We start from the raw sequence: 72089 nt of genomic DNA, 5'->3' as shown, positions 1-72089 counted from the left end.
TGGGCAGTCACGCGAGGTGGAAAGCAGACTCGCGTTCTTACGGAAGAACAGAGCTTAACAGCGAGCGGGATCTTCTTACGCGGGGCCTAATCCTTTATCCACCGGGCCCAATCCCGCGGCTGCCGCCAGATCAGGCGGCATCTGCTCACCGACTGCCGGCGTTTGCCTCCTGTATCAAAGACAGATTATGTTGTTTACAAGTAAGCAGTCATTGTTCTACAAGTTAATAAAGGTGGGCGAAATTGGTAGCAACCCGTTCACAGTGCACAAAGACGGCGGTGTGGTGCAAGGGAAAGACTGGCCTTTTTTCCCTCTCCCCCCCCCCCAACCCCATGCAGTTATGGGTCATGGTGCTTCATTAATGGCTTCAGATTACAGTGGTGTAGGTGCATCGAGGAGGGATGGGGAGATTTAATATTTTATACTCTCTCTCTGTCTATCTCTCTCTCTCTGTATGTCTTTCTCTCTCTATTTCTATCTCTCTCTCATTTCATACAAACACACACACACACACACACACATATATATATACTATTTTTATTTTTTATACTTACTATATAAAATTATAGTGGGGTAATTGGGTTTTAAAAACTATACAGTATATTAAAAAGTGCATAAAATGTTATTTATATATATATATAATATTTTATTTTATATCCTTTTTATATACTGTATACTTTTGTAAATCCTCCAGTCACCCCACTGTGCCTGGCAGACACTCCTGTATGAGCCGTCTGAATGAGATGGGAGGGGGGGGTTGGGGATGGAGTGGACTCTGCAATTTAAAGGTCAGGGATACAATGAGCCTTAATGCAGTTTCAATGAGAGCAGACCTGGCCCAGCATCACATTAAGCCTTTTCATCCAGCCAAGGCGGCGTGCGGGACAGCTGCGGCTAAATCGCCGCTGCGCTGAGTAAACAGAGTCTCTGCTGCCTGCCTCCACTGCCCCACTGAGGGGGGAGAGAGGGTGCCTGCCTCCCCCTCCCAGGGCTGAGGGGAGAGAGGGTGCCTGTCTCCCCCTCCCAGGGCTGAGGGTGGAGAGGGTGCCTGTCTCCACCCCCCCCCCCCTCCCAGAGCTGAGGGGAGAGAGGGTGCCTGTCTCCCCTCCAGGGCTGAGGGTGGAGAGGGTGCCTGTCTCCACCCCCCCCTCCCAGAGCTGAGGGGAGAGAGGGTGCCTGTCTCCCCCTCCCAGGGCTGAGGGTGGAGAGGGTGCCTGTCTCCACCCCCCCCCAGAGCTGAGGGGAGAGAGGGTGCCTGTCTCCCCCTCCCAGAGCTGAGGGGGGAGAGGGTGCCTGTCTCCCCCTCCCAGGGCTGAGGGTGGAGAGGGTGCCTGTCTCCCCCTCCCAGGGCTGAGGGTGGAGAGGGTGCCTGTCTCCCCCTCCCAGGGCTGAGGGTGGAGAGGGTGCCTGTCTCCACTGCCCCACTGAGGGGGGAGAGAGGGTGCCTGTCTCTCTCTCCCAGAGCTGAGGGGAGAGAGGGTGCCTGTCTCCCCCTCCCAGGGCTGAGGGGGGAGAGGGTGCCTGTCTCTCTCTCCCAGAGCTGAGGGTGGAGAGGGTGCCTGTCTCCACCCCCCCCCAGAGCTGAGGGGAGAGAGGGTGCCTGTCTCTCTCTCCCAGGGCTGAGGGGAGAGAGGGTGCCTGTCTCTCTCTCCCAGGGCTGAGGGGAGAGAGGGTGCCTGTCTCTCTCTCCCAGAGCTGAGGGGGGAGAGGTTGCCTGTCTCCCCCTCCCAGAGCAGGGCTTGGGCCCGTCACTGCAGGAGCTGAGAGCTATATTTCTCTCAATCACAACAGCTTTGCGCTCAAGTCCTCCATGACTGAGGTGGCTGTACTCAGTCTGTTTGACCAGTTGCCCCTCAGTTTATGGCCCAGCTGGTCCGGCGCTCGGGTGGTGCTGCAGTCCGATGTGGATCAGCCATGCGGTTGCGCACCGGGCTGCGGCTGCATGTTGACTCTGAGAGAACAGGCTCTGCGCAGGGCTTCGCTCGGACCAAGGCCGGCTGTTCCTGTTTTCAGACCAAAACCGACGTCTCAAACGCAGCCGAACTCTCAGTGCTCCACCATTCGGGTACTGAAGAGAAGGACTGGCCTTGGGTGAAGCGGTGATTTGTTCTTTAGCAACAACGACTTTGATTCTGAATTCTGAACGACTAAGTGTGCTTGCAATGATAAAATAACACCAGTTGTATTGTGGAAAAAAAAATAAAAATAAAACATGTTACTTTGTTAAAACTTAACGCGGATATAGATGGACACAATTTTCTGGGCGATGTTCCACATATTCCATCAATAAATTCACGAACGTAATCTGCGAGACCTGTAGAATTAATCTCAGGAAGCCGGTGCTCTGCACCTCACAGCCTTAAATCAGAGAAGTTATTGCTTCTGTTCCGTCCCGCTCTGGCAGACACGTGGTAGAGAACATAACGCGACAGCGTACTTTAATTTCCACCATTAACTAATGGTAAGTGATTAAGCCATTATTAGTGGAAGGCAGTAAAACAGTTAGTAAATTAAATGTACAAGAGTTATTTTATTAATATTATAACATATGGATGACATCATTATATAGGGATTATGGGAGATATTGAACTAGAGACAAAATACTTTTTTTTTTAAACAAAGGGGGGGAATTATGATCAGTTTTAAAGTAGGGTGTGAATTTATCTGTCAACAACCAGTTTGGCAAATATGTATGGCCTGATCTGCTGTTAATCCCCAAAACAAATGTTGTTTCTTGGACGTCCTGGCCAGCGATAAGGGACGATAAGATTTTTTTACACCCTAATCCCGGAGAATGTGTTATCTGTCCAAGCCGGCCGTTAAGTCGACACCATCATTAAACGCACAGTTGGGCCCGCCATCTGGAGCAGGCCTCCGGAGGAGCTGCACTGTGGGCTGACCCATTACCTGCATACCGACACAAATTCTGCTCCAGGAGAAATTAATGAGAAAAATTTATCATTAATATATATATATTATCATTATTATGTATATGGCTGCTGTGAAACAAAAACAATGTGTTAATGAAAGGAATAATGGGACATTCGGAAAAATAGATACGTGATGTAGAAATGGAGTGAACAAACTTCTCATGACAAAGATTGAATTAAAATGTCGTTGCTTGCTATTGAATACCTGGTATATGATGTCCGTTCCTCAGGAGATCATTGCACGGTGAGTCAGGTGTGACCGACCGGCCATGCTGGGTCGGTGATGTCTCGATCACTTTCCCTGGTGAGTAAGGTCAAAGGTCACGTCAAAGATGGTAAATATTTCTACCAATATTTCTGGAAAATGTCCTCCGAGCTGCTTTACTGCGCTTTGGCCCGCGTGGCTAAACTCAGACACTGTTTGTGCTGTAGGAAAGCATCAGCGAAGCTTCCGCCCTGTTTTCAAGTTGCATGTCATATTTACTGGGCCAAAATGGTTGTTTAATTCCTGAAAAGTATGCTCCCGGATATACTCAGCGAAATCATTCTGGGATTTTAACAGTACATTCAGAGAAAAGCTTGCCAACCGAACAACTTTCTTATCCAGTGTACTCAACAAGCCTACTCAATAGTAGGTAAGTGTGCTGACTCAGACATAGTCCAGATCTCAGGGTATGTTTTGTGTGGGCAGGCCTGTAATTATTATACAGCTCAATTCACTATTTTATAAACTTGTGTCATCTAGCAACCTCAGAAGTAGAAAGGAAATGGATGCATGGTTGAGGACAATACTGAGGACTTCTGAAGCTGTGTGCATTTCCAGTGCATATTACTCAAGCTCAATGCCGATTTGTCACTTCAGTGTGAAATCAAGACTGACAGGCAGCAAAATGCGACTCCGCCGTACAATCGATGTTTAGTGCATTTGTTAACATGTGACACGTACGCCTTCTAGAACACGATCTAATGACCAAGTCAAATGACAGGAAATGCCTTTTCTTTCAGGAAAGATGTCACCTGTTCTCCAGCGAGCACTAATCTAAAACCCACATTATGACAAACAAAGAAAAAAATATAAATAAATAAATGTTGTATTGCAGGTAATGAAAAAAGGACAAATCAAAGGAAGAGTAGAATAATGGCCCCTGATTATCCTGGGCAGTTGAAAGGCCGTGGAAATGCGTCAGGCGATGGACCTACCACAGCGAGGTCTTTGTTGTCTCAGCAATGGCGCGTGGCGGGGTCTCATTTCTTATGATTATTTTGCTTTGTAAAGTTGTCGTTACAAACGGTAACAATGCCGCCCTTTAATCCTTGGCGCTCGTTTCATGTTCTTTGTCTGCGTTTACCTGGCAAATAGGGTTGGCTTCTCTCATTCTCCTCTTCCTCCTTTCAACTGCGGTGCCTTCAAACGGCCCCCCGTCCCGCCGTAGGGGGCCCCGCTCCGCAGCCCGCCTTGGCCTCGCTCTCAAAGCCCCGCACCGTATGCTAAGTGCGTCTCAAGGAAGAGGATGGAATTAAACAGGGGGAGAAAAAAAATCAAAATGAAAAGCCACCTGTGAATTAATTCGCTTTCCATGACAATACACTGACCTGACTAAAGCCCTCGAGCCTCATTTCTGTCTGTTCTGCTGTCTTCTGCCACAGCAAGAAAATACAGCCGAGCGAAAATGACATCTCAAAAGTAAAAAAAAAAAAAAAAACCATCAAAAGGCACTGCCTTTTTTTGACAATGGCAGGGTGCGCTGTCCTAAAAAGTAGATACATATTCCCCTGGATAGTGCAGTATCTCTCAGAATGGTTTGTGCATGTTTATTTCAGTTCGTTCGCTGACCTTCGCGAGGCCATATGGTTCACTCAGACGGCTTAAACATCTCCTTTCTTAAAAGAGTACAAGTCAGGTCAGGCTGGGGAAACTGGGATTACCAGCTCTGCTGTCCTCGAATAGCAAGATTACTGTCTTTATCTCCAGGACATGCTATTCCCTGGGACAATCTGTTCAGCCCTGTGGAGGCTGAATGGTTAAATGAACTGGAGGCTATATGCTTTATCTGTTAAAAAATAGATAAATAAATGAAACAATTAGCGTCAAATTGTTAATTGTTGATTAAAATGATCGTTGCACTAATAGCTAATGAAGCAAAGTTTGGAAGTAATGTGCCTCATCCTGCACTTATGAAAAGTGGTTTGTTTCACAGGTTTGTGTGAAATATTCTAGGTTCATTTCAGCTCTTTTTCAACATGCCAAACTGCACCATGAAGTCACTCACAGGACACTGTGAAAATCAAACTTTTCGGCCACTGGTGTTTTTTCTTCCTCCTTTTCCTGTTTCAGAACTGACTGTGTCTGGATTTCAGAAGAAGGGTTTCTGAAGTGATCCCTTTTTTGGGTACCTCAGGCACAGAAAAAAAAATCTATTTTGACATGGGTTTAGCACTTATAATCCTATTATTCTCATCTGATTTGTATAAGCCAAACAGTGCTTAGCAGACGTAAGGCTTTAAACTGTCTTCATTCCTCCCACAGTCTCATACCGCCAGCCAGCTCTGTAAAAAAAAAAAAACCCCAACTTCTGCAAATGCATAAAGCAGCATTACTGCCTTCCCTGTGTAACAGTGTCAAGGAAGGCATTTTAGAATCACGGAAGCCTGTAAATTTAACACAAGCAGTCTGCTTTCTGTTCTCGGGTTATCTCCTAATGAATAGCCAGCACTTTACTGCAGCACACACTGTCTCCCCTGTGATTCAGTATTACAAAGTATATCACCGCAGGAATAATAAAGCTCAAAGAACGGCTTTTTGGAGGACAGGTCACTTTGACTGTTGGGTTTGCCTTTGGATAGTCGCTGCACAGAATAATTTAGGTTCATGTCTGAGAATACGGCAGAACTGAGCTAGGGAAAGAGTAATATTTCAGGATACCTTGTTTGTATTTCAAGAGCGTGAAAAAAGACCAAAAATATGAGGCGGGAAAACTGAGCACATGACTGCAGCAGAGAAACGTTTTGACATAGTGCTGATCATTTACCTTGGATTTACCTGTGTGGAGACATCAATCAAACACACCTTCATCTATTTATATGACATGGTTTAGGAATCATTAGTGCCTGAGAGCAGTAAGCTACATATGACATAATCTCCACTTATTATCATCATTATTATTATTATTATTATTATTATTATTTTTGAATAAAATTCCCAAAAATAAGTAAAACAATATTGGTTCAGAAATTCAGTTGTCGGCACAGTTTCATTTCATGCAATAATTAAAAATGAAAACTAAACTACAAATAATTCCTAAGGCAATGCCTCAGTCAGTGTAAAATATCCATTTATTAATCAAGCTGAATAATCAACCAGATGTCACAAGAAGTATTACAGGCAAACAGTATGCACAACCTCAATTATGATGTCACTGGATATTTCAGACTTACTTAGAAATATATGTTTTTATTGGCCGCTTATTGTCATAGCGACCTTGTTAGCAGTTGGCTATCTTTCCTCCATGACAGTTAGCGGTTTTTTGCTGGAAAGGTCGTACTAGCATGAGGCGGTTATTACACTGAGGATTAGTGAGGCACAACCGGAAAATCATTACAGTTGGTTTCCTCAAATGCAGTCAGCTACAGTATATGTCAAAAAAAAAGATTTAGATTTATAGGATCTGATTTTTAATTTTTTTTTTCCTGTGGTGGACATTACATCATGCCTTCAAAACTTTTAGAATTTCGGAAAATTGTATTATAAACAGGAAACAAAGGATATGAATCACAGAAATGATCTTGTAGGTGGTTGAACTTGAGGATATGAGGATAGTTGAATATGACTGGATTCCCTATTACAGGAGAACTTGAGGTTAGAGTGGATCTATGAACATAAAATATAAAATAAGATATGTTTCTTAGCCAGGCACAGCCAGGATAATTGACAAAAGGGCTATTGTTTGATACCAAGAGGTTTCTCATATTACTTGGAAAAGCAACCAGTAGGGTACAGGACAATTAGTCTAACCCATCACCAGACTGCCTAGCAACCAGCAGAGTCATTCCAATGCAACTGTCACTTTTCATTAAGATGTAACAGTGTGAGTTCAATAAAGCCGCTGAAAATAATGGAATCTTGTTGTGGAAGAAATTAAAATAATTTATTTTCCTGATGATCTGAGCCACAACATTAAAGAACAATATTAGTCAATAATAGTCAGACAAGGAATTATGGCTCATCTAACTTTGTTTGTCCATTACGCACAAACGACAGTTATGACTGAGGCCCTTCTAATTGTGTGTACTAACGTTGCCTGTGCTGTCGTTCATTAATGAAGAACTGGATGAACTCTCTCTGTATGTTTATTTTTCTTTTTTTATTAATAGGTGTGAAAATCCCTGTTTGCTTATTGGCAAATGATCAGACTAGTTTTAGATTCACACTGTACCGCACATCCTGTTTAAAGGCAGTTTGCATATCAGCTTAATTTGCATTGGCTTTGTTTGAACAGTGAGGATGGATGCTATGGTGGTTCACTTCTTAAATAAATTAACAGCTCATATGTTGAGTTGAATCACTTTCTCATCTACACATGCATTTGGTGTAAAGGATGATTGAACCAGCTGTGGTATGTGATGCAGACACAATGTCCTACATGGTAACATGAACAGAGCCTTTGAAGTAGGCTGGACAAGCTAGTCGCCTGTGCAAAACGTCCTCTTGAATCCATGCATGGCAGTCCTTGGCGTCCCCTGTAAACATGCAGCGCGGTGCGACCCCGTATGCTAAAGGCTATGAACTGTACCGCTCCATATGACCACAGCCTGCATTGGCCTTCTGGGAGCCCGTCATTTTGGGGTGTAATGCGTGAGCAGATTAGCCCGTGTCTGCGCTGCAGAGGGTCAGCCAACAGTGAACACTGTCAGAACTCCACGGGTTCTGAGGCGCGTCCGGCTAGCTTTTAACTCGACTGAATCATTGCTGTTCAATGACATGAAAGCAATGGATGAGTAAATTCAGACAGACTTTTGACTTAACAATTACAACAGAAAATAAAAACTAGGTTAAGCAGTCACAGAAACTAACCCACCAAACTGAGTTTGGGAAGGAAAGGCACAAAGCTGCATTCACCCATAAGTCAAGAAGGGCAGGTGATGTTTTGAACACCACACTGCACGTTCTGATGTCTGGACTTGAGCCTGCTGAGGTTTCCACTGTAGCTCAGCTAAGGTAATTGTCCGCACAATCGTTCACCCACACACTCACCCCACCCACATACCCACACAACCAGACACACACCCATACAACCATACACAACACACACACACAACACACCCACACCCCAAGCAACAAACCCAGGAAGATCATCAGACTCTATCATGCTTACTTTCTTATTCTCATCGATAGACCGTTGCCATAAGCACGGATCTTACGTTTCACTGTCTCCTGCTGCTCTCTAGTTGTCTCCTTATCGATCCTCACTCTAGCTCTTCATCATGCTATTCCATGCCAATACCCTCCCGAGCCTGAGCTCCTATCTGTCTGATTCCCTCAGTATCCATCATCTGCTATTTCCATCTCTGGTCATCCACTGAGTCGATTCCTCTTCATTATCTCAGCATTAGCGCTATCAAGCGTCAATTTATAGACTTACTGTACCATAACAGCGATATCGAGATGCTAGTACCTCTCAGGTACACGATGTCTCCGACGACTATCGATGATCTCCCTCCTATTGACACAGATCTCCTTACTGTCTTGAGGAATCTCCTAGGACATGTCAGTATGTGTTCAGGAGTGTGTCAGTACCGTTACGGCTAATGTGCACAGTCTTTCAACCCACATGTCACCGCAACAGCACACACCAGAACCACGAAACTCCTGCTACAGCCGAGCACAACAGGAGACCCAAACTCCTGCTACAGCCAATAAGGAACGTATCATTGCTCAGAAACTTATGCAAGATCTGCGACCACATCAGCCCTGCGACTTCATTTTAGCGGCTCATCCTATGACACTCACTGTGCCTTTACACTACCGTGAGATCCAATTGAGCTGATTCTCCATCATCTAGATGATCTCCTCACATCTGAGCTGAGTCTCCTCTTCATCTGAGCCTGACTCTCCCCATCATCTGAGCCTGACTCTCCCCATCATCTGAGCCTGACTCTCCCCATCATCTGAGTCTGAGTCTCCCCATCATCTGAGCCTGACTCTCCCCATCATCTGAGTCTGATTCTCCTCATCATCTGAGTCTGAGTCTCCTCTTCATCTGAGTCTGATTCTCCTCTTCATCTGAGTCTGATTCTCCTCTTCATCTGAGTCTGATTCTCCTCATCATCTGAATTTGACACAGACTCTCCATCTACTTGTCTTTGAGGGAAACTCATTCAGGCTCAGGAACATGTTCAGTAATGTGTTCAGGGATGTGTTCAGTGTTCAGTTACCTGGTTAGCGGCTGAGGTGTGAGTCTTTAGACTCGCCATGTCACCGGCGTGAACGCCACATCGCAGAGACCCCTGAAACTCCTGCTACAGCCGAGCACTAAAGGAGACCCCTGAAACTCCTGCTACAGCCGAGCACTAAAGGAGACCCCTGAAACTCCTGCTACAGCCGAGCACTAAAGGAGACCCCTGAAACTCCTGCTACAGCCGAGCACTAAAGGAGACCCCTGAAACTCCTGCTACAGCCGAGCACTAAAGGAGACGTACTCCATTCTGCCTCAGAAAAAAAAACAGACTCGCTGCGGATCCTGCGAAACCGCACAGCCCTGGCGTTCTGCTGTCCTTAGTTTCCCCGAGCCTCATATAACACACGCCTGAGCTGTGAATTATCCATCCACTGCCCTGCCACATCTTCAATTTTCCAGTGAGGAAAAAAAAAAAAATAGTCAGAAATACCATGGACTGGTAGGATTCACCTCCCCCCGCAGCATGGCATTCTGGGTAAGCGACTCTGCAGAGTAAAACAAAATGATACTTCTGTGACTGACAACCCAAGCCAATGATATTTATATTTCTTTAAATGTATAAGGGGTGCTGTGAATCTGCTGTCACAGGCTAATGGAATGCATTTCTACTCCTTTCCCTGGGGGCTCAGTGCTTTTTCTTTCCTCTTTTTTACAGACGGGAGGAAAGCAGAGATGTTAGATATAGAGATGGGATCACAGTACAGGAGGTGCCATGGTGGGGAATTGGAATCGAACCCCTAGCGACACCAGGGGATTCAGTATGAGCAGAGAGGCAACAATCCTAGTGACTACATCACCACACACACACACACACGCACACACACACACCTGCACTCTCATACATACACCTACACATTCACACACATACAAAAAAACACACACACACAAACACACACACACCTAGACATACACACACATACACCTGCACTCTCACACATACACCTACACATACACACACACACATGGGTACGCATGCACCTACACTCTCTCACACACACACATACACATTTTGTTTTTTTCTTGATTTGGCTCCGGACTCCAAAAATGTATATTTGTAATCAAACAATTCATGTGTTCTGTCAATACCCTATACAAGCAAGTTATATGTTAAAATAAAAAAGATCCATCCAAAATTACATTTTTAGGGTTAGGGTTAGTGTTGTGGTCCCATTAAACCTTCAAGACATACAGGCTAAGCAATGCATGCAGGAGGGTACACAGGGTGAAGCCAGTTTGGGTTAATTGATTAACTCGCTACGATACTTTGCTAGCCCGTCATGTGAAACGTAACCACAACCACACAAACAATCACGAGCCCCTGGGAGCGAAATAAATAAAGTTTGAATTGACTTGACTTGACTTGACATAACCGCATCGGACAGTTTCTTTTAGTACCCTATGAGACTACAAAACAAAAAAGGGACCAGCAGTGAACTCATGCCCATCATATACAAAACTAAAAGTGCGATGTATCAGTGTGTATGACACTTTCTCCTCTTGAAGGAAAATGGATTGCTCGAAAGTGTTCCTCCACATCTCACGTGCTATTCGCCAAATGGTACACAACTTCGATCATAACAGGGAGAGAGGCTTCCGTGCACAGTGCGCAGATCGAGTCTCAGTCGTCATCGGAGCGCGGTAACTGCCTCCTCCCTAACCCACCATTCGGGTCTGGTCAATTTTTGCGCCAAATGCAGTCGGCAGTTTTCTGCCGTTGCGCTCGCGACACTTAGGGCAGCACGCGGTGAAACCCCCGTTGCCAACGTAGGCTGAGAAGACGAGCGCGCTGGGGGATCGGCGTGCGTACGCCTGGATATGGGCTGGCGACCGTACTCGATACATCCAACAGCCCCGTGGTATGCGATGCAATTAAAAGTCGCCAACTGACGCTCTACTGCAGTTACAAAAAAAAATATAAATAAAAAACCCGCACCAGCGCCCTTAGAACGAAAATATCAAAGAAAATAAAACAATCGACCTTAGATGCCATGCCATGTCCCATCATTATATCATATTAATGAAGCTCTCTCCGAACGGGGTGTTTTGCGGTCGGGGTGGGTGTGTTCGATTTCCCTCCCTTGTTTTTCTTTTCTTGTTTTTTTTAATTAGACACTGCCACCCTTCTCTGACACGTACTATTACAGCAGAAATAAATGAATAGGAAATAAATGGCGACTGTGTTTTCCCCGTATAAACAGAGGAGGGGGGAGGCTTCAGGCAGCGCAAAGCCAAGCCAATCGCAGCAGCATGCCCTCAGTATCGGCCTTCAGTTCGGTTATTAACCTCCCTGCCCCCCTCCCAAACCCCCCCACCCCACCCCCCCTCCAGGTCACATTTTTATTGCCTAAAAATAGCATAACTGTGCAGCTTTTTCTGCTGTGGTTGTGGACTTAACTCTTCATAATTACAGAAGCGTTACTACACTGCACTATAAACAATGGCAATGTAAATCCTCCTGATTCAGACTAATTGTCACTGCTGCTTGTGGACCAATGCGACAGACGTTGGCGGGGGCTTATCAATGCACCTGCATGCTTTTTTTCGCAGGCTCCCGAGGCGGAGTTTGAGTTTTCTCTGAGAGCGCTGTTGCAGACTGACCCCCAGCGGAAGGCTAACCTGCGGCTAACGGGCGCGGGGGGCTCTTGTTCTGCTGAGAGATTGAACTTTCCAGGGGTTTGTTAGTGGTGCGTAAAAACGGAAGAAGGAGCGAGGATGTTTTTTCTTTCTTCCATCGCCTCCCTTCAGGAGGGACTATAAGGGACTCCAGGCATGCGACGGCAGTGTCCTTGACCTAATGGCGTGTATTTACGCGGTGCGGCATCACAGGCGAATCTTCAACAACAAAGCCCTGGCCTGCTTTCAAACCTGCCGCACTGTAGTTTACCCACAACAAAGAAACAAGAAAGAAAGCAAGTGGCTTTGATTTATTTATCTGCACAACATGTAGCAATGGCCACATGACTAAAATGTAGAACTTAAAGTACAGTTGAGTGTCCAAGGTTAAGGACAAAGATTATTGTGATATTTTATTTTTTGCAGAAAATGTGTGTGCAGTTACGAGACAAAGGAAATGAAAAGTAGTGCGCTTGTGTATATCCTTGTACGGCGCTAAAAATAAAAGCCTGTAATTGCGATCGCTTCCTTCTTTTTGTTCACTCTTATGAACCCTTTTCAAAATACATCACCCCCCCTGTCGGGCTCTTGGCTTTAACAAGCCGTTGAAGTATCTCACATCTTTTCTGCTGCACGCAGTCTGCTATGCATGGGGGGGCCGAGCAGAAGCCTTTAACTGCCTCCAAAGCTGCCGACGGCTGCCAAGAGTAAAACTGCGGAACGGCTCCTCCGCAGAGACAGGCCTCCAGTCAGTCTACCATTCCTGCCCAAATTCCACACGAGCATTTGTGCTGAAAACCTAGCTTAGCCTGCTCAACGAAGGGGTGGACTGATCCATCTCGGGGCCCCAAGTAAAGGTCAGTTGTAGGGCCCCTGAAATTCCTGAAAATGTGCTGACTAAGCGGTTTGCTGTGAAAGCTACAGTAGGATGCATTCTGCCATACTGGCCAAACCGTTTTTTTTTTTTTTTAAACAAAGCAGCTCCCCTGCTCCTGCTTCTCACTGTTGTTATTCTTAGTCAGAAGAAAGGTATGGTCAGTTTGCCCATCTCTGTCCTTGAGCCAGACATCTTTCACTCGAATCTCAGCGACCCGTAGCGGAGCGGAGCGAGAGGAGAGGAGAGGAGAGGAGAGGGGGAGCGAGGCGGGGTGAGTCAGGGTCCCGTCTCCACACTCAAAACTGACACAGGACCTCCATCCAGACTGTCACTCCTCGCCCGACAGCTCTGTTAGGTTAGGTCATCATTTGATCAAACATGCGCCCCCCCCCCCAAAACATCACCCCTTCCCCCCCACCCCCTCCCGGACCATCTGTTAAAGCATTCCCGCTGAACGCCGCTCCTGTTTCACTTAACATTTCCTCACCTGGCGCTGTTCGGAGCGGGAGGCGGCGTTCCTGGCGTTCCCGGCATTCCGATAAGGCGTCCCCAGAGGATGGTCTGCTCTGATCCCCCCCCCCCCCCCGTCCCCCTCCCCCGGGCCCGACGGGAGTCAGACACCCCCTGTCAGCGCTGATGCGTTTATCACACACAGGCCGCGTCTCATATTCGCCTTTTCAGCGCGGGACCTTTCCGCCTCCCCAGGTCCGCGTTCCCCAGACATTCTCCCCGCATTTCAAACCTCTTCTGAAGGAACGGAGAGGTCAGTTATAAACTGGATGGGCTGTATGAAACTGTGTTTCCATTTACTGAGGTTATTGTGGGGGGAAATTATAAATTAAAATCTAAGGGTTACCTACAATGCTTTGAAATCCTATCCAAAAAAAAATAAAATAAAAATAAAACCCTTTCTCTAACTTCCCTTCCACATGCTCATTCTAGAGACAGAGATATAGCTGGGCTGTTCTGGCCTGTTCATTACACTTCTCATTAAGTGTTTCTTGGGATGTTGGTGATTTTTTTTTTCCTCTTCCTTTGCACTCATTGTAAGTCTCTCTGGATTAGGGCATCAGCTAAATGTCTAAACTGTGAATGTAAACATGAAATTCTGGGTACTTCTGTTACACCTGTTACTCCTGTTCCCCAATGGAATTCCAGGCAGGATTGTTTATTATTCAATTTTAATTTGCATGCATTCATATGGTTTTTTTTTTGTTTGTTTTTTTTTTTGGACGCCCATTTAAGGTCAGTGGCAAATCCATAGTTCTGAAATGATAAATGTCACTCAGTACCAAACCATTGGACAAGGCTTCTATCTTTTCTCCTGTAGGGCTATTAATGTTTATTTATTTATTTTATTTTTATGGATGCTGTAACATCCTGTGCTGCTATATTTAAAAGGAAAACGGAAGGTCCTTTAGGCTCCGAGCAGGGGGGCCGCAGAGATCTTTGCTCGCCCATCGATCTCTCGCCACTTGTCCGTTTCCAACACTCTGTAAAATCCCATCAGAAGATGCGATCGCACGGCTGTGTCTGCACTGCCGTCCCAGGGCTGACCAGCGTGATGTCTGTCGCACCTCACGCAGGAGGCGGGCGTGCGAGATATAGCCTCTGCCCGGGCTTCTCTCTCTCTCTCTCTCTCTCTGTATCTCTCTCTCTATCTCTCTCTCTCTCTCTCTCTCTCTGTATCTCTCTCTCTCTCTCTGTATCCCTCTCTCTCTCTCTCCTCTCTCTGTATCTCTCTCTCTCCCCTCTCTCTGTATCTCCCTCTCTCTCCTCTCTCTGTATCTCTCTCTCTCCTCTCTCTCTCTCTGTATCTGTCTCTCTCCTCTCTCTGTATCTCTCTCTCTCCTCTCTCTGTATCTCTCTCTCTCTCCTCTCTCTCTGTATCTCCCTCTCTCTCTCCTCATGCACTGCACTCTCGATAAGTGCGCTGGCGATCGACTGAGAGGACGAGGCCGCTGGGAGGCCGATGCGTGTGGGGAAGGTGTGGAAATAAAGGACCCAGTGAGGGATGCAGGCGATGCCACCTCTGACCAAGGCTGGTGGGGTGTGGGGTGTGGGGTGTGCCAGTGCTGACCAAGGCTGGTGGGGTGTGGGGTGTGGGGTGTGGGCAGTGCCAGTGCTGACCAAGTCTGGTGGGGTGTGGGCAGTGCCAGTGCTGATCAAGGCTGGTGGGGTGTGGGGTGTGGGGTGTGGGGTGTGGGCAGTGCCAGTGCTGACCAAGGCTGGTGGGGTGTGGGGTGTGGGGTGTGCGGTGTGGGGTGGGGGGTGTGGGCTGGCAGCCCTGTGGGACAACGTTTAGCCGCCTGTGTCGCCTGAGTTGGTTTTTTAAAATCACTTCTCCAAGAGGCTCATTGTGCAATAATACCTCAACAAAATTGATTGATTAGCATTAAAAAGGTAATTTATTCACATACTAAATAAATAAATAAATAAATAAATAAATAAATAAATAAATAAATATTGATGTCACGTTGCAATTAAACTTTAAACAATGTGCTTCAGACAAACTAAACAAACTAAGCGCTCTTCTGAAGTGCACTACCCACTCAACCAGCCCTTGGTGGATGGCTGTCCTGTACACTACTCAGTACTGCTGCTTCGCATATCAAGAGCTGAGTATGATAATGACTAAATAAAGAAAGAAAGAAATAATGTGAGGACAGAAAATGGAGCCTATTCCACTTCAATGAACTGTGAGATAAGACGGAAAAAAAAATCTTCACATGGCTACTGGATCTCTTGGATAAATCAAACATTTGTGCAAACTACTTTTAGCAACTGAGCTCCAAAAAAAAGAGAGCGAGATTTCTGCTTGAAAGGCAGTTCTGAAACGACCATTATGATGACTAGTTCTGCGCAGACGGCCAAGGTCATCTGCACCTTCTGCAACTGCACATCCATCACTGCCAAGTTTCGTTAGGCACTTCACACATAAATTACCAAGTTTATGGTTGATGGTAGGTAAGACTCTCCAGCTTTAGTTCTTTCATCCATTTTTTAAGCCAGAAAAAAACCCCATGTTTAATAATCTTGAAAAAAGATTAAATATTATACTTGTGTGCCAGAAAAACAGCCTACTTTTATCTGATAATGAATGACAGAACATGCGTAGAGGTCCGTTTATTTTTGGTTAGATTTTTTAAAGTCCGCAGATGATTCTGTTGATGCTGTGGTAGCTACACTGCTAGTATCCTTCCCTGGCTGAGAAGGAAATAATGGCGAGAATTGTTTTGCTGAAATGAAAGCATAAGACTGGTAATTTTCATTTTCTTCAGTATTGTCAACACATCCTGTGAAAATACCAAAACCAAAAATCTTTCCGTCCAACTTTGGGCGCTTTCTGACATTTTGCTACCCCATTTACTGGAGGTTCAACCTGGAACAGCATTAATTTCAGTTGTGTGCTGAAGCCATTAAATACAGCTCAGAAAGACATATTTTCATTTTCAGAAAATGCAACCTATTGTCACAAAATATATGGCCTGTGTACTTTTTTCTTTTCTTTTTTTTTTAACCAAATTCACTTCAAAACGGAGCAAATTGTTCATTTTGATGGGGACTATTTTCTGTATTTTGGTGCCTCGCCGAATTACTTTCCACATATTGAAAAAGCAATCGTCACTTTATAAAGTTGTTTAAATGAAAATTTTAAAAGACCAGGTTCTTTGTAATGGTGAATTATGCTGACTAAAGCAAGTAACAAGTAACCAAATATCGGCATGACCTGTTTGCTGAAATGAAGAAGTTGAGATGAGATCCATGTCCATGGGTAGTGAAGAACCAACAGTTCTTTCTTGAACATCCCTACCTGTACCTCAACAGTGCCCAAACTGCCTTATTCAATCTCTTAGACAGGTATAATATTTTCAGTTTCCGAACACCACCCACTGACACCCAAAATCATTTAGCAAATCTGACCCAGTGGGGAAAAAATAAAATAAAAATTTCATGCCCTCCCCTATGGTTATTTTTACATGACTCTCCTATAAGGAACAGCCATATGCACAGCTACAGTACACACACGCACGCACACACACACAGCTAGATACCAAACAGTATGGTTTGAATAAACTAACACAGACAGTTTCACTGTCATACAGTATACAAAACACTGTCAACCAATCAGAATCCAGTGTTGACTCAACAGGACACACAATGGCATTCTATGGCTGATTTTAGAAACTATCACAAAAAACCCTTTACTTTTAATTATTTTAAATTTGCAGTGTGAGTAAATATGTAATACTGTGTGGTATTTTGTGTCTTTTATATTTAACAGCAATTTAATCTGATCTGTTGTTCTAACATTGCAAGCATCATGAAGCCTCATCAGTAAACCAAGTATTAGTTTCACTTTAATAAAATATTATCATCTGGTTATCTCTCAGCAAAACTCTACAGTTCTTCAGTTTCACATGAATTATAACACTTCACATCACGTCTCATTTCCGTGTACCTGTAAGCTTCTGCTTCTGGCAAGTTTGATTGGGCTTGTAGTCATTATCTTCCATCACGGTGTTCAAAACTCAGTAATTGCATTTATCTCGTCCATGGGTTTCAAGCACGCCGAGGGAGTGATTGACATTTTAAAACTGTCCTCTGTGACCCAAAATGATTTTAGGAAAATGTTCTCTTACTACTGACAACAAGAACATTTACACTTTTTTGTCAAATTTGTACCAAGCTGAATACTTTTACATGATAAGCCTGTATTTAGCATGAATTTAAATTTTTTAAAGTTTGATATCTTTATACAAGTTACATTTAGAATCGCAGTGACACAGCAGACGAGGATCTTTGTGTGTGTGTGTGTGTGTGTGTGTCTGCGTCTGCGCACCCATGCATGTACACATGCATAGTTTTAATTTTTTGCTTATTTCGATTTCCATGCTCAGTTGGTCACATGATGCATTATTTTCCCTTCAGACTGTATAGCATTCTCCCATCTGTGAGCATATGGAAGCACAGAAACGACCAGGCCTGAGTGAGCTACAACAGCCCTGTGGAGCACCGCATTGAACCATCCAGCGAAAAGGCCTTGTGATCAGTGCCATCAGCCCCCATTCTCCAGTCAGGCAAAGGCAAATGGATAACTAATCTGCTAGATTGATGCTGCTGTCATCTCAGGTTTTTTTCCCTCTCCCTGACCGCCCGCTGAGCTCCTGCTATATGTGGAGACGAGCAACGGAAACGGAAACAAACGCTTGGAACCTCTCCCTCAGTGTGGCGTACATAGCCAAATCACCGCAGAACCGCGGCTAGGATTAATCAGAGAGAGAGAGAGATACAGAGAGAGAGAGAGAGAGAGAGATACAGAGACAGAGAGAGAGAGACAGAGAGAGAGAGACAGAGACAGAGAGAGAGAGAGAGAGTATGAGAGAGAGATACAGAGACAGAGAGAGAGAGAGACAGATAGATAGAAAGAGAGAGAGAGAGTATGAGAGAGAGAGGACCTGTGATATTTTGGAGATCACAGCTTGTGTTTATTTATGGCTCTGCAACTGTTCAGCACTACACAGATAATCTTAAAAGCCCGAGAGTGGTGACGACAGGCCAATCACAGAGCTGCAGTGCCCATTCAGGCCAATCACAGAGCTGCAGTGCCCATTCAGGCCAATCACAGAGCTGCAGTGCCAGTCACAGAGCTGCAGTGCCCATTCAGGCCAATCACAGAGCTGCAGTGCCCATGCAGGCCAGTCACAGAGCTGCAGTGCCCATTCAGGCCAGTCACAGAGCTGCAGTGCCATTCAGGCCAATCACAGAGCTGCAGTGCCCATTCAGGCCAGTCACAGAGCTGCAGTGCCATTCAGCCAATCACAGAGCTGCAGTGCCATTCAGGCCAATCACAGAGCTGCAGTGCCATTCAGGCCAATCACAGAGCTGCAGTGCCATGCAGGCCAATCACAGAGCTGTGGTGCCATTCAGTGCTGGTGTGAACGTTACTGACTGAAAAAGAGAGAACATATTCAACTTCTTTAAAAAAAACAAAAAAAAAACATAAATAAATAAATAATGTCCCTCCCACCCCCACCCTGATTGAAGTGGTTTTGCGTTGAAACTGACGTGTCATCACTGTCTATCATTTTCTGCAGTGCATGCTTTATGATTTGCTAATAACTAACAGTTCTGTGTTCAAATTTAGAAAGATCTGGGCCACAATCATTCATTTCAATGCTTCTAGTACGGTCACTTTTCACAGTGACATCCAGGACTTTCTTCCAGGACTATTGTAGTCACTTCAGCCAATTTTATGCTACGATTGGTGTTATGGAATCAGTACGAATAGTGGACGGCATTAATTGATAATTTTGCAGTGGAACCCTAGATTAAATTTCTAGAGCATAGATTTGAAATGTAAAGAAAACAAAATGCACAAACAGACTTGAAAGATGTGAGTTCATAGTAGTAGGAGCTGCAATAGATATGTAAAATATAAACTGTAGAAAGAATACAATAAAACAATGACAGCAATGCACACGTACCAACGTTCTATGCATGTAACAGTTTATTAATTACCTCTTCACATTTGTGCATGTGTGTGTCTGAGTGTGTGTGTTTGCTGAAGTGTATGGATACCTTTGATATTTAGCGTATGTTTTTGTTGCCAATTTTTTTTTTCTTTTTACAATAACACAATATTACCATTATTTCAAATCTAAAGTATTACTTCCTTTCATTTATAGACATAAATTTCAATATCCAAAAGTGAAAAAGAAAAAAGTAAAAAAAGAAGGAAAAAAACGGAATAAAACAAAACAAAACACCCCGTTCAGAGAGGAAACAAGGCCTTTCATTTGACACCTCCAGTAATGTTACAAGCCATTCGAAGGACTGAATGTCAGTTTATGAACTTAGACTGTAGATAAGAAACTAACCAATGGATACCACACTTTCAGAAAAGTATATTTATATGTTTATATTTATATATAGATTTATATTCAGTTAGAAGCTTTAAAATAGTACAGTAAACACTTCGCACACATGATAAAAACCACAGAATGTCTCTGATTAGGCCAATGCTGTGAAAAAAAGCATGATCACACTTTTAGTTATAAAGTCAGAATAGATTCGGGGAACACCTGACCACACAAAAATAAAATAATAGAAAACAGTCAAGGCTAAAACCGAGATATTGCATTAATAATGCACAATTTCTTTTTTTTTTTTTTTTTTTTACTTTTCCTGTACAATTGGCTTCTTGGTGTGAGTATAAACAGATAAAGGGCTCAGTGACATTGTTTGGAGATATACAGAGTGCTGTAAACAGGCACACAAAAAAATCAGAGAGGCGTGATTTTGTCCCCCCAAAGTTCTTTTCCTTTTTTGTTGTTGTATCCCCCCCCCCCCCCTTCATTTTTAGGTTTCGGCTCATTCTCAGTCCCGCTGAGAGCAGTAAGGTCCTCAAAGTCAGCCTTTTCTTCCTCCTGCCCCCCACCCTGCCCCCCCCCCCCCCCCAGGTGGAGCGCCTGTGGTAGCATGGGACTGTACGGAGGGATCACTAAGATAATACCGCTGGGGGGGGTGGGGCAGGGGGGGGGGCGAAGGGGACGGGGCGGGGGGTTGGTTGAGGGGTGGGGCCGTGTTGTTGGGGGGGAGGGGGTTGTGTTGATGCTTTTTGTCAGTCAGGTTTTGTGCAAAGTCACGCCGTTTCCGGTACGTCCACGCGGAACGAGCTAGCAAATCCTTTTCCGTGCTGAAAAGCAAAAGGGACATAGCGGTGAAACCGGGCCGGCCGTCAACACAGCCCCCCCCACAGAGAGACAGAAGCTGCAGGTGCATGCATGTATCACAAGCATCCACATTAACAAGTCATCTACTCAATTACACGTACACACTGAGTCAAAAGAAACGCACGTTATTAAATATCATGCAGAAAATCTATGATTATTGCCTCTGAGGAATGTAATTACTGCAGCATGGACATAGCGTGCTTAATTTATTAAGACCATTACTGCCGGGCAACTTTAACTTGGCTGTACGTAACTGGAAAATTCTGGAAAAAAATTTTCTTCGCGTCTGAATTGTTCGACCCTGTTCGTTCACTGCACAACATCCAGCAGGTCAACACGCCAGCCGAGTGTTAGTTAATGGTATGGGTGTTCTAGAAATAGCAGTGAACAGTTTCCCATTGATAAAATAATCCTCAGCTTTCCTCCTTTCAGAGAGTATTATAAGTATTACAAGATACAAATGCCTAGTAGTCATATTTTAATAATTTGTGAGCACCATTTCCAAACTATACTTTGTATAATATACTTAGCCCTTCCAACATTTTTGTTTTTTTGAACATTCCAACTGTTTCAACTGATAATTTGGTGGGATTTACTGGTTAATTTAAAAACCCGGCTTATTAATACAATCACTGCCGATGAATAAATGAAATCAGTCTACGAGCTTCAGCCTTTAAAAAATCAAACAATAACTCAAACTGCAATGCACACTGTCCTCATCTTTAAGCAAAGGTTTTGAGAAAATGTTTCAAATGTTCCTTTTTTTAAATCATATGGACCCTAGGCAAAAATCTTTTGCAGCCAGCTAAAATGAGGAGAAGATTACGTATGACAATAAATAAATAAATAAATAAATAAATACGATTTGATGCTGTTCTATGGAGACAAACAGACTACAACGAGTGTCAGGCAGGGACAGAATGAAGGCTGAAATATTAAAAATCAGGATGCGCGTGGCACTGTGTTTCTACCTCAGTGATCTGTGTTATAAAGGCCACTGCAGACAGCAAAACAAACTGTAATGAACCATTTCATTGACAAGTCACAACAGACTTATTGGGTTAACCGCAACAATCTAATCTTTATTAGATACGTTACAGCCAATTTAAATATATTGCCATGATAAAACATTCCAAATGACAGAATGGAGCAACAGACAGCATGGACAATTGGAAGAATGGTGAGGAGAAAGATGGATACAACAAGTGTGTATATACTGTATATACAGTCAGCTCCAAAATGTTTGGGACACCACATTTTTTTTGCCACTATTTTAGATTTGTTATCAAGCAATTCACATGTGGTTAAAATGCACATTCTCAGCTTTTATTTAAGGGTGCTCTCATACACTTTGGTTTCAAAAATGTAAAAATGTAATGTAAAAATGGATTAAATTTTTTATACATATATACCCCCCCCCCCCCCCCCCATTTCAGAATACCATAATGTTTGGGACATATTAATGTTATGTACATGAGATTCATCATGTTTAATACTTTGTGGAATATCCTTTGCATGCAATGACTGCTAGAAGTCTGAGACCCATATACACCAGGGGCAGAGTATCTTCTCTGGTGATGCTCTGCCAGGCCTGTACTGCCTGTACTTCAGCCAAATTCAGTCATATACAGCTCCTGCTTGTTTTGGGGGCTAGTTTTTCTTCAGAATATGCAATGCATGTTCAATTGGATTCAGACTGGGTGAATGATTTAGCCAGTCAAGAGTTTTCCCGTTTTTGATTTTGAGAAACTCCTTTGTTGCTTTAGTAGTATGTTTGGGATCAAACATAGGATGCTTTGCTGTAGGATGAAGAGTTTGGAGGCATTTGGTTGAACCTGAGCAGATTGGATGCGTCTGTACATTTCATAATTCATTCTCCTGCTGCTATCAACAGTTACATCATCGATGAAGACAAGTGAGCCAGTGCCTGTGGCAGCCATAAACACCAAAACCATAACACCCCCACCCCCATGTCTCACATATGAGGGGAGTGCACTGGATCTTGGGCAGTTCCTTTCGGCCTCCATACTTTGCATGTGCCATCACTCTGAATCTTGGTCCCATTTGTCCAAGTGACCTGTCCAGAACTCTGCAGGCTCTTTTAGGCACTTCTATAACCTGGTCATCCTGTTTTTGGGGCTAACGGGTGTAACCTCTGTAGTTCAGTTTGTGAAGTCTTCTGCAGACAGTGGTCACTGACACAACCATGCCTGCCGCCTGAAGAGTGTTTCTGATCTGCCAGACGGGTGTTTGGGGGTTTTCTTCATTATGGTGAGAATCATCTACCAGGCCCTTCGCAATTACTGAGCTCGCCAGTGCTCTCTTTCTTCATAACAGTCCTCAAAACAGCCTAAGGTTTGGCCTATGTCTCTGACAGTTTTTTTTTTCATCTTATTTTTCAGCCTCATAATGGCTTCCTTGACTTTCATTGGCAAAACTCGGTTCTTCATATTGACAAACACAAATAATTGACTCCAAAGGTAATGAAAAGTCTAGACTCTAGACTAGATACTGAAAGCTCTCCCATAACCGCACTAAGAAAGCAACCTGACTAATCAGAAACACCTGTCAAGCTATTTGTCCCAAACATTATTGTACCTTGAAATGGGGAGGGGGTTATGTATAAAATACTTTCTGAATGGTGAAACAAGGTATTAAAATACAAGGTATTAAAATACCCTTAAATACCCTTTAATAAATGCTGAGAAATTGTACTTAAATCACATGTGAATTATTCGATTACAAATCTAAAATTGTAGTGTACAGAGCCGAATCAAGAAAAAATATCCTTCGACCCAAACATTATATAGGGCTCACTACATATATATATACACACACCCAGAATTCATTTTAGAAACTAAGTGAAAAATAGTGAATATAGCGAAAAGAATTTAATGCCACTGTCTGCCATTGTCTGATTTTAGTGGCATTCAATCGGGTGATGATCATTTGCTAAATACTCACACAAATAGGGTGGTTTGTAAGGCGCACGTGAGCCAGACAGAAGCGCATCAAACTCTTTCCTCTCTAGGGTGCCGTGATGTGACTTCTCTTTGCCAAAGGTGGAGAATGATCTATCGCCCGTTTGCTCCTCGCTCTCAAATACCTCAGTGTCGGGCACCGAGTCCATCCCGGGCACGTGCAGGTTGCTACGGTAATCTGCAGCTTGCCGGGCGTCCGAGGGCACGAAGGTGGGCATCCAACACCGATCGGAGTGCCCCAGAGCTTTGCACTCCTCCGTGCAGTTTGAGAAAAGGTCTGCACCTGAAACAGAGTTCACAAAAAACCCTACTGAGCACATGAATGAGAGGAGGGGGCGTGTATGAGCCAATCAGCACGCTTCCTGGAAGACGCTTGGCAGCGGGAGAGGCGCGTGTGGACGCATGGCATTGAAAGTGTTCCACACGCTTCGCGCTTTTGGGAATGAACGTTTTTTTTTCTTCTACTACCAACACACCTCCACTGGCATTCCTCTTTGCTTCCCCCTCTCAGTAGCGCTGCTGAAGTCACTGTAGCGCACTGCGGTCTGTGCAGCGGGACGCAGTAATTGTTTGAAACGCAGCACAATTGTAAACCCGGCGAATAATTGCTTACTGTTTGAGTTAATTACTTGCCGCGGAATGATGGAAATTCCCAGGCATTGGTATAATGAAGCCCTCCAGCACCTCTAATCACTGGCAGATTGAGTTTGGAGTTTCAGACGCGGGGACAGAAATGGAGAACGCTGAAGCTTCCTGATCAAAGCAGCAGTGAAGACATAAGGAAAGCAATGTGGAGGCATGTCTCAAATCTCTAATTCCTCCCGCCTGGAGCCTCGCTGCTCGAGATCAAAGGGGCTTGTTAGACCAATCTGCCCCGCCGATAGAACCTGCACCGGCACTCCTCGGAACTCCTCAGATGAAAAGGATTAAAGGTCACTCCCTCTCTCTCTCTTTTTCTCTCTCCCCCTCTCTCTATCTCTCTCTCTCTCTCTGTCTCTCCCTCTCGCTCTCTCTCTTGCTCTCCACTTCACCTCTAAATCGCTCCCAAAATGTATTTAATGTATTCAACAAATGATTTGAAAATATGTCCTAATGAGAATGCCACCACAACTATAGCACTATGTCACATGTCTACCATTTAAGCATCATGTCACACAAAACAGTGGTATCTTTCTGGTTACAAATCTTAAACTGATTGTATCTTGATGTGTGCAAATTAATGATCAGACAGGCAGAATGGTCTGATATAAGGTATACAGACAGTAAACACAGATCAGTTATTGTCTGATATTCGCCCGTTTCTACCTTCATAAAATGTATTTATTTTAGCCTCTGCTGTCGCTGTTCAGGCGTCCTTAACACCTATACAAAATAGTATTTAGATCAGAATAAATACGCAATCACAAAAATTCAATGACAAAAGCACAAGTATTAGCAATGGACAACTGTAGCACTGCTATCATTTTGAATGATGCATTTCCAATGACTTGAACACGCAATTAACACCAGACTGTGTATGTACTGTAATGCAGCTAAACTGCTTTCCCCACCAATGCTTACAGGGCAGAATGTTTTGCACGTGAAAATGCTTTTCTTTTTATTTCAAACCTCAGTTTACACATTCATATTTAACCCTTTGAGGAGTGTGATCACAGATATGGGATGGAATGTTCTTAACTGAACATTCCAATGCTGATGTAAGGATCGTGCCTGGTAATTGAAAGAAATTGAGTGGTACGGCTTAGAACTTTCAATTCCCTGGATGAGAATGTTGGTTTAGAAATTACTGGCTTAGAATCTTTTTTTTTTTAAAGAAAGCATAAAAACCCTACTCTTCAAAGGGTATAAATCAATAGACTGCTAATAGACTGTAATGTGACTTTTTAAAGATGTTTTCTGGGAGTACAGCTGCCTGGGAATGCCCAAGGTCTTATCTTACAAACTAATCAACTTAAATTGCCAGCCTCTTAATTTAAAACAAAATCTGTGTAATTACTTTTCTGTGTGCTGTGTAGTTATCTAGTTAAACCTTTTTATGATGTGTGTGCGATTAATGCATGATGTGTGTCACCTCTCTGTTTTACATTATCTAATTGCCTTTTCAACAGTCTGTGTATTAGACACGCATATATACACACATACACACACACATGCACACACACACACACACACACCATCACACACGTGCGCACACACACACACACACACACACAAACTCACACAACACATACACACACTCACACACATCACACACAACACACACACACTACACACACACACACACACACACACACTCACACACACACACACACACACACCCACACACGTGCACACACGCACACATGCACACACACACATACACAACCACACACCACACATGCACACACGCACACACATACACACACACACACACACACACACACAAACACACACACACACTGACACACACACACACACACACTCACACGCACTCACACACACACACACACACACACACACACACACACACACACACACACACACACACACACAGTGCTTATGTACTGTAACGTATGTGCTCTATGTGTTTTTCTCCCATGGTCAGAGCAGGGGTGGTTTAGAAGGCCATTTTCCCAGACCGGGTGTTCTTTGTGAGGTCCTGCCTCACACTCGAGTGCCTCTGGCCTCCAGCAGTACAGTGTGACACTGACTAACACCCACAGAGCAGTGTGATGGCTCCAGCAGTGTATTACTACCGACAGCATCACACTCTGGGTCAAAGCCATCGCCTCACATCGACGTATCAGAGCAACACGTTGCTGGAGAAACGCATCGCCAGTCACACTGCGGCACAAGTGGGACAGAGAGCAGTACAGAGCTTTGGCCTTCCATGCAGGAAGTCGCCGCTCAGCTGCAGTCTCTCACACGCTGTGCAGAAGTCCACCTCCAAATCACTCAACTGCACTTCAATTTAGCTCATTTGTGAAGACGTAAAACGTTAAATTCACATGTGTTATACTAGAAAGACTATTTTTTTTGGAATTATATTGCTATAAAGCAGCACATTCTCAGACAGAACCGTGTGCAATTCATCATTCCTAAGCAGAGTCAGCAAGTAGGAAACGGCACCGCCACCCAAGAACCCTGAAACCTGCATAACATCCGAGCTGAAGGAGCAGGATCTCGAAAGCCAAGCGCCTCTGACTAAGACTCTGAGTGACTCCAGTATCACCTTCGTATTATTTGTCCTTCATTTTTGCTGCAGATCAGATTTTTGAGGCAGACTTGACATTTTCAGTCTTTACTATTTTAGGCGGCTTTCAACAATCATCCTGTTGGAATGTTGAGGTAAAATTCAGTTTCAGCTGAATCTGCAGGGACAATGTGAGCACTTTGCTGCTCTTAGCTGATGTCAATGCAGCACTACACGGTGGAATGGACGTAGAGGTGTGTGTGGGTGTGTGTGTGTCTATGTGAGCGTGTGTGTATGTGTGTGTGTGTGAGAGAGAGAGAGAGATAGAGAGAGAGTGTGTGAATGTGTGTGTGTGACAGTGTGAGAATGTGTGTGTAGCTGGTGGGCTGGCAGGGATGGGCCCATCCCCCTGGGACTGCATCTTTATTTTATTTTTGGAACTAAAACCAAGTGTCACACCGTCAGGTCACAATAATAACCTTCATTTGATAATTGGTATGCAAAGGTCTGAAAATGAATTACTGATCAGTGAGCTGTTTCAGAGTGCTAACGTGCAGAGCAGGCAGGATGAGGGATTACTGCACCCTGCAGTAGCACTGCTTCGCAGAACCCTGCTGCTTGCTTTTCTCCAGCATCCAAACATGACAGAATCAAGGGCCATACTGTTGATATAGAGCAGGTGCCATTCCCTATCTAAACGAGTTATAATTTATTGGCATACAACACCCCGTGTGTAATCTCAGCCAAGCCATGTAAACACGGCTTGCATCTTTATTTGGCTGAGGTAGAAAAGCAAGTAAAATGGCATCATTTGACATGTTAATGGAAAAAAGCGTGTGTGTGTGTGTGTGCATGTGTGTGTGTGTGTGGGGGGGGGGCGGGGATGGGGGGTGTAAAAGAGGAACATATTCACAGTCAAATATGTTGTACATATATTTTTTTTTAAATAAGCTAAAGTGTTGTGTTTCTGAGAAAGCTTAAATTGATTAATAGAATTAATCATCACAGGAGACCTGATATATGAATAGACTAATATTCAATATATGAATAGACTGAATATTTATTCTGTGGGTGTGTGGGTGAGTAGGTGGGGTGTGTAGGTATGCAATGTTCTTTCTGCAATATCTTTTTTTTTCAAGAAAACTTCACTTGAACAGACAATAGAAGGAAGTGCAGTGCAGAAGGAAATATGACTTATTAATGCGTTGAACGGAGGATGATGCGTGCATCTGTGTTTATGTATACACTTTCTACTTTAACGTATCCCCACTCAGTGCACAGCCAATGCCGTCACGTCCTTCAGATAGTGCAAGGCTAATGGCTAGTCGGCAGACCTCATTACGGCTCTGTATTTATAAACAGCGGCATTAAATTAGTCGCGCCGTCTACGGGTGTTAATAGAGCGAAACGTGTTTTCCTGCATATAACTAGCTTAGTCCAATAAAAGTCACGCATCTAAACATGCATCAGCCTAAGCTTCTTGCTGTCGTTTTATTATTATTATTATTATTATTGTGGAAAAATATGAAATTAACTCTCCCACTATTCATCATGCATGCATGACAAATGAACAAAAAGTTTGCCCCAGGTGCATTTAGTTGCGAATCATCGCATGGGTTGAACCTGCCATTTTTCATTCATTTTACTTGTTTGCGACGCGATGATCTCGCGCGCAGAACATCGCTATCCTTTCAGCACCCCATGCCGGCGAAAGCGGGGAACAGTACGACGGGCACTCTTCTGCGTCCAAAGGGCAAACGTTGTGAAGTAATCGCTTGGGGCGACTCGCCTGACCACAAAATCCACGGTGAACTATCGTCCCTTCATCCCTGAACGGAAAGACAAACAGCGCAGCCAGTGAATCGGATCAGTTGGCACTCACCCGTCGAATGCCCTCGATTGGTGGCGTCGTGGTCACTGTCTCCCTGTTCACTGTCGCCATGCCCGCTGTCTTTAGAACTCACAATATCCGCTTCCTGGAAAGCAGAGCTGAGAAGGAAGAAATAAATAATTAAATAAATAAATAAATAAATAAATAATGGAGGTGTCTTTAAGCAAACTCAACATAAATGCGTTTAGTTCATATGCTTGTACTTTGGATTTGACTGCAGTATTGCGGCCCAAAATAAACAAAAGAGAAGTTTCCTTCCATTACCTGTTAACGCGTCTCGGTCTATCAACCAGGTAACTGAGTTCTGCTCGCTGGTGTTTTGTCTAAAAGAAACAAACCTTATTAGGAAAAGGAAAACAGTTCTATCGCGATTTCAGTAAAACACTACTGCTTAAACGGTGACGTGGGAAAACACAAAAAAGAGGTAGTTTATGAATGTAAATACAAATGCATGACATGCAAATATACTAATAATGCTTGTGATTTCATAATGCAATAGCGTATACTTTGTCGCTTTTTTGGAAACCAAATAAACAGTACGGTTAAAGAGGACTAATCTCACATGATCCAGGCAAACAGCACTGGTACAGATAAATCTTTGTTCTAATGCTACTCTGCTGGACCGTGCAAAGCGTACTGAATTCACACTCAGAAGGGCGACATTCCCTCAAAAATACATCAGCCTTTTAAATATATATTCCAATTTATTTAAGTGATTGCTCGCTTTGAAACATGCAAAGAATCACGAAAACATCCCACATATGACAACCCCCCCCCCCCCCCCACCCCACCCCCGCCCCCAACACACACACACACACTTACTCTCACACACACGCACACGCACATACACACAGAAACCCATACAAATAAATAATAATTTTATATAGAACAAGTAAAATAATCTTGTATTATGTTATATTCTTGGATATTGTGTGTCTAAAGATCCGAAAATCCTATTTTAACCGCAAAATAAAAAGTACGGCTATTTTCTCAAATAAATTCTTCAATACAGTATCATCTGTTTTTTTTTTTTTTTTTTTTTTTTAAGAAAAAGCTTTATTCATATGCTACTTACGCATAAAAGCTACTTGTAGGTAGGATATATCATACCGTCACACATTCAATACACATAGGATATATTTTTACATGTATGCTACAAGTCTGTATTTATGTCAAATAATGACTGTAACAGAACAGCTAAATATTCATACGTAAGAATTCTTACCTCGTTGGATAAAATGCTGCCGTTAGATATGATGTCAGGCTGCTGGTCTGTATAACCTGTCACTATGGCGCCACAGGGATTGTGGTCAGTGTCTGCGCTCCTAGTCGGACTACAGGGCTTTAGGAACATGAGGTCAGTTTTGGCAGATTCCGGAGTGAGACATACCTGGTAACAATAGTTCTGGTTTTGATGGTGGGAACCGAAGCTCCCGGACTCCTCAACTGGCACCTGGGCAGTGCTCGTGACATTAGTGCTTTGTACCAGCATTATATCTGACTTGCTAAGCTTTTTCTTCCTGGCGCGCGCCTGTCTGCTGCAGCACGAGCTGCAGCAGAGGCAGCAGTCGCTGGCCAGGCAGGTGTATATGTTCAGCTTTTTGTCCTTCTGACACCTGACGGCCAGTACGATCATCGCCAGGAGAAAGATGAACGACACGGAGCCGAGAGCGATTATAAGGATAAGAGTCAAATCCAGCGAGTTCTCCTTGGCTTTGGATGATCCGCGATCCCCACTGTGGCCTTCGACGACGCTGTCAACGAGCACTATGATGACGCTCGCAGTGGACGAGAGAGGTGGCTGCCCGTGGTCCCTCACTTCAATCAACAAGTCGTACGGGTGGTGCGGGTCTCTTTTGCTCGAGACCCTCCGGGCAGTCCTTAATTCGCCCGTCCTCCAGTCCATTCGAAACATGCCCATCTCGTTCCCTCTTAGTATGCTGTACGAGAGGCGAGCGTTCTCACCATCGTCCACATCCATAGCCACAATGCGGGTAACCAGGTACCCAGGTTCTGCAGATCTGGGCAAATGTTCCTTTGCTGTACCGTTTTTGCCAAGCGGGGCGATGACAGAGGGAGCGTTGTCGTTCTGGTCCACTATTACAACATTGACGGTAGCGTTGGATGATAGCTCTGGGGTACCAGAGTCCTTAGCTTGAACCATAAAGCTGAAGTCTTTCAACTGCTCATAATCAAATGATCGCAAAGCATAAAGGTAACCGTTTTCCGAGTTGATTGACACGTAGGTAAACACAGGCATGCCCTGAATGACGCACTCCAATATGGAGTATGAGATATGGGCATTTTGTCCGATATCAGGATCTACAGCACTTACCGCATAAATATAAGCGCCTGGCACATTATTTTCTGTCACATATACATCGTAAATTGACTGCACGAACCTCGGGGCATTGTCGTTTTCATCTGACAACTGCACTTTAATAGACTTGCTAGTGGCAAGCGACGGGATGCCCTTATCTTTTGCCACGACTGTGATTGTGTATGAATCGGCATTTTCTCTGTCCAACAGTCCATCTGTGACAATGGTGTAATAGTTCTTGAACGACGTTTTGAGTTTGAAAGGTACGTCTCCGACAATTTCGCAATGAGTCTGTCCGTTTTCTCCTGAATCCCTGTCCGTAACGCTCAGCAGCGCGATTACAGTGCCCGGAGCCGCCTGCTCGCTCACCGATTCGGTTACGGTGCTGAAAATGATCTCGGGAGTATTATCATTCACGTCAATCAGTTTGACCAGAACTTTACAGTGCGCAGGAACAGCGTTAGGTCCGAGATCCTTTCCTTGCACGTAGAGTTGATATGTGTTGCTTTCCTCATAGTCGACCTCCCCAATCACTTCAACTCTACCCGTCCTCGCGTCAATATTGAACAGTTCCCTCACTCTCTGGGAATTGTGACTGCTGAACGAATATACAATTTCCCCATTCGGTCCCTCGTCCATGTCGGTGGCGTTTAGCTGGATGACCAGGGTTCCCACCGGGGAATTTTCGGGCAGATTCACAGTGTACACCGACTGGTCAAAGGCAGGGACGTTGTCGTTTGAATCGAGAACTTTCACCACAAGCAACGCCGTACCAGTCCTCTGGGGCAATCCACCGTCTACTGCTGTCAATACGTACCTGTGCACCGACTGCTGCTCTCTGTCCAGTGATTTTTCCAACACAAGCTCCGCAAATTTGGTGCCATCTCCCTGCGTTTGGACATCGAGGTAAAAATAACTGTTGGTGGTCATTTCGTATGTGCGGAGCGCGTTGGTGCCAACGTCGGGGTCGAACGCGCTCTCCACTGGAAAGCGCGTTCCAGGAGTGGCACTTTCAGTAATTTCAATGGTAATATCAGTCTCGGGAAAGCTTGGAGGATTGTCATTGATATCCATGATTTCAATTTCCACACGGAAAAGCTCGAGTGGGTTTTCCAAAAACACTTCCATATGCATAAGACAAGTATCACTCTGTTTGCAGATCTGTTCCCGATCGATTTTCTCGTTCACATAAAGCCCCCCGTTTTCCAAATTCACCTCCAAGTACGGATTCCTCGAACTAGGCACAGTCTGGAATCTGCGCGACGAAAGTTTTGTTATGTCCAAGCCCAAATCCTCTGCGATATTCCCCACGAACGTGCCATGGTCCTGTTCCTCCGGAACAGAATAGTGCAGCTGGGAAACCACCCCATCCACGATCCACGAGAACAAGAGAAATAACACAATCATCTCCAAATAAGAAGTGCACTTGAGTTTTATTCCGTTCTGACTTGATTAGGAGTTTTCCATCACCTCTGTCCGTAGAAAAGCGAAAACTGTAATGCTTCCCGAATAAGTAACTCTCATCCTTTGTGTCTTGTCAACCGAAAACCATTCTGCTCTCCATATGACAAATCTAGCCATTTGATCCTCAACCGTTATTTTGGTTTGCTGAGTTCTGAGAGCTTTGGCGTCAGAGAGAACATGGTAATCGAACGACCGCGCATATCCCTCGCTATAAAGAACGCATCTAAATACTAATAATACTCTTCACCCTACGCACACGTCTATATTTAACAAATAATGTCGAATGAAGTCATTTTTTTACAACAACAGTTATATATAATTGCAATTTACTACTTTAGCTCTATTGAATTACCCTGTCCCAGCTACAAACCCAGTGATGTCCTCTGGTAGACTTCAGAACACCAAGTGCCCAGCTTTTCTTATTTTGCGCAGCACCGTCCTCCCACCAGCCAATCGTAGCCACAGACACCCTCAGAGGTTACGTGTGATTGGGGCGTTATAACGCCAACTACCGATCGTCACGGACCCTAAAAAGGACCAGTTCAGTATCCTGGCAGAGCTCAATTAATTGATTTACAATTCTGATAAAATAATTAGCTAGTGGACAAAGCGATATAATATAAGACGAAAGGGTGACCGAAGCATGCATAACAGAAGCTGCCAGTAAATGCATTTTGATATTGGCTGCGTGTGGCTTGCAATTCTACATTAAACGCCTCTTTAAACAGGAGCTTTTATCCACCAAGTTTCATTACGCTACACATCGAGAAGTGGCTGACATTTTATTCCCTATTTTTTTTTTTGTTTTAATGAGTGTAATGTTGAAAACCGCAGAAGGTTCTATGTTCCCCCAAACAATTTGAAGTTTCATGCGAAATTGTTATAATCACCGACATGTTTGGATTGATTCATTGATATACCGACTTCATCTGTTGCTGTTCATACATTTAAGAGTGTACATGTATTTAAATCCAGCCACGTCCCTACAAGGGTTAGATATTAAGAGACGTTTGTCGCAACAAAAAAAAATTTTTTTTTTGAAACATTTAGAAGTGATCGGGTATTTCGTTCTAATAAAATCTCTCTCTCTCTCTCTCTCACCCACACATACTCACACACATTACTGGAAACACTTAAAAGGCTGGCTTGATAGACATTGGTGACGCTTGTTCGTGTACTCAAATTAAAGTGACTGATCAAAATTGTAAATTAAATTTTTTAAATTAAAATTTGAATGAAAATTAAATCATTGCCGAAATTGTTTTTAATCCGTTTTTACGCTTTCCAGAAAGTGAAAAAGTGGCACGCGAAGTCGAAGTTCCTGAACAAGTTTCCATATTTAAGATATAGCTGTAAATGTTTAGTAAACCGCGAACGTAATCTATTGTGCCGTCCCCAATCATATGGTACACGTGCCCTCTAGCGGTTTCTAAATGAAATATTTGCCTTATCTATTTCTTCCTAAATTATTTAATTCCGAACGAATATCCATATTAGGACAATGTTTTGTTCTTGATGTTCAGTTTTAATGATATAATTCAGCAGTGCCATAACTCATGAGCCGTCACGTAGGCGACATTGTGATACAGGGAAGGGAATAACGGCTATGACAGCTCAGAGCTGAAGCGGGTAAACGGAATGCGGCAGACGCCTTCGCATTCTGAGGGAGATGCGTATTGAATGATTGCCCGAACTACCAATGAATTGCAACTGGTCGTATTTTGAATTCCGCTCAATTCCAGAGCGTAGGTTGGTGGTACATGTCCATGGTCCTGGCATAGGCTACTCTCATTTCCATCTGAACTAGATTTTGTGACGTGAACGCGCTCATTCCTGCATTCATGTAGGCAACGGGCACAGGAATACATCATACTGACTGGTTCAAATTCTAGGTTCGTTTTAAAAAATCCATATTCCGCGCGCAGTCAAATCTCAGATTTCCCGAACGCACAACACTTAAACGTAATTTTCTTTCGTAACCTATCTCAGTCGTCGTGTCGAATCAAAAAGACAGAGTCATTATAATACATGCGTTTTTCTGTAGTCTACGCGCGGTAGTCGCAAATATGCTTCACGAATACAAGCGCACTAAGTAACATTTTGCCAAAATCATGCGTTCTCGATTTGCATATGTCAGCATTCCTGGACATTCTCCTGGAAATGCTATTATTTTTCCAACTCTGTGTAACGCTCATTAAATGTGCCGAATAAATATATGTAATCTACTCCGATAGACGAACAAATATGTAATTTAATTATCCCGGCATGGGACGCGGGGGAAAACCAGGTGCCTAATTTACATAGCAGTGCGAGACACTTTTTAGACAGCAATAAACACTCGCTTCCCCAAGCAGGAAGATTAACAGGTGATAGAACGCCAGTTTGAGCTTGTACAGTAAGGGAGTACAAGAGCTCCCCCTAGTGAGTGCCTATGGTACAGTATTTATTTATCTTTCTGTTGTCTTGTAGTTTCATACTTATGTTGCCCTATTTGTGTGAATTCGTCTTGAGAGAGGGTGAGCGAGCGAGAGAGAGAGTGTTCTAACAGCCAAAGTGTTCCATTCTGAAAGTAGTGATAATATTGTTTCCATGTGCCAACACAGCAATTCCTCACAGAATACCCGTCAATCACTCATTTTATGAGATCATTTTGGCTGTTCTTCTCACGGGGGAGTCATAAAAAAAGTGGGGTGTTCCAATACCCCCATCAGGCCCCGGGGCTTCAGTTCAGCCGGAGGATCTGCTTGCATGGAATGCATCTTGCGGAGTGCATTCTCAAATTTCTCCCGTGATCCCAGACCTGGGCTCCCTCTCTAATCTTTTTGATTTATGCCGGGGCCATTGAGGCAGAGACGGCAGTGGCCACGCCTTATCCGCGTGATTAGTGAGCTTCTGTCTGTCTTGGACAAGCAAAGTAATTGAGTGGCTCTCCTGGGACTGCAGTCAATCAGTCAAGTAGCTATCAGAGGGAGGCGCCCCCTGGAAGATTACACCGCAGAGCCTGTCCGGTGCTCCCGGGTACCGCCGTTCAGCCGCGTTCCCTGCCCACCACTTCAAATTATAGGTCAGATTAAGACAGCTATTCTTGTGGGGTCGGGAGGTAACTCAAGGTTGACAGGAAGTCTAATGCATCTTAAATAGCTGAGGCGGCCAAAAAAAAAAAAAAAAGATAAGAAAAAACGAATTCACTCTCGGTGGCAATGCCAGCACACAATTCTGTAAACACAATTATTATTGTTATTATGTTATTGTGTACTTGATAAAGATGAGCAATGAAGGCTGTATGAAATACACAACAAGGGCCAAAAACTCATCCTTTGAGAGAGACCCAGAGCAGGAGTATTTAACCACATTATCATGCACTGTTCGAGGTTAGAGTTCAATTGCAGACAAAATACTGAATATGGACCAAAGGCAGGATGAGTAAATGTATTCATAATTTTAAATTTTGGCAAATGCTGCAGAATTTTAGTATAAGTAATAAAAAAAAAACAATGCTACTCAAGATAAAGATAAAAAAAATTGGCACTGAAGAGAAAACAAACTGAGAGACCGAAGCTTGAGCCTGGCTAGCAACTGGATAAGATGCACAGAACCGCTGACTTTGATAATATGGGTGAAATTTCCAGATTGATTTTTGGCTTTGCTCACATTTGTAATGTTAAACATTCACTGAGGGATTCAACAGAGATGTCTACAGCAGAAAAAAAAAATTAGACAGTGCTTACAGTAGTTTTTATTATTATTATTATTATTATTATTATTTGTTTGGGGGTGAGGTGTTATTACACTTATTAACCAAACTGATACATATGACATTATTATTTTTAAAAAAAAAACACTCTTGTTAAACTAATTGTTATCTTAATTCTTTGTGCAAACAGTTAACAAAAATTAGACAGGCATTAGTGTTCCGGCACTAATGATCTGAGGCAGGCTTTCCAAGGGGCTGATTGGACAAGGTCAATGTCAATCATCACTTAGGGGTCCTGGCGAGCACCTTTAGCACCGTCACACTCCAGACGACGATGGCCCGCCCACCGCACTTGGGCCATCACCCAAAGGTCAGGGGGGAACGACACCGATGTCATCAATATGCCAGAGTCGTCCTGGCTGCCTGATCAGAACCCCGTCCAACATTTATGGAAAATTCTGTTGCTCCAGAATGTGCCAGAATATAATTTTATGTGGAATGGTGTTGTTGTTGTTATTCCCCTTTCATAATTCCAGATGCTGGTAGGCAATGGTCACAGTGCACAAAGGCCATTTTCATTACAGGAAAATGAAAACATATTTGGCCAAGCTCGTCCTATTGTTATCAATATTACCGTGTGCATTTATAGAGAGTGCATAATAGGCTGCTTCATGACAGTGAACTGGGCTTTTTTTAATGACACATTACCACTCAGAATGTAAAATGAACATGATGAAACAAACAAGAACTGCTGTCACAGTGGTCATGAAAATAAATTCATGTCATTTTTAGAAAAAAATTAATTATTTTCTAATTTCATTGTCTTTAAGCTGAAAAGAAAAGGAAAAAAAAAAAAAACGTGAGTGGGCGTTGATTTTAATTAAGTGGGTTTGGTTCCAGTCACTAAAAGGTTTAAGTGCTGATGTGACAGCGAGCAGACCAAAGAAATCTTCTGTAAGTCATATCCACATGGGACAGAATACCATGTTTACTGTGCTAATACTTCACAGGGGAATAATTTGTCACTTTGTCACCATAATGTGAAATCCTAATTGAATACAAGATAAGACAATGCTGTCACACTAGCAGTAACACAATCACTTGCCAAATGAGAAATACCTGTGTAGGTAGTTTCTAAAGTTATTCAGATCTGGGGGAGACCTGTAACTGTGTTGATTTGTGCCATAAAAAGACACTAAGACAGGTCTGTGAGGAAAGTAATACAGTATGCTGGAAAAGCTTTTGGTTAGACTATTTATTTATCTATTGTCATCCACTAAATACCGCCCTGGAAGCTATTTTTCAAATACTCTGCAGAAAAGCTAATTTCAGACTCTGATTAGATTTATTGTACATGACAAATTGAAAATGTAAAAGCAAGCAATAGATGGTTTTCAAAACAATTTGCATTATGAAAAAGTGATTAATCAGTATAGAGTCAGAAAGTAATTGTTTTCCAACATAACACGTACATTGCTTTAATACATTTTGGGTCTTTTCCATGAGCTTTAGAAAGCATAATTCCATTGTACCATTGTATCAGTGTCAACACAGTTTACTGTAATTGGCCAATAAAGAACATTTGAACATTTAATTGGGTATTAAAAATTGCCTCTTATACCAACTTTAGTGAATTAATCATATTGCAGTGGATACAAGAAGTGAGAGCATATTTAGTCAACTTTTCACTCTCAGCTATTTAAGACATACCAGGAATCCTTTACACCCTAAGCTGCTTTTTTACCCTCCAAAAATGGTCATTTTAACCTGCGGTGAATCACAAGGCTGTGTCAATAGCCTGTATTTTGCTTTTAAATTAATGTGCATTGGGACGTAACACCGTGAAACTCACATACACCATTAAAAAAGTAAAATTAAAAAAAACAGCAAAGTCATATTTCTTATTCATCAATAGTTGTAATGTATAATAGAACTGATATGAAAAATGGATCATGTAAAAGGTATTTATTCTGAGACAGGCCTGGTTCCACTAGTAATATTACATTATGGAAGCAACAGCTGTAAGGTTCTTAAATATAACTCAAGCAACCCCTCTCATTCTATGGTGCCGAAAGCATTTACAGTGAATGCATTGATTTTCAGAGCTGAAAATCTTTGACTGTCTCGGGCTCATGGTAAGTCGATTCTTTCCACAGCCCAGTTCTCAACAGGCTCCTAAGTAATATTTAATTCCCTGCCTGCAATCCAACAGGCTCACAACCAAAGCATCATCAAATGTGATTTTGGCACATGGCTTGAGATTTATATTTGCGGAAGATTTGAGCCCTTTGCAAGCAGGTCCTTGAAGCATATTTGTGAAATTGATTAAGTCTGTGCCAAGCTACAAGAGGCACTCAGGACAACACCATTTCTCCTTAAAGGTAACGTGTAGTTAATTTTCATGAATAAAAAAAGATCATTATGAGTTTTAATTGCAGTGAAATTAAATGCAGCTGCTATTTATAAAAGGGTGACAGAGAATGCAAAAAAAAAAGAAAGAATGAAAGAAAACATTTTGCCTACATTTGTGATGGAACGACGTTTTCTTTGGACAGATTGAATCTGGGCCTTGGTTATAAAGTGGAAAAATACAATATGCAGTTTAACTCAAGTGTTGCAGAGGAGTTAGAAGCTTGGCCACGGAACTCATTCTGGGCCTGAAAAGAGAATAAATCTTGTGTAGAAAGGGCTCTTCTGTCTTTGTGGATATAGGCCTAAATAATATATTATCTGTTGGCAAGGGTAACACAGGATCCGTCACACGCATAAACTAGCAGAGAGAAAGATAAATCCAAAAACAACAGGCCGTAAAATGGCCATAGCCAAAATTAACCACATGACTGCATGGAAAGGCCATTTGTGGAAGATGTTTCAAAACAAAAACTGGAGAGCTTAATAAAGTGTTACATTTTGACATAATTTGACCAACTTTTCTATTCTGTAAGAGTTTGAATGGTGTAGGCTGTTTTTAAGGGCTTTTAGCTTATTTTTAACAAGCTTCATTCATCTAATTTCCCTTAATAATTTCTGGTGTTGTTATAAAGGTGGTACACACACACAGGCACACACACACGCAAACATTTTATATTTAGTCATATTGTACAGTATCGTTGAAATTGATTGGATATTTATGTTGTCTGTTGATCACGTGACACGTGGGGGCCCACATGTCATTGCTGTCTATTCATAGATCACTCAGTGACTGCAGGTCTAAGTTGTGTATGTGTGAAAGGTCTTCCTGCGATTCCACTACACAAGCATAACTGTAGACTGTGCCAGGGCCGCAGGTATAGGCCCTAGCACCTTTGCAACCGTGCCCAGGATAAGCCTATGCTTACTGTGTGAACTGGACTTAATGTGTTAAGGGCTACATGAATAACTACATAATGAGTATTGTGCTTTATTGGACCTGTGTTTTGTAGTGTCCAGTGACCTTCGTACGTCGCTTTGGATAAAAGTGTCTGCCAAATAAATGTAATGTAATGTTGTGTAATAAGTGCCAACACTCAGTGAGCTGAAGCTGCTCCCATACCTGTGTTGTGAGTGGGGCTGCTGCTGTCCATGGTCCTGAAGCTGCTCCCATACCTGTGTTGTGAGTGGTACTGCTGCTGTCCATGGTGCTGAAGCTCTCCCATGTTTCAAGAACACCTGAGGTGCTGAAGGGACAGCACACCCATCAGCAGCTTCTTATATATGAGCATCTGGGTTAAATTTGAAGAACCTTATGTTATACTTTATTATGCTTCCCACTACAAGGGACATTCAACGAAAGTAAAATACAAAACAAGTTTGAACATATTTTCACTACAACTTGCTTTGGTCATCCACAACACTCTATGTCAATAAAATAAAATACTTTAACCTTTCCCCCCCTCTCTTTGTCGGGTCTCAGGAGTTCATCTGACATCTGACATTGGGAGCTGACAATGCCAAACAGCATTTTAAATTCCAGCTGGTGTACCAAGCCTTCTCAGAGAGGATAAACAGGAAACATTACGCAACATGTGAAATGTGGAAGTACTTCAGACTGTATGGAACATTGCCACAATACACATGCTGTGCTGCTTTTGTTATACAAGTTTGTTCCCTTATCCAGTACTTATGTATGCCTCATTAAGCATTAAGAAGAAATCATTCTCTGCTTCTCCCATTTCATTTGAAGATGGAAACCCATTGTTTGCGTAAGTCAAAATGCAATCTCGGTTGTCATGGGTTAGGAGTCGACATGGCACCCTCTGCCATGGGATCTTTAATGAAGGGGTTGCCAGTTTGAAATTATCTGGAAATCAATCAATGCCCCTTACTTTGTCAATGAACCAAATAATAAATAAATAAACCTTCACCCCTTTGTCTTCCCATTATGCCCATTTGTTTTATCTGAATGTGGTTTTCTCGCTCATTTTCGCGGGATTGTGAAGAGCGCTTCTGCTCAGTTCCCTCGGGGCTGTTGATTCTGTTTGTTGTGTGCTGATAGGGCACAGCGGTCCCGCCAACCTTGCAGCATTTCACACCGTCTGGAATAACAACTAGGCCCCAGAAACGCACGGGTTCACAGAAGGACTTCCCGATGCTGCGCGGAGGCCAAGCAAGCCTTTTGCTAGTTGTCATAACAATCCGCTCATCCTCTCCTGTTAATTGATATATGTTGTACGGGTTAATTTACATGTCCATTCGGTATGAGATGATAATTGCGCTGCACCCACCCCCCACCTCCACCCCAAACCCCCATTTTAAATCACAGCACACAGTGCAGAGCCGGAGTTGGGAATGTTTAGTCATGTTTCTGCCTCAGAAGCGCTCCAGCTGGAGGGCGGCGAACCAAAGGGATCATTTCTCGGCTGTCAGCTCCTTCAATCGGCTCGATGCGCTGCGAGCGGAGTGGGTGTGGGCCGTACGGACGGCTCGCCGCAGAGCCTTTCTCTCAGGTCCTTCTGCGTCAGCGCCGTGTCCGCCAGGCCAGCTGTTTCCACCTCACTGATGGCTGAAGCCTGTCCCAAAGCATGGACGGCACATATTTACCTTCCGCTGTGTGTGTCTTTAGCTTTCAGCCTGTAAGTGCTGAAGCTGAGGTCATACGCTGTGGTGCGCACATCCATGAGTTCTGAATGTCCCGTTGCAATGCAGTCTGTGACTCATACCGATGGGTTTCTCTGTGGCTTCTACAACCATAGCAATTAGTTGGGCAATAGAATTGCGATTTGTGCGGAATTGAACAGTGGATGTTAGCATCGGTTTGAATGCAATGAAGTCACTGTGTAAGCTTAGCTGTAGTTTGGAGGGAGGGAAAAAAAACTGCGAATCAGAGGTGCTGCACAGCCAGAGGTATAATTTGCTCAGCACACTTTACAGCAGCACATACGATTACACACATTAAGAGCCAATGGACGCCCATCTAAAAGAAAGACAATTGGCTTTCTGGGAACAAAATTTCCAATGGAGAACCTATGTATCCATAGATTCTTAATTTATCATTTATTGTCATTTACCATTTAACAGATATATAAATATACGCAAATACACTAGATGAACAACTCCGATTCAGTGTGGGGTGATTTGGGGGTGGATATATAACATTTCACCTGGAGACAACTCATAGGATTTCAGATCCATGGTAACGGCAGAGGTAGGGGTGTGAGGCCTGTCCAATAATGGCGTGCCATTTACCTGTTCAGGTAATGGCAGGGATAAAATCCTGTGCAGTAGACTGGATACCTCAAATGGTTTATGAACAAAAATAATGTTCACAAGGAGTGGGTGAGACCAGAGGCTGAATCAGCAACCTCAGCATGACCTAGGACACAGTCTAACACGCAGGACACGCAGAACACGCAGAACACGCCTATGGATGACCGAGACACAGTCTGACACGCAGAACACGCCTATGAGACGAGACACAGTCAACACGAGAACGCTATGGATGACGAGAATAGTCTGACACGAGACACGCCTATGATGACAGACATAGTCTGACACGCAGAACACGCCTATGGATGACCGAGACACAGTCTGACACGCAGAACACGCCTATGGATGACCGAGACACAGTCTAACACGCAGAATACGCCTATGGATGACCGAGACAGTCTGACACGCAGGACAGGCCTATGGATGACTTATTCATATTAAAGCAGGTTCTCGGTGCAATAGCTCCAAATACAAATGAATCCATTTGCGGTGGAACATAGATCCTTGTTTTAACTGTATCGACATTCTGTTCACAAATGCATCGATTTAAAAACTTTGCTTCAAGGTAATGCGTTTGCGGCAGGACTCCAAGATAGGCCAAACTGTTAATCCATCAATCCATTTTTCTTACATGTTGCCATTTAAAATAACTGACAGCCCATGATGCATTTTTATCTAGTTACCTGCATGAGCATTGAGAACATCCGTTCTGATGAATCCACCAGGTATCTAGATTATTATAAATTATCTTGTGAAGTTATTGTTTTCTGTTTATAAAATACTAATGGCCCAGTGATCCTTTGAAAGAAACAGATGCTGGTGATGCATTCATCTGGAATGCATTCAGTTTACAGAAATTTGAAATTATTGATCGGCTGTCTTTTTCCACACGTGTCGAGCGAGCGCTTCTGCCGTACGCTGTACAGTGTCGCGCACGGGGCAGGAAACAGTAATATTAAATGAAGAATCAATGAGAAAGTGCTGAGAGGGAAATGCTGGGTTCATTTAGCAAGAGTCTTTTCATTACCTCACAAAACATAAAACATAAATCAAACCCGCACACGAGGCCCGGGAATGTAGGATCAGCTTATTGTGAACGCGGCGGTGAGAAGCGCCATGTTCCCATCCATCAGCCCGAGTTTGCTAAATCCATCATTTCGATCTAAAAGGGGGGGGAAAGGGCGCCCTTCTTGCCTTAAGCCTTGAAGAACGCGAACCTTACCTCAGGTAAATCAATCTGTTTCAAATGGACTACAAACTCCCGCTTCGGAATGATGATGAGATATGCGCACCGTGTTTGAGACCCGTCCAACACTTCCTTGCTTCTGGAGCGCACGCCTAGCGGACAGATATTTACAATTCTGCTGGGATGCAGAAATTATCTTGGATGCGTGCCTCGTAAAAAAACAAAAGAACAACGTAGTCAGCATCCATGGCCAGTGTTTTCTTGCCAGCCAAGGCTAAAGCTATGCCCTCTCCAACTGGGACCCTCCCCATGGGACATTCTCAACTGGCAGTCAATCCACAACATTTGTTGATAAATTAACTAAAATCATTTTTATTGGCTGGCTGCTAAAGCATGCAGTAAGCACCTCTTCCTGTTCCCCATTTCCTGAAAGTTCATCCGTGTGTTAACTGTGCTACTCGTGTTAGCATCTGGATTATCAATCATCCCACATCTGCAATTTGGCTGTGCATGTTCACATTTCCTCCATGGCTCGGCCTTATAATAATAACTCAACACAGTTAGCTTGAGAAGGTAGGGGTTCAGGTTTATTTTTTATTTATCCATCCATCCATCCATTATCTATACCCGCTTATCCTGATCAGGGTCCATCCATTATCTATACCCGCTTATCCTGATCAGGGTCCATCAATTATCTATACCTGCTTATCCTGATCAGGGTCCATCCATTATCTATACCCGCTTATCCTGATCAGGGTCCATCCATTATCTATACCCGCTTATCCTGATCAGGGTCGCGGGGGGTGCTGGAGCCTATCCCAGCATGCATTGGACGAGAGGCAGGAATACACCCTGGACAAGCTGCCAATCTATCGCAGGGCACACACACTATTCACTCACACACTCATACCTATGGGCAATTTAGAGTCTCCCGTTAGCCTACCTGCATGTCTTCGGACTGAGTACCCGAAGGAAACCCATGCAGACATGGGGAGAACATGCAAACTCCACACAGAAAGTATAGGTCCAGGCCAAGTATATTTATGTATTTTCACCATGCATTCAATGTGTGGCATTTTGTATTTAGAATGTAATTTCATAAATGCAAGTATACGTACAATTCACACAGTGAAATCCCAGCTAAGTAAAACTTTGCTGCAGTTTACAGAGTTTACAGACATTCACCAAATGCCCGAAACAATAAGAGTTGCTAAATGGATAATTTGCCCCCGTGGAGAGGAGAAGATGGTCCTTTGTGTTGTCTCATAGAATGGGTGATGAAGCCAAATGAAGTGAGCGTTTGAACTGCGTTATTGAGTTAAGCGTTTGTATTACCCAGGTGACTCTACCCTGCTGCTCGCGCTCTCCTGCCTTCCATCCACGTTTACCTGCTGAAACAGCTCACTGATCAGCAATTTATCTCCAAACTGCCGCATTACAAACACTAATAAAAGCTAGATGTGCCGAGCTGGGGCTTCGCGCGGTGTGAAGGTTATTTCACATAAATGTCATCGTAAAAATAAGTAAATCCTCAATAAAGTCCAAATGAATGTAGCTGATTTTAGGAACACGCGGGAAGACAGAGAATGAGAAAATAAAAGAGTGTGTGAGAGAGAGAGAGAGAGAGAGGGCAAGAGAAAGAGAGAGAGTGTGTATGCGTGTGTGTGTGTGTGTGTGTGTGTGTGTGTGTGGTCGATAGCTCCATTCTGTAAATGACACATATTTGGCAATTGCATCACCCAGGGTATGGGTCGGTTCAGTCAGTTAGGGCGTCGTATTTCACCGCTCTCTAGCGACCCCTGCTGGTTGATCAGGCTCCAGTTCTGCTATTTGAGGACGTGCACTAGCTTTCCCTTGCCACCTCTCAGACCGCTTGCATGCTCACAGACGTTTTCAACACATGCTACAGCTTGCATTTCTCACACCTGTGTGAGTGACAAATCAAAAACATAAATAAATAAAATAAATAAATAAAAATAGCGCAACAATACCAAATAAGCATATCTCCTACACTGTTTCTCAATGTTAATCTGAAGCAGCATGAATTCCACACCCAAGCCTAATCTGTTTATACTCATCAAATTAGGATTTTCCCCTGGATTTAATTATTAATGTTGCGCGCGTGGGTCAAGGTAATTACATATTCTGTGTCACATATTCAACCCAACTGGGTATTACCTTTGCCAACAGCATTTTGCACCTGAGAGATAACGAGCCAGTAATTAGGAGCTGGCAGCGAGAAGCATACATTTCCCCCCTCAGAAGCAGGATTGCCATATGCTACTGCAGTTGTGCAGCACACATCTTAAGCAGAGGAGACAGGAAGTTGGGCTCTTCCTCCATACTTAAATGGTAATTAATTCATGGATTTTACAGTGAAACCAACTCTGACATTAACTACTCCAGCCTGTTAAAGCCACTATCTTGAGATAGTAGTGCCACTTTGATAATTCTTTACATATGTAAAGGTTTATACATTGCACTGGTCTAAATCAATTTCAGCATAAAATTCTAAAAGCGCCAAGTGGTGCACAAAGAAATGTGCCAAATCGCGGTCATCTCTGCAAAAATACACTCACACACACAAACACACTTGCTTGGTTGTAAGATTTCTTGCAGTGGAATGTTCATACTGGTGCTGTAGCCATATGTGAATGTTTAAAAAAAACTTTAAAAACACTAAATAGGTTTTCCAAATATTACCCAACTGATAATTCATATATTTTCATATTTTTTCAAATGTTGAAGTTCCATCCTTTATTGCCAAGGTAACACTACTGAAGCTGTGTAAACATTATTGTGCGCATATTTTATTTTACTTTATGACTGCCGTCTCTTTAACCTCACATCTTCATCGGACCGTAAGACAGTAACTGGCGGATTGAGTTTTTTTGACATGCAGACAGTAAATCTGGAGAGTGTTCATTAAACCCCATGGAGGTCTTTGGCACACAGCTACTAGCTGCCATCTCTTGGGGTGTAATTAAAGTTGCAGCATGAACCATCAGTCCAAATGACTCAGAACAAATACTGAGTCCCCCGTGGCAGCGGCAAAGTCATACAAGTCGCTGTAACGACCTCCTTCCCAAATGAGATCAAGGAAAAACTCTGCATCTCTGACACTTACCACTTTGAGGTTTTCAAATTAAGGAGAACGTTGACAAGGCTCAACTGCTGCTTCGAGATGTGAGATTTCGCTCTGTTTTAAATTTGCTCAAGAGATCTACTACAACAGAAATGAATGAGTGAAGGAATGAAGTAATTAATTAACTAATGAATGAATGAATTAAAATCTTAACTAATGAATGAATGAATTAAAATCTGACATGCATGATAATGCACACACGTGGATTCACACACATCGGTACATATGTGCACGCGTGTTTACCTGTGTGTGCGCACATGAAAAGAGCATCATGCATAAGCTGCAAGATTACACATGTCATGGTTGAGCTTGCTTCCTGAATTAATGTTCTGCCACTAGATGAAGCCCATCCTGTCAGAATAAGAGTGCGGGATTCATAGCATAAGGGGGCACAAGCATAATAACAGCAATGTTTTCTCATTTTGAAATTTTAATCTTAAATGGCGCAACTGCGTTTATTGAAAGCAATAAATGCCTAATGAGTTCTGATAAAGGCAGATACATAATGCACGTGTAATGATCCAATTTATAGAGCTTACAGAGCTTCTACTATGAATGATTTCAATGTTTGAATGATTTCAGAGTTAAATGTTTACAGAAGGAAATTAGAGCAACTGGATACGACATTTCTAGGTTTGTTTTTCTTCAATACAATTCAACTCATCTAAGAGCAGATTTATTTTCTCTCTTTTTTTTTTTGAGGAAATATGTGCCTTCTCGCGAGAAATCAATCACCATATCAGCTTAGAGGGTCACTGCTTATCCCCATTTCTTCAGCTTGATCCTCCTGACAGGATGGGGCCACAGAAATCCATCTTTTTTAGTACTGTGTGGCAGGACCGGAATCAACAGGTCCCACGTTTTTCATCAGCTTGGGTTCGAGCAACATTCGCCCTTGAGCTGATTCACAATTCATACAATTCTTTTTTTTCCACCAACACAATTTCAGTGATTGTTGAACATGCTAAATTGTGTTTGTGAAGACAGGAACGGTGTCAGATTTATGTGTAATTCTGCATAAATACTGAATCACAGGCTTGAGCAAGAACATAGTTAAAGTTTCCACACCAAGATCCTGACTCATACTCATGTCTTGCTGTGGTAAAACTGGAAAACATTTAATGTTGGCAGTTTTATGGTTGGTTTGACATCAGGTATTTTTATGATTTGTTTTATTTTAAGTCTAATTTAAAGCCTATGTCAATCAACAGTCACAGTCAAGAACATAATCAAGTGGTAATACCTTTATAAGGGCAATTAATGTACGTTAGAAATAACTGTACATGCAGAACAGACATGGAATAACACCATCTGAAGCATAATGCACACCAATCATTCAAGTAGATTTAAATGAGTAGCAATGCATGTGCAGATTTAGATAGATAAGCAAATACATACATGTGCAGATAACTATAAACATAGAGTAAATGTACATATACACATGCATACCTCGCACATGCACATATACATATATGTGCATGCACAAATACGTATGCACATGCACGCATATACACCTTTGGATATCACACGCAGCATATATGTACATAGGCACCCATGCGCGTGTGCATACATCAGTGCAGACACACGCATCTGCATGCACTCGAGTAACTGCAGATCCAAGCCAACAGAGACAGACATATATGCATGCACTCGAGTAACTGCAGATCCAAGCCCACAGAGACAGACATATAGGCATGCACAAGCACACAGAGACATATATGCATGCATAAGCACACAGAGACATATATGCATGCACAAGCACACAGAGACAGACATATATGCATGCACAAGCACACAGAGACAGACATATATGCATGCACAAGCACACAGAGACAAATATGCATGCTCGAGGACGCAGATGCTCAAACAGTATGTGCAAAGATATACACACATGAACCCATACATCATGTTGGCATCTTTACATGAAGATGCCTGGGTGTGGGCTCAAATAAATCATGGGGTGCATATATGGAGAAGGTCTCCACATGCTGTCCTGCTACTGCACATGTGCAGAAAGGTTACATAGGAGAGCCCATAGCTAAGATTGCCATGTTTTGGGGCTTTGGGACATCAAGACTTGAGGGTTTTATACCCAGTCTGACAGTCTGAGATTAGTCACACTAACAGGTTTGGCTGATGTGGCACCACTCTGGGCTCTGGTGGTAAACGACAAAACGGTCTGAGTGACAGAGGAGAAGTGAACCTTTTACTTTCATTTTTTTCATCGTATAGTATCAGCAGGCTTTCCCCCCGTTGCTCCTGTGACCAGTCTGATTTTAACATCCTCGGGTCAGTGGACGGGAGCTAATGTGTAAAAAGCAGGTTAAAGAGAGCAGCGGAGTGCTCATTTAATTGACAGCCTTGAATTAACTTCAGTGAAACTGGATGAAACACAATGATCACTGGATTAAAACAGGCACTGCGCTTCCTGGTCTGCCAAGATGCCGTTGGACGCCGTTGCCTACACAGTAAAATGTCTCGTGTCGATTCAGTTTCGAACAGATAACATTTAGGCCCACACTCCAGCGTGAGACCAGAGTGTTATCTGTAAAGAGTTTAATGAACAGGATTACAGTTGAATTTACACTGGACATTCTACCGTGCTCTATTTTATGTAAAATATGTGCATGGAACTGTTTTGAAAAGTAGTGCGCATTGGAGAGAATTGCATGACGCTGTGTGAGACTCATCACTGCTCATTTGACTTCCTTTTTTGCACCGTTTGCGTGTTTGCAAGACAAATCATCCAAGTAGTCTACACACACCCTCTGAGCAGAGACTAATTGGATGATTGTATGTGTGGATAGCTGCCCTGCCCTAAAGAGCCATCACCCGTGTGCAAGCTCTCAGGGACGCTCTACTAATGCACTGTCCTACTGCTCAAAGCCAGAGAACTCATTTACACTTTCCTCACCTGTACAGCTCACAGATGTCTTCCTCACCATTTTCTAGCAGGTATTAATGATAACATGCTCTGTCTCGCTCTCTCTCTCTCTCTCTCTCTCTCTCTGTCTCTCTCTCTCTCTCTCTCGCTCAATTTCAATTTTAATTTTTATTTCTCTCTCTCTCTCTCTCTCTCTCTCACACACACACACACACACACACACACACCAATCAAAGGAAGCCTGACAGGAAGTGAAGGAGGAAGCTCTAATTAATTAGTTTCAAATGTTGTCAGCATTAATGACGGAGCCCTGTGACACATTTGTGTTGGCAGAAGTGATTCATTCATTTGTGTGCTGCTAATGACTTTTCCCCTCACAGTTAGAACGCGGAAATGGAGCCAGGGCGATTTATCGAATCATGTTAACTTTCTATGCGTCACTTCGGTAACCAGGGCGATTTACAGGGTCATGTTGCCGTTCTCTCTGTCTCTTGGGTAACCGGGGCAATTTACCGGGTCATGCCGACGTTCCCCGCGTCACTCAGGTAACCGGTCAGCACGTCAGGTCCGAGCGCTTTGATCTGTGGCTCTGATATCAGGTAACGCTCCATTTGTCCGATGCGTTCCCTCTCATTCCTTTCACCCCAGGAGACCTCCCGTATCCCAGAGGTCACTGCTCTTAGCCGTGCCGCGGCAACTGTGACGCGGGAGGCTGATTCAGAGATCTGCGGCGGAAACCGTGGTGACGGGTTTAAATGAGGCACTTAGGGCAGCACAGCGCTTTTCATGGCCTTACTTCACGGCTGTCGGAGTTGTTCCATCGCACAGCTGCAGAACAGAGGCTGCTGTCGGCCACAGGCAACAAACAGGACACCCGATTTAGCCCAAAATGAGGTCTCACTGCATAGGCAATTACCAGCCAGTGTGCAAAGCCATTATGACCAAAGGCTTCTGAGTTCAGCCAATAAGCTTCTGTTCTGTCAAACAGCCCTCTGGACTTGCGACTACTTCTGCCTACCTTCAAAAACACAGGTTTCAACAGAAGGTTCATACTATTTTGCCATTTTCTTGTGATAAAGAGTGGGACCAAATGTTATCTGTTCGAAACGGAATCGACACTAGACATTTTACTGTGTAGGCAACAGTTCTCGTAATGACTGCGGTTCGGATTCTATCTCACAGACCACGCCACCGTCTCCCCGTGAGCCTTCCCATGATGATAGTGGTTGTTATAATTATAGCCAGCTCTCCTAGGCGAGAGCAGGAGCAACGTCCCCTTAAAGGGTGTCAGGAACGTTTGAGACGCTTCAATGGCTTTCTTATTCGTGCCAGTTTGACTGTGTCAGTCCCAATCCAATCACATTTATCTGCAGCTTCATGTATATACTGTCAGTCGTGTGCAGAATGACAGCTCTGTGCTTTTAAACAGTAAAAAATAAATAAATAAAGAAATGATAAATTTCATTTTCGTAGAGTTGAAAGCAGAGTGTAGCAAGAGACATGTATCTATTACATATCTAGCACTTGCTATATGGTGGTGGTGGCCATTTAGAAATGAAGTTGGAAATGTTTGCCTAAAATGACAAAGTCAGTTAAAAAATAAGAATAACTACAAGATTTGGAAGTTCCAAAGAAATACAAATTTAATTTGAATGTCTGGGAGAACTTGTGAAAATTGGATGTCAAGACGTCAGCTACACTAATTAAACTTGGTTTTCCCTTCACCCCTGTCCACAGAGTTAAGATTTTTCAGTCCGCAGCGACTGCTGTACAGAATTTCGAGGAAAAGCACAAAATTGCGCTCCATTCTTTTATGTCGTTCAGCCTGTGAACCGTAGAGCTGATTAATACTGATGCGGAGACAGCTTTGCCACAGTAAAGCATTTGACTGATTCACAGGTGATGTCCGTGTGATTCTGTGGGTATTCCTTGTTTTGCAAGTATTCAGTTTATAATGCATTCATGATTAGAGTCTAATGAGAGGCTGCTTAAATTACTGAAATCATTCATTCATACATTAATTCACTGCATAACCTCCTAAGAGCCAGCAGTTTGTGTTTGCCCCATGTCCAATAGGGCAAAAAATGTGCAGCAAGGGGTGCCTTTCTGGGAAATGTATCATACTCCATGCAGGATATGTCATTTTATGTATAATGAAACATATAAACCGCTGTTCACAGAAAATGGACAGGACCTGGAGAGGAAGCCCAATTGGGCAGTTTAGGCCTATTTCCTCAGACAGAGATGGCAGTGAAATTGAGGGCAGTGGATTGCAGAGATAGGTTTCAGTGTTAGTAAAATCTTTTGAGTTGAGGGTAGAAAATGAGTTTTTTTACCAGAAAATCCCCACATAGAGCTTGCTGAAAAGACACACACACACACACCTCCCGTTCCACCTCATTCCGAAGGTGCTCTATTAGATTTAGATCTCTAGACTGTGCATACCATTGGAGTAAACTGAAGTCACTGACGTCTGTGGAACCAACTTGAGATGATGCATGCTTTGTGACATGGTGCATTATCCTGCTGGAAGTATCTATGGTAGACTGTGGCCATAGAGCGACACGGCAACATGGTCAGCAGCAGTGCTTGGGTATGCTGTGGCATTCAAATGATGCTCATTTGATATTAAGGGGCCTAATGTGTGCCAGGAACACACTTCTCACACCATTATATCACCACCACCAGCCTGCATGGCTGGCACAACACAGGATGGATCCATGTACTCTGGAGAGAATCCATCCGAAAAGGGTTAATGGATGACATTAGCATGAAAATTTACAGTGCTACTCTCACAAAAAAAATCATATCTGGATAGACTGCTAATTTACCAATCGTTTTGTTAAATATGTATGATTACTCTTCACTGGTTTAAGAACAATCAGATTGTGTTTCATGGGCCTGTCCTAAATGCCTGTTTCACTGCTTTCCCTCATACTTGAGAAATGATTGTGGGATTGATCATGCCTTTCAAAAGAAAGACAAGCAGTCAGGTTTGATTTAGGTGTGGGATAAGCAGATGAGATCAGCAGGAAGTCATAAGTTGGCATTAAACTGGAAATGAAACAACTGTGATTTGTTGTGCGTAATGGGGAAAAAAAGTTAACACATTTTATGTCACAGTGACAGATGCATTTGTTGAATAACAGTTGAAGATTACTGACGATTTGTCAGGCAGTGTTGTTCTTGCACACCTTTAAACTCTTGTTTGCTGCCTGTCTTAATTATCTTATTACTTAGAAACCTGGAGAGGCTGCCTAGAGTCTGGTAGTAAACATCAAGTAAAAAAAAAAAAATCAAGGAAATGCCAAGAAAAATAAACAATCTAGTTCCATTCATACAGTAGTCGTTTTTGTTTAAATTTGATCTTAAGAATATTCGTGACAAAAAGAAATGCAGCAGATTATATAAGGCCAGTGGTCATGTTTTGAGTCTGCATAAGTTATTACATAAAACAGCTGTTTCACCTGGCAGGTGAAAAGAAGCTTTTATCACACATCTGTCAGTGCCACACTGCCACCTGCTCTGCTTTTCCATCTCTCCTCTCTTCCTTTGAATAATTCCAACCACATCAGCATCAAACCCCTGCTTCAATTGTTTAGACGAGAACCGCTCTTGCCCGTTTTAAAAATAAATAAACAAATCAATAAGCCCACTTTCTTCTGCATACAGAATGAGCATCTTTTTGTAGGCTGCCACATTTATATTTGCAGGCACATTTTCTGTGCTTCTCTGTCTTTGAAAACCACTTAGTGTGTTTTGCTGCATGTATGCCTAGCAGGTTCGAGTAAAATATCTAAACATTTATTATTGACACGACTCCCACAGTGTTCCTCTGAGCATTATTTTTAATCTCGTACAAACACTTTCAAATCTCTTCTCAAATACCATCTTTTTTCCCTTGCTTTTAATTCCACATGAGGTCTGTCCTTGTTGTTTCTGCTGTATTGTGTTGTTTTTGTCTGAGTTATTAGTGCAGAATGTGTGTATTTTTGTCTGTTATTATTGTATTCCCGTGTATAGCTATTATTTTCTCCTCTGTTTCACACACCTGTGTATTTATTAATTGCGCAGCTCCTTGGTTCACAGCAGTCATATTAAACATGTGTTTTATGAATATGAACATGACTTTACTAGTTTTAATCTGAGAACCAACACAGGCCGACCCTGTCTCTATTACATTCGACTCTCACATATGGAAACTTTATATGGTTCCCTTCCTCATAGAATCAAGTTTTTATTACAGTATTAATTAAACTCTGGAAAAATATATTAGCATTTCACATTCTGTTAGCATTCAGACCCAATGACTCACCTCCTGGTAGAGGAGGGGGAGAGGATGTGGGCGGGATTGTGGCTTTAAGCGATATGACAGGATTCAATTGGCCACGGGGTCTTTTTTTCCCCCTCTCTGATACTATTTGATGTTTTTGAGTTAAAATAAATATCAGCCTGAGGCCTTGTTCTCGTTTATGAAACTTTGTAGGCAAAGGGAAATGTCAGTTTGGGCTCTGGCCTGGAGCACAGGTGGATTAGCGTGGAAACAGCTCCCGTGGATCCATTTTCTGTCACCTGAAAGTGTTGAACTGAAATATTTCTTTGGCTGTGATGTGCCATTGCGTGTGAAACCTATAGTGCTTAGTGAAGGCTGTGGAAACTATTCTGTCCTTCCTATATGTTGAAGAACAAGCTGTGCCTATCCAAGTGTGCATGTCATTTGGTCTGCTACAGTTGTAAAAAAAAAAGGTTTTATATTAATTTTTAATTATCAATGCAAATATTATTAACGTAATAATGCTATGCTGGTGAATATGTTTCTGATTGGGCTGTGCTAACCAGATCAGTTACCTTGCTAGCTGGCTGGGCTATCAGGCTAACTAACTATTTAGTTTATTGGGCCGTCTAGCTAGATAGCTAGTTTAGCGTATATTTTAGATTTTAAACTCAGTTCAGTTTGAAATGTAGGGCAGCAGCATAGAAATTAAGAATCTAAAATTGTGGAGGACGGAGTAAAATCAAAGAAAAAACTGTTTGCGTGGATCCTGAGCCAGTAGTGAGAGCCATCTTCACAGTGAGATTATGCCAACAGGGCTGGTGCTTCTAAGAGGCTTTGTAACCTAAGTCTGCGGGATCAAAATGTAATGCTTCGACAGGATTTGGTGGCATCCACAGAACATACGAGGGTAACCTGTCTGAAATACTTTCTCGTAATGAGCAGAGATTTCCCTCAGTCTTGAAGGCTGCCTTGTTCCAGTCTTTAGAGAACACACTAAAAGTGAAAAAGTACTAAAATATAATATATAAGGTATTAGCCTACCAGTAGTAAAATAATAATAATAATAATTAAATTAAGGTAAATAAGATTTCAGTCAATTTAATTACCCCTCCACCTCCCACTTTGCAAAATTATTGGACAGACTTCAAATAATTTGTTTAAATGTAATTACAGCCAAAGAAGGCGATTTCAAGGAGAGTCAGGTCTAAGAGTATTTTTTTTTTTAAAGTAAAACTAGTCTTTTTGTGTTATTGTAGGTAGAATTAAAAGGCAAAAAAACCGAACAATGCTTGTTTTTTCCAGTCTGGTCACAATGTGATCACTGGCCAGCCCCAGCTCTGCCTCACACTACATGCTGCACATACCCTAGGTTATGAGTCCTTCATTAATTACTCACTGATAATTACTTTGTGCTATGTTGCACATGTATACACTAAAATAGTGTACATAAAAGCTAAATGTACACTAAAGTAATTAGATTTGAGAGACACTGGTGCACCCCTGAATTTAAATGGGTATATAACTGTTCATCTTACTCAATTTGAGTTGGTGAGTCTGTGTTTGGATTTGAATTTAAAGATTAATCCCAGAACACCATTCTGTCTCCGTGAAGCATATTTTGACAAAGATGGTTACAAGTAATTGGTTTTCACCCATTCCCATGTGTGAAAAATTCATGTCTTATTCTGCAGATGAAACTTCATTAATTAAGGCTTAGAAAGCAGCAATACCCGTAAAAATGTTGGAAAAAACGAGATGTTAAATATTTCATTGCTAATTGAGAAAGCTTTTTCAGTCTTTGCACTGTGTTTCATTTGGACATATTCAGAATATCGCCTGTTAAAGAGATGACATTGATTTGGCCCCTCTGGTAGTCATCTGATCAGTTCAATGTGCTCCAATTTCAACATTTAGGTAGCGATTGAAATTTTTGCTACGGTAAAAACTGCTTTCATCTGAATTAATTAAAATTAAGGACTAAATGTTGACAAGTCTGTGTGTTGACTGTCCCATGAAAACCATTTTGTTTCTGCAGTTTTCTCTTGATTATTGCAGTATCGATTACAGACAGTAATCACCACAGCCTTTGTCTCTGAGCATTTAAATGCCCGGTTGTTATTCTCTATAGCATCACTCAACAAACAACGTGATATTGATTACATTTGATTCTGTACTTTACTGGTCTGTAAACAAAAGTCATTTCATCTTAAGCAAGTTCATTTTTGGTAGCAACACCTGCAGAAATTGCATGAAATCTGGAAAATGCTACTGCTAATACTACTGCTGCTACCACTACTACTACTGAAACTGCTACTGCTGCTGCTACTGTTACTACTGCTACTGCTGCTGCTGCTACTACTACTACTACTACTACTACTACTACTACTACTACTACTACTACTGCTGCTACTGTTACTGCTACTACTACTACTGAAACTGCTGCTACTACTACTACTACTACTACTGCTGCTACTACTACTACTACTGAAACTGCTACTACTACTACTACTGCTGCTGCTGCTACTGCTACTACTACTGAAACTGCTACTAATACTACTACTACTACTGCTGCTACTACTACTACTACTGAAACTGCTACTACTACTACTGCTGCTGCTGCTACTGCTGCTGCTTCTTCTTATGTTTCACATGGGCTGTGCCGTTGCCGTGGACCATGTCTCAACATGTAAGGGTTTAAAAAAGATTCAGACCTGCAGCCCCTGATCTGCCTGCACTCCTGCCTGTGAACATGTCTCCTGAGCCCTCCAGGGGTTTCTCAGCACGATCAGCCGTTACGATTAGGGAACTCAATCAAGACGAGTCGCAATCACCTTTCAACAAAACCATGAAAGAGACGAGTTTCAGGACAGAAAATCACCTGCATTTAGAGAAGGGGGGGGGGGGGGGGGACTTTAACCGCATACATCCACTTACTTTTGTCTCGCCTCTTTATCACCAGTGTTGCTGGACACAGCCAATTAGCTCATTTAGCCTGAGTCCCTGGTGGAAACAAAAACCTGCAGCACACTGGTCCTCCCGAATCCGAACTACCCACCCCTGCTTTAGCCAATATGCTCACTTAATTATTCTTTTTTTAAATCAGTCTTTCTCTTTCTGAAGATATATTGGAATGTACTGCCATTACCTCAAAATAATAATCTGATTATGAAGTTAGGAACATCCACTTTCTCATACGAATCCCAGCATGCACTGCGCCATGCATTGCCAGCTCAGAATCGGCCGCTGGACAGAAGTTGTGGAAGTGGCAATGAAAATAAAATAAATAAATAATGTTTAAAAGTGTCGCACCCTGTCAAGGGGGAGGGGCCAGAATCAGAGGGAAACTTCTCTGGCTAATTGTGAGGGGGCTTCTCTCTCGTTAAGTGATGCGTAACTGCAGGATGGGTTTGAGAAAAGGAAGGAGGAGGTGCTGTAATGAGGGGTCCCTGTCAGTTTCGTGTGCGATGGAGGGGGCTGTCACAGCAGAATGTCCCAGGCAAAATGTGTGACGGCACAGGGGGGTGTCTGAACCACAGATCGTCCGGTGTTCATTAGTCACTGTTCTGAAGCAAGCTGCTTTTTTTGCAAGGAGGCACAGTCAGGAATTGAACACTGTTCTCTACAGACAGTTGACTCCTGACGCTTTGAGTTGTGGCGACAGATTCTATCCAGCTGAGCTGTTTCAGGTTTTTTTTTTTTTAACATTGATTTTGAGATTCAAATTCAAGCCAGGGAATTTTTAAAATGCACAGAACACCGTCTGAACTTTCAAACAGTTGTGACGTGTTTGGAGGAGAAGCACTTTCCTGAATGAAGCCTAAAGGTGCTGTCTAGACTATTATTGTTGTCAAGATGACTGACAACCAGCATGTAATGCCAAATGAATTTGGTTTTTTGACGTCATTTCACACACTTAGAACTTCAAAAATAACAAATAAATAAAAATAAATTCTGAAAGCATTGCATTTTTTTAAACAGATCTGGCTTGTGATAGAGCAGAATGGGTTTTTTTCCCACGGCACACAGGCAGGACTGTCGCCGTGGGCTACGCAAATTGTGGTCACTCACTCATGGATGACCTGAGAGGGATGTTTGGTAGGACGCATGCGCAGGTGGTGCTTCATTTAGTAGGTCGCATGCACAGCTGCATCTCCCAAAATCACCACTTTGAACGGCCCAAGATTTTAAAGCACAGCTTTATTACCTAACGTTACTTTAGCTAACCCTAACATGTTCGTGTTTCGCCTACTTTAGTTAACCTAGTTAGCGCGTACCACCGATACAGATGTATGGACACACGGAGGACAACAAATAACGTTACAGAGGTGAGGGCGTGCCATAGCTAGCTAGCTATATAGTTAGCCACGTTTTACTCATGACACTTTGTACAGGTGCGCCGTGGGTCTGGATGGTTTCGTGCTTGTTTTGTTTTTTGCTGGTGGGGGGAGGGGGGGGAGAGAATTGACCTTGATTTGGAGATGCCAATGCCGATAGCACTGACTGAAACAATAAAACACTCTATATCAGCAGTGTGATCAAACATATTTACTAAGATTATGTAATCAAATAATCTAATCTTTCTCGGTCACTTACCCGTAATGTTTACTATTGCGTGTAATCATGGTGTGAAAATAAATGAGCTCCATTTTTCTTGTTTGGCAAGAGATTTCATGCATTTCATAACTAGCAACTGAATACTGCTGTTTAATCAAGCATAATTCTGTTGCTCAATGCCACTTTCTACATGCTTTGATTAACTGCTTTTCCTGTATTATACATGGCCAGATACAGTGAGCTCCATACCATTTGGGACAAAAATGTATATATTTCTTTTTTTTTCTTGATTTGTCACTGTAATCCACAATTTTACATTTATAATCACATTTGATGTGGTTAAAGTGCACATCCTCAGCTTCTTTTTTTTAAATGTCTTAGTCCCAAACATTATGGAGGTCTCTGTATATTATGGAAATGCAGAATATATTTTTAATCTTCTAAAAAAGAGGTGTTTGGCTAATTATAATTATTTTATCTAATGTAGCAGACTCACTTTATTCGATGGCCAACGGCCACAGAAATAGATTAATCTGTCACGTTTAATGCAAATGTTTAAATGGAATTGATTGAGCTGGACACAGTAATGAAGGTTGTTTATGGAAGAGCACAAAAAAGCAGTTTTGTCTTAATATGTGAGGAAAAAAGACATCTTCAAGATATATTAGTCTGGACTATGCTTTGGGTTAAATAAGAGTTTTAGTTCCGATTCATTTTAATGGCATTCATAACTTTATGCAAAACCAGTTCCCGTCATGAATGTGGTCCACTGCTGCTGTGTCAATTATATAGAGTCAGAATCATCTGAAAGTGAAGTTAAAAGTGCACGAGGTTAAATGACTGGGTGAAGACAAAAGTCAATTAAATTTGACCTGAATGAATCCATTCTAATTTAAATGCGAAGGGACAGCTGAAGGTAAGTAATTAATAGGCAGAAAGTTAAGGTGTGACATTCAGACTGAAATGGCAATAAGAGAACAGGGCGTGCTTCCTGAAATTTTTCTTCAGACTAACAAGTATGGGACAAAAATTAAATCATCAAGCTTTGTATCTTGCCATGCTGAATACAAATACCGATACTAGTTAAAACGATGATACTAATTAATGATGATAACAGTAACACTCCCTTGGGTAAACTGGGCAGTCCAAGTTAAGTCCATTGCATATATATCGGACCCTGTATACATTATCAAAGCAAATAAATGACTTCAAAGCTTTCCTTTGCGCAGAACTCTGGTCGTGATTTGACAGGTGACTGCTGTAATGAGGATGGGCTTCTAATAACCTGAAACAGTGCGCTTCCTTATCGGACCGGCTTGCATTAATGTGCTGCTTGGAATGCACGTCCTGTGCAGCTGATTCCCAGTATTGATTAATGTTAGCCGCGTCTTTGCGAGGTCAGGACTGCACGCACATGCATCGCATTAACCAGGGAAACAGACCGCAGCCACACCTGCGTTCCTCCGCGCCCAATAACAGATCGTCGTCATGAACGTCCTCCGTCTGCGCTGTAGAAATTCAAGAGCAGATTTCCCATCATGCCTCTGTGTTTCTACGTGAGCGCAGTCAAGGATTAATGGTGTGGGGCGAAACTAAAAAGGAAAATACAAACAGAGCCGCGTTCGTCGGTGGTAAAGTTTGCCCGACTTTTGTGCTTACAAAAAAGGAGAGAAAGTTTCTTTGTCCCCGTAGCGAAAGCAGGCCCATTACCCCAGAGGATGTGTTTGTGAGCCGATCACCTGGGACCAAAGCTGTTCTCTCACACGGGGAAGTTAGGTCCCCAAAGACACTAGTCTGCAGATTTCAAGAGCAAAAAAAGAACACCCAACATGTATGAAAGTAGGACATCTGTAGTGTTTCTGTGCAAAATTAAATATGTTTGTCTCATTTTTTTTTTTTTTTTTGTTAGAACCGTGTACCGCTGTTGAAAGCATAGGTTGAAAGATGGTGTAATCAGTTCAGGGTTTTGAAAACGTATCAATCTCTAGTGTAGTGTTTGAGGCATTGTATGGCATGGCAACTGGATAGGTAATTACTCTGTTCAGTATTATTTGTAAAACGAATGTGTTTTCCATTACGTTTTCCCACAGGTTCACAGGTATATCCTGTTTTACAGTCACAATGATGGGAGATGAAGTTCAGATTTAGTCCAAAGGCACTCATCTCTATTACAGACTCTATTCTCCATTCCCCCTCCTCATATAACTGCACTGATTTGTGGCTCGGTGTTTGTAAAAAGAAACTGCTGCCACTAAAACTCAATGGCTCGTTTAGAAATGCACAAATCCGGCAGTATGGTTGAAACAACAAGGAGGGTCTGTCTTCTTGGCCAAAAACTCAGCATCACTGCATCTGAGACCTGCACGTGGGAAGCTACATTGTTTCCTAAAATACAAAAGCAGCTAAGATTTCAAAAGGCTTTTTTTCTCAATTAGAATGGCTGTGTTTACATACTTGAGCCCAAATACATCCTGATGTCTACATCTCTGTGCAGGGGAGTCCCTGTGTTTCAGAAGTCACCATTATTCACAAGTATTCATTTATCTATTTATTGAAACTGAAAAATATCCTTTTAATAATTTAGTATCTTTTTAAAAAATCCACCACCATATCCCACTGTGTAGGTATGATGTTGTGGCCTTTTTCCAGTGGTGAAAACCACTGCAGGAGTGCGTGACCAAAAAGCACAGTTTTTGTCTCATCTCAAGTGAGACAAACGCAAAATTTGCATTCATCAGACAAACGTGCTACAGATCTAGAGATGAGACGATGCTTAATTATAATTCCTTGCACGATGCATTGCATGGTGTCAGAATATTATTAAGGAACACTAACGGGAACACACTTAGTGTTTTTTTTGCTGAGCAGGCAAATGGGCTGGGAAGATATGGGACAGTTTTCCCAGGACAACCTGATAAATAAACACACAACAAAGGTTCACTCTGTGGAAAGCCAATGAAGCTTGTCCCCAGAGCTAAAGTAAGATACCAAATATGATTACTAACATCAAAGCCTTTCTGTGCAGTAATATCAGCGATGGCCCCCTCTCCCTCTGATTTTTCACAGATGTGTATGTAATCTATTCTCGCTGTTCTAGTTAATTATTCATTATCTTCCCAGGTGTCCTTCACACCTTTCACATGTATAAGGGGCACCCAGGTTCACCACTGCTCTTCCTGACTCGCGAACATCAGAGAAATCAGAGGGATCGCACATTCGTGCCCATGATCATGGTCACGGGGGGTGCTGGTGCCAATCCCAGTGTGCATTGGGCGAGAGGCAGGAATACACCCTGGACAGGCTACCAATCTATCATTTACATTACATTTACATTTCAGGCATTTAGCAGACGCTCTTATCCAGAGCGACTTACACAACTTTTACATAGCATTTTACATTGTATCCATTTATACAGCTGGATATATACTGAAGCAATGCAGGTTAAGTACCTTGCTCAAGGGTACAACGGCAGTGTCCTTACCCGGGAATCGAACCTGCGACCTTTCGGTTACAAGCGCAGTTCCTTACCCACTGTGCCACACTCCGTATCACAGGGCACACTCACCATTCGCTCACACACTTATACCTATGGGCAATTTAGAGTCTCCAGTTAGCCTACCTGCATGTCTTTGGACTGTGAGAGGAAACTGGAGTACCCGGAGGAAACCCACGCAAACATGGGGAGAACATGGAAACACCCAGTGACCAGTGTTAATGAAAGATGGAGCTCACTTTTAAAAAATAATTTTTTAAATATTTAGAAAATTGTCCTCTTTTAGGCATTCATTTTCTCTCTTTTTTTCCCTTTTATAGCATTTCAGTGCGATGGCCTAATCAGGGTGTGCTCCACAGGCAACATTTTGCAATTAAATAAACAGGTTTCTTCAACAAGCCTGCTAATGATGTGCGTGAAGCACAATCAGCAATCAGAAGATAAAATTAGTCCCTCCTTTTAAACACCGTTCAGCATCAGATATATGAAACATTCCGTTATGAAGAATGTTCATCGTTTGGTAACTAATACAACAATTCCAGCCTCTGAAGGATTTAAATTCTTAGAACGGTTTTGTGTTGATGCTACTTTCAGTTCTGAAATGACCCCCATTTGTGATGTTTTCACATACTTTAGGTTCTGCTGTCCCAATCATTAAATTGTTCTGAAGATAGTAGGTGGCTCTCGCTGTGGGTACCACTGTTCCAGTGTGTGAATCTAGCATCTCCCCACCATCTAGTATTGAATCCAGGCCCCAGTCAAATCTGGTTTCTCATTTATACCACCTGGGAGTAAAAGTGCGGGGGTGAAAAAAAGCACGAATCAGCGATCGTGGATCTAGAAACAGACAATCCCTATATGTTTCAGGACCTTGGAGAGCGCCACACATGATTCAATTCAATTTCATTTGTGTAGTGCTTTTACATTTACAGTACATTACACACATTTAGCTGTATATAAAGCTGGATATTTACTGAAGCAATGCAGGTTCTTTGCTCAAGGGTACAACGGCAATTTAACAGGAAACAGAAATGAGCAATGTTTAAGTATCACAGAAACTGAACATCAGACACTGTTTATGCAAATGCATCAAATACCACATAGCAAATACATATTTTTCATATTGCTAGATTTCAAACAGGAAAGAAAAAATAATAAGCAATATGAGGTGGGTATGGTAGATTAGATCGGAGTAGGTCAGACTCTTATTTTCTCGTCAGAGGATATAAGCCTCTAAAAAAAAAACATATTGGAAAAAAAACACACTCTGTCTTTCCCATGATGGCTACCAAAGATAAACTCCAAGAGCTGATCCACTTTGTCTGCTTTGGTAGGTCACAGACTGCATCTTTCATCAAATAAATGCATGCAGAAACAGACGATTCGCTGTGTAATCAGTTATTAAAAGGCAAGTCTGAGGAAACCATGCATAGACTTCAGAGCAGAACGGGTCCAGAACTGTGTTGTCTCAGCACAAACAGCCAGGAGTTGAATATGTAGTGGCAAGTGTGGATATTGGATCTCGATAGCCTCCCACTGCAAAGGACCCGTTAAGACAAACAAACAGAGAAAAAAGAAGCCCATATGTATAATTTCCTACAGGGTGATTTCACCATGTTTCCTTTATAATTAAATCCACTGGCATTATTAAAAATAAAAAAACATCTTGAAGAGTTTTTAAACCACACAGAAGACATAAGAGAAACGTGATGCTCTCTTTAAGATGTTTAAAGGACTCCTCTACGATGCGTAGCCCTGCCCTGCACTGAAGCCGCCTTCTGCAAAATATTGCATATAATCTTTTGGATCTTTTGGAATCAAGAAGGTAGCCGGCTGTCTGAGACTGTAAGGGGCCTGGAGAACTTATAAAGAAACAGCGAGTGCTGTAAAGCAGGATAAGCGGAGGCTGTTAGCTGCGCTGTGAACAGGAGGAGCGGTTTATTATCCGCTCTGTTTTTAACGGGGGCGCAGAGACCAGACCCAGGAGCGCGTAACACGTGCTCGTTTCATGTGCTAGCCACGGTCCCGCGCGCAAGGAGGCTGGGCTGATCGCAGAGAGGGAGAGAGCATCCCTCGGGCTGATCGCAGACAGGGAGAGAGCATCCCTCAGGCTGATCGCAGAGAGGGAGAGAGCATCCCTCGGGCTGATCGCAGACAGGGAGAGAGCATCCCTCGGGCTGATCGCAGACAGGGAGAGAGCATCCCTCGGGCTAATCGCAGAGAGGGAGAGAGCATCCCTCAGGCTGATCGCAGAGAGGGAAGGAGCATCCCTCAGGCTGATCGCAGAGAGGGAGAGAGCATCCCTCGGGCTGGGCTGATCGCAGAGAGGGAGAGAGCATCCCTCAGGCTGGGCTGATCGCAGAGAGGGAGAGAGCATCCCTCAGGCTGATCGCAGAGAGGGAAAGAGCATCCCTCAGGCTGATCGCAGAGAGGGAAAGAGCATCCCTCAGGCTGATCGCAGAGAGGGAAAGAGCATCCCTCGGGCTGATCGCAGAGAGGGAAAGAGCATCCCTCGGGCTGATCGCAGAGAGGGAGAGAGCATCCCTCAGGCTGATCGCAGAGAGGGAAAGAGCATCCCTCGGGCTGATCGCAGAGAGGGAGAGAGCATCCCTCAGGCTGATCGCAGAGAGGGAGAGAGCATCCCTCGGGCTGCTAGACAGGAAGCCACTGCAATACTTCAGCACAAATTAAACAAAAGCACTGGCAATCATACTGTTTATAATGGAGAAATAGGAAACATCTTCGATTTAGAAAGTGTCTGATATAGAATTTTGTTTTCTTTTTATATGGGCAAACTTGTTATGATGCTTGTAAGAAAACAAGGCATGGTTCTGGTGTTATAAATCTATATCTGTGTAGCGCATACCCAAACAAAAGTTACAAAGGTGCTTCAGAGAAGACATTTAAAACAAAAATAAATAAATAAATAAATAATAATCCAATGTTGTAAACAAAGTTTTATTTGGCGTCCAAGCAGCTGCAACGAGAGTGACCGATGAGTGGCGAAACATCGCAAGCAGACTCTGTGGGTTCACGGACACACCCGCCATGTTGGCTCTAATCGGCTCTAAATGCCCTTTCGGTTTCCTTTGTGCCCAATCGCAGGAAGCAGGACATGTCTACTCCATATCAAACATTTACGCCATGCTGTCTGCCTCTGCGGTGCTTTGTGAGAGGGAAGTGATGCCCACGGTGTCTGGCTTCCTGTCTGAAGGAAGGGGGGGGGCAGGGAGCCCTTTGGGGTCTCTGATTCATCATATGCGGATGATGTTGCTTCAGCTCACGCATATTTCACAGCCATGCCTTGTGCCTCCAAAGCTGCTTTTTTAAGCAAGCGCCAGGCCTTTTTGAACCATCCAAACAAGGCCCCTGAAGATGCCTCATTGACCAATCAGCTGAAACGAACGCCTCGTCTATCGCATCAAAGCAGCGCAAGCCGCAAACCCAAGAGAAGCACCTCATATAACCCCATATATCAGAATTAACATCAGAGGGAGAGACCTTTCTGATCTCCACAATCTAATATCTGTGGAGTAGGTATGAAGTGAATCAGGAGAGTTCATCACCCACTCAGCCCAGGATGCTTTATTCAATTCACAGCACATTTTATCAGTGTTGTCATATGAGGGGCATTCATACACAGACCGGGTCGGAAACACACGTGCAGTGAGAGGACACAGCACGGATATGAGGGACGGCTTTTGCCAGAGCAATATCTGTGCAATAAATATGCAAAAGCTGGGCCGTGTTCGACTGAGATATTGTGAGATGTACAATAAAGGGCACCACATTTCACGATATTTTATTTTCACATATATATTTTTAAAAATAAAAGCTAAGATTTATGCACTTTGCACTGCAGTGTAGTGGCAGCACTGGTTCAGAAAGAGTCGGTGGTTCATTCAGTTCTTTCCAAGCCTTTGCATTACGTGATGCCAAATTTTATAATTTGGGAGATATACACATTTGGCATGTAATTTTCCCAAACCAATTAAATTCTGACTTAATGTCATGTTATAATAGGGTTTTTTTATGGTGCTTTTTTTTTTCACCCACTCTAGTAGAAAGGCCTTTTCAATAGAAAACATTCATAATATGGCAATGCATACTGCTCATGGGGCGACGTAGCTCAGCAGGTAAGAGCGGTTGTCTGGCAGTCGGAGGGTTGCCGGTTCGATCCCTGCCCTGGGTGTTTCGAAGTGTCCCCGAGCAAGACATCTAACCCCTAACTGCTCTGGTGAAAGAGAGGCATCAATTGTAAAGCGCTTTGGATAAAAGCGCTATACAAATGCAGTCCATTTACCATTTGCTCAATCAACCATAGATAAAGCTGATTGTATGATCATTCCCACTCCGATTTTCAAGTCTAGAATCGGGGACATATAGTGCCTTCATCTTCTCCTGTTGTTTAATATTATGAGTCCTCAAATGATTTCAGAACGGCATAACTAGGATTCACATTGAAATGTATTCCGTACATATCAGAGTCTGTGCCGGAAAGATCTGCAGCCGTGCCTTGGCCAGATCTGTTCTCTCCCGCACTCTCCACTGAGGCCAGACTGTTATCTGACTCCACTTAGCAAGGCATCCAGGCACAAACATAAAGGCAATCTCATGCTTTTTTTGAAAAGGAGCCCCGGCCGGTCTCTATGGAAACCGGTTACATCCCTAATGTGAATTTAGCCCGTCCTTAAAGGAGAAGCGTCCGGTTTACTTTCGGCAGTCCGACTCATTCCGGTACTTAAATGGTGGCAATAATTGATAATTGTTCTTAAATTACGGTATTTATCGAGAGCGTGCAACTGGTACTTAGCTGCATGCTTTTCTGGGCCTTGTTGGGGTGTTGCTGTTACAGATAACTCCCATGGTTGTGTGCTCCCACTTTCTTTATGTGACAGGTGCTGGTGTGTTGGTCCGCAAGTAGGGCAAGGTAATTTTTCAGTTTTTAACAGATTACGAAAGTGCATATTATAAGCTTTCAAATGATGTGTCATACATATGAAATCTGAAAATAGTTGAAGAACATATGCTTATTTGAATGTTGGTACTCCTAAAATCAAGTAGCAGAGAAAATCCCCTTGAGAGATTTTGAACTTTCACACTTCTCACAGGGAGATAATAGTTGGGAACAATATAGTTAACTCCACCTCAACCACTCCCCCACTAGAGTACCTGCAAAACCATGCCCATTTAGGGGTTACCCTATTTAAAGCTTTATAACTCCAGATGTGAACACCACAGAGACTAGAAAAATGTCTTAAATGAAGCAATACATTTGTACCATTTATAATACTAGCTTAGATTACTTTATATTCATAATTTTGGAAGAAATAAAGTGCGACAAATGCAATGGTCAAGGCAAAAAATCTAAAATGAATTTGCTCCTTTTTTAGTTTGAAATGAAATACTGGGAGATTGTGGGTTAAAGTATACATGTCTTGGATCAAAAATTTCTTGAGGAATTACATGTTTTCAAAAGTTCCTGTGGCTTCAATTACGTTTTAGGGCTCAACTTAGGGTTAGGGTTATGAAAACGATAAGTCTGAGGCTCGAGGCAAGTTCACGGCTGTGTTCAGCAGGTTAAAGAAAGGTTGGGACATTGGTTCTTTTTTGATTTTGGACGAGAAAATTTTTTTGTATATACTAGTATAGGTACCTATGACCATAAGAAGACATGGAATTTATACATATTTTTTCAGGGAAAATTTTTTTTTTTTAAGGCCTCAAATATATTTTTTAGCATTTGTACTATGGAATTCACAGTCTTGACTTTGTTTTTCCACAATTTTAAATGAGTAATCACATGTTTTCAAAAGTTTCTATGGCTTCAATTACGTTTTAGGGCTCAACTTAGGGTTAGGGTTATGAAAACGATAAGTCTGAGGGTCGAGGCAAGTTCACGGCTGTGTTCAGCAGGTTAAAGAAAGGTTGGGACATTGGTTCTTTTTTGATTTTGGACGAGAAAATTTTTTTCTATATACTAGTATAGGTACCATGGAATTTATACATATTTTTTCAGGGAAAAATTTTTTTTTTAAGGCCTCAAATATATTTTTTAGCATTTATACTATGGAATTCACAGTCTTGACTTTGTTTTTCCACAATTTTAAATGAGTAATCACATGTTTTCAAAAGTTTCTATGGCTTCAATTACGTTTTAGGGCTCAACTTAGGGTTAGGGTTATGAAAACGATAAGTCTGAGGCGCGAGGCAAGTTCACGGCTGTGTTCAGCAGGTTAAAGAAAGGTTGGGACATTGGTTCTTTTTTGATTTTGGACGAGAAAATTTTTTTGTATATACTAGTATAGGTACCATGGAATTTATACATATTTTTTCAGGGAAAAATTTTTTTTTTTAAGGCCTCAAATATATTTTTTAGCATTTGTACTATGGAATTCACAGTCTTGACTTTGTTTTTCCACAATTTTAAATGAGTAATCACATGTTTTCCAAAGTTTCTATGGCTTCAATTACGTTTTAGGGCTCAACTTAGGGTTAGGGTTATGAAAACGATAAGTCTGAGGGTCGAGGCAAGTTCACGGCTGTGTTCAGCAGGTTAAAGAAAGGTTGGGACATTGGTTCTTTTTTGATTTTGGACGAGAAAATCTTTTTGTATATACTAGTATAGGTACCATGGAATTTATACATATTTTTTCAGGGAAAAATTTTTTTTTTTAAGGCCTCAAATATATTTTTTAGCATTTATACCATGGAATTCACAGTCTTGACTTTGTTTTTCCACAATTTTAAATGAGTAATCACATGTTTTCCAAAGTTTCTATGGCTTCAATTACGTTTTAGGGCTCAACTTAGGGTTAGGGTTATGAAAACGATAAGTCTGAGGCTCGAGGCAAGTTCACGGCTGTGTTCAGCAGGTTAAAGAAAGGTTGGGACATTGGTTCTTTTTTGATTTTGGACGAGAAAATTTTTTTGTATATACTAGTATAGGTACCATGGAATTTATACATATTTTTTCAGGGAAAAATTTTTTTTTTAAGGCCTCAAATATATTTTTTAGCATTTGTACTATGGAATTCACAGTCTTGACTTGTTTTTCCACAATTTTAAATGAGTAATCCCATGTTTTCAAAGTTTCTATGGCTTCAATTACGTTTTAGGGCTCAACTTAGGGTTAGGGTTATGAAACGATAAGTCTGAGGGCGAGGCAAGTTCACGGCTGTGTTCAGCAGGTTAAAGAAAGGTTGGGACATTGGTTCTTTTTTGATTTTGGACGAGAAAATTTTTTTGTATATACTAGTATAGGTACCATGGAATTTATACATATTTTTTCAGGGAAAAATTTTTTTTTTTAAGGCCTCAAATATATTTTTTAGCATTTGTACTATGGAATTCACAGTCTTGACTTTGTTTTTCCACAATTTTAAATGAGTAATCCCATGTTTTCAAAAGTTTCTATGGCTTCAATTACGTTTTAGGGCTCAAATTAGGGTTAGGGTTATGAAACCGATAAGTCTGAGGCGCGAGGCAAGTTCACGGCTGTGTTCAGCAGGTTAAAGAATGGTTAGGACATTGGTTCTTTTTTGGTTTTGGAGGAGAAAATTTTTTTGTATATACTAGTATAGGTACCATGGAATTTATACATATTTTTTCAGGGAAGAATTTTTTTTTTTAAGGCCTCAAATATATTTTTTAGCATTTGTACTATGGAATTCACAGTCTTGACTTTGTTTTTCCACAATTTTAAATGAGTAATCACATGTTTTCAAAGTTTCTATGGCTTCAATTACGTTTTGGGCTCAACTTAGGGTTAGGGTTATAAAAACGATAAGTCTGAGGGTCGAGGCAAGTTCACGGCTGTGTTCAGCAGGTTAAAGAAAGGTTGGGACATTGGTTCTTTTTTGATTTTGGACGAGAAAATTTTTTGTATATACTAGTATAGGTACCATGGAATTTATACATATTTTTTCAGGGAAAAAAATTTTTTTTTAAAGCCTCAAATATATTTTTTAGCATTTATACTATGGAATTCACAGTCTTGACTTTGTTTTTCCACAATTTTAAATGAGTAATCACATGTTTTCAAAAGTTTCTATGGCTTCAATTACGTTTTAGGGCTCAACTTAGGGTTAGGGTTAGGAAAACGATAAGTCTGAGGCGCGAGGCAAGTTCACGGCTGTCTTCAGCAGGTTAAAGAAAGGTTGGGACATTGGTTCTTTTTTGATTTTGGACGAGAAAATTTTTTTGTATATACTAGTATAAGTACCATGGAATTTATACATATTTTTTCACTGAAACTTTTTTTTTTTTAAGGGCTCAAATATATTTTTTAGCATTTGTACTATGGAATTCACAGTCTTGACTTTGTTTTTCCACAATTTTAAATGAGTAATCCCATGTTTTCAAAAGTTTCTATGGCTTCAATTACGTTTTAGGGCTCAACTTAGGGTTATGGTTATGAAAACGATAAGTCTGAGGCGCGAGGCAAGTTCACGGCTGTGTTCAGCAGGTTAAAGAAAGGTTAGGACATTGGTTCTTTTTTGATTTTGGAGAGAAAATTTTTTTGTATATACTAGTATAGGTACCATGGAATTGTATACATATTTTTTCAGGGAAAAATTTTTTTTTTAAGGCCTCAAATATATTTTTAGCATTTGTACTATGGAATTCACAGTCTTGACTTTGTTTTTCCACAATTTTAAATGAGTAATCACATGTTTTCAAAAGTTTCTATGGCTTCAATTACGTTTTAGGGCTCAACTTAGGGTTAGGGTTATGAAAACGATAAGTCTGAGGGTCGAGGCAAGTTCACGGCTGTGTTCAGCAGGTTAAAGAAAGGTTGGGACATTGGTTCTTTTTTGATTTTGGACGAGAAAATTTTTTTGTATATACTAGTATAGGTACCATGGAATTTATACATATTTTTTCAGGGAAAAAATTTTTTTTTTAAGCTCTCAAATATATTTTTTAGCATTTGTACTATGGAATTCACAGTCTTGACTTTGTTTTTCCACAATTTTAAATGAGTAATCACATGTTTTCAAAAGTTTCTATGGCTTCAATTACGTTTTAGGGCTCAACTTAGGGTTAGGGTTATGAAAACGATAAGTCTGAGGGTCGAGGCAAGTTCACGGCTGTGTTCAGCAGGTTAAAGAAAGGTTGGGACATTGGTTCTTTTTTGATTTTGGACGAGAAAATTTTTTTGTATATACTAGTATAGGTACCATGGAATTTATACATATTTTTTCAGGGAAAATAATTTTTTTTTAAGGCCTCAAATATATTTTTTAGCATTTGTACTATGGAATTCACAGTCTTGACTTTGTTTTTCCACAATTTTAAATGAGTAATCGCATGTTTTCAAAAGTTTCTATGGCTTCAATTACGTTTTAGGGCTCAACTTAGGGTTAGGGTTATGAAAACGATAAGTCTGAGGGTCGAGGCAAGTTCACGGCTGTGTTCAGCAGGTTAAAGAAAGGTTGGGACATTGGTTCTTTTTTGATTTTGGACGAGAAAATTTTTTTGTATATACTAGTATAGGTACCATGGAATTTATACATATTTTTTCCGTTAAAAAAAAATTTTTTTTAAGGCCTCAAATATATTTTTTAGCATTTGTACTATGGAATTCACAGTCTTGACTTTGTTTTTCCACAATTTTAAATGAGTAATCACATGTTTTCAAAAGTTTCTATGGCTTCAATTACGTTTTAGGGCTCAACTTAGGGTTAGGGTTATGAAAACGATAAGTCTGAGGGTCGAGGCAAGTTCACGGCTGTGTTCAGCAGGTTAAAGAAAGGTTGGGACATTCGTTCTTTTTTGATTTTGGAGGAGAAAATGTTTTTCTATATACTAGTATAGGTACCTATGACCATAAGAAGACATGCAATTTATACATATTTTTTCAGTGAAAAAAAATTTTTTTTTAAGGCCTCAAATATATTTTTTAGCATTCATACTATGGAATTCACAGTCTTGCCTTAGTTTTTCCACAATTTTAAATGAGTAATCACATGTTTTCAAAAGTTCCTATGGCTTCAATTACGTTTTAGGGCTCAACTTAGGGTTAGGGTTACGAAAACGATAAGTCTGAGGGTCGAGGAAAGTTTACGGTTGTGTTTACCAGGTTAAAGAAAGGTTAGGACATTGGTTCTTTTTTGATTTTGGACAAGAAATTTTTTTTGTATATACTAGTATAGGTACCTATGACCATAAGAAGACATTTAATTTATACATATTTTTTCAGGGAAAACATTTTGTTTTTAAGGCCTCAAATATGTTTTTTAGCATTTATACTATGGAATTCACAGTCTTGACTTAGTTTTTCCACAATTTTAAATGAGTAATCACATCTTTTCAAAAGTTCCTATGGCTTCACAATTACGTTTTAGGGCTCAACTTAGGGTTAGGGTTACGAAAACGATAAGTCTGAGAGTCAAGGCAAGTTTACGGCTGTGTTCAGCAGGTTCAAGAAAGGTTGGGACATTGGTTCTTTTTTGATTTTGGATTAGCCAAAAATTTTGTATATACTAGTATAGGTACCTATGACCATAACAAGATATCGAATAAGATATGTGCCAAAGCATAGTACACGGGGGTTTCAGTGTTACACTCAGGCCACTACATATGTAGCAGTGATTCATATAACTATATAGATTCTAATCCATCTTCTTCCTCTTCTCTCTTTGCTTCCTGGGGTCTTCTGGCCTTCCCCCTGCCCTGAGCTCACAAACCTCCCCACCCCTGTCCCTCTCCTGCATCACAGACCGCTCCAG

The 72089-nt window shown here is 42.2% G+C and overlaps 1 protein-coding gene across 3 annotated transcripts; it reads right to left on the bottom strand.

Annotated features, from left to right (window-relative positions):
• Positions 1-19368: 19368 nt before the first annotated feature.
• pcdh10a (protocadherin 10a) lies at positions 19369-32833 on the bottom strand. 3 transcript variants are annotated; one of them, XM_064334516.1, is made up of 5 exons: positions 29881-32833; positions 28920-28978; positions 28647-28753; positions 23576-23875; positions 19369-20574 (listed from the first exon to the last, which is right to left on the bottom strand). In XM_064334516.1, the coding sequence occupies exons 1-5, from the start codon at positions 32380-32382 to the stop codon at positions 20555-20557; spliced, it is 2988 nt and encodes a 995-aa protein (XP_064190586.1). In that variant the 5' UTR covers positions 32383-32833; the 3' UTR covers positions 19369-20554. The 3 variants fall into 3 exon arrangements, with proteins under 3 accessions (XP_064190586.1, XP_064190587.1, XP_064190589.1); XM_064334517.1 differs by having other exon boundaries at positions 23718-23875; XM_064334519.1 differs by having other exon boundaries at positions 30046-32833.
• Between the last annotated feature and the right edge of the window lie 39256 nt (positions 32834-72089).

This window comes from Anguilla rostrata, chromosome 5 (assembly GCF_018555375.3).
Source record: "Anguilla rostrata isolate EN2019 chromosome 5, ASM1855537v3, whole genome shotgun sequence".
Lineage (NCBI taxonomy): Eukaryota > Metazoa > Chordata > Actinopteri > Anguilliformes > Anguillidae > Anguilla > Anguilla rostrata.
The sequence above is the reverse complement of the archived record's forward strand: the minus strand, read 5'-3'. Positions and strand labels throughout refer to the sequence as shown.

Excerpts from the sequence above, each read along its gene's own strand:
- pcdh10a (XM_064334516.1), bottom strand. The coding sequence starts at position 32,382 with ATGATTGTGTTATTTCTCTTGTTCTCGTGGATCGTGGATGGGGTGGTT. Across the intron at positions 23,876-28,646 it reads CAATCGAGGGCATTCGACGG|GTGCAGACCTTTTCTCAAAC; the intron begins GTGAGTGCCAAC and ends ACTCTGTTTCAG. Across the intron at positions 20,575-23,575 it reads TTACAAACCACCCTATTTGT|CACGGAAAAGGATTTGCTAG; the intron begins GTGAGTATTTAG and ends TTTGCTTTTCAG.